At 41.0% G+C, this 72,089-nt stretch overlaps 1 long non-coding RNA gene across 1 annotated transcript; it reads left to right on the top strand.

Annotated features, from left to right (window-relative positions):
- The first annotated feature begins 20,548 nt into the window (after positions 1–20,548).
- LOC131828003 (uncharacterized) lies at positions 20,549–49,724 on the top strand. The gene is made up of 3 exons (XR_009352176.1): positions 20,549–20,678; positions 49,078–49,269; positions 49,592–49,724. It is a non-coding gene; the product is annotated as an uncharacterized LOC131828003 (long non-coding RNA).
- The last annotated feature ends 22,365 nt before the right edge of the window (positions 49,725–72,089 follow it).

Below are 72,089 nucleotides of genomic sequence, written 5' to 3'. Positions count from 1 at the left end.
ATCTAGCTCAAAAAGTAGTATAAGGAAGAAAACCAACCAGCTATTTAAAGTTATTATAATGACTTGCATTGTAGTAGAGGTTCTACAGATGTCAACTCATATTTTACAAAAACTCTTAATACCCCACCAGCCCACTCAAGCCTAGGATAAATTTTCCACCATGACCCTACCTTTCTCTCAAAAAGTTTATATATGTGGTCAGTCTCACACAGACTAGCCTGATCATTAGAATCACCCAAAGTGCTGGGTAAATGTGCAGAGTCCCAGTGTCTTCATAGACCAGCAATCTGAACTGCACAGGAAAAATTAAGGACATTTTCAAAAATACACTTGTCAGGCCCTACCTAGGACCCACTCCAGAGCATCTAAACATCCAGGCTGGTGAGCTGTAGCAGGGTTTTAGCAAACATCCTCATCAGGCAGGGGTACCAAAGGCAAGTCCTCATAAACCAGGACCATTAGCCCGTAGAAAGTGGAACTCTTTTTGTATAATTTACACAGATCAATAATTCATAGTATACTACAGGAGAGGGCACTGGCTTTGGCAACACTATAAGTGCTGGAAGAATTCGATAGAAGGGGAAAAAGAAGGCACATATGTTACAGGGGAAAGAGAGAAACTCTTGGGCTCTAGATAGACTTGAGCTCAAATCAGTGACTCTAATGAAGTTACTCTAGGGTGCCTGGTTGGCTCAGTCAGTGAAGCGTCTGCCTTCAGCCCAGGTCATGATCCCAGGCTCCTGGGATCCAGTCCTGCATCAGGCTCCCTGCCTAGTGGGGGGTCTTCTTCTGCATCTCCCTCTCTCTCTGCCCCTCCCTCTGCTCATGCTCTCTCTCTCTCATGCTTTCTCTCAAATAAATAAATAAAATCCTTTTAAAAAAGTAACTAAGATAGTTACTCTATTATGTGGTATGTTAACTATTTGTTAAGGTCGTTGTGAGAATTATCTATGGTATTAATGGCTGGCTTCTAGTAAACATTCAGTCAATGGTAGCTATCATCTCTGTGGGTTAACATCTTCAGAAATAGCTTTCTGGAGACCATTCAGAAGACTTAAGTCAAGCTGTAGAGAAAGAGAAGTTTTTATATTATAAAATATATATTTATAAGAGACCAATATTCTCTTATTTGCAAACCCAAATTTTCCTAACTAATACATATGGCTATTGCTTTCTTTTCCTTCTCTAAAAAAATGTGGCCTTCTTCATCCTCCTCATTTAATTATACTCACGGATCTCAGAGAAGAAAGACCCAGAAGAAGCCCTTTGTTTGTTATAGAGATGGGTAAGACAAGAAGACCTTGGTCCACCAGCGCGTTTCTTCCAGGAAATATTTCTCAAAGGTTCCTATTAATAACATGCACTTCTTCTGAAGCTTTTAGGAAATGTCACCTAGAGTCCAGCCAAGTGGAAATGACAATTACCTGGTTGAGACTAATGATTCATCCAATTTCTGGAAACTGCACCAATGCCCCCCAGAAGAGAGCCAGTCTATTGTTTCAGTACAATGTGAAGTTTTTCCAACAGTTTGTTCAGTGTCTCCAACCAGACTGTAATAGTCAAATTCCTGAAACCCAAATAAGCTTGGGCATTCTGAGGGGATTGGGGGTTAAGGATTGGGGCAGAAGATTCCTTTGCCACTTTAGATACGTGGGGATTGCTGCACATGGCTATTAGTGAAAATCTTACTTTTATCAAGTTTCAGGGACTATAAGGGTATGAATCATACCGAAATTTTATAGTCTCTTGAAACCACTGTGTGTGGTGTAATGCACTTCCCATTGTTGCTACTCTAATATCAGAGGGTATTTTCTTGGATCCAGGGTCAGCAAGAACAACGCATTCTAATAGATGGAAGATGTGGGTATCCACCCAGCATGGTCTACAGGGCCCATAAAAATTGCTGTCCTAGAAGTTTTCTCCCATCCTGATGTTGCAGTACTAGAAATTTCTGCATTTCGTGGCTTTTCATTCTCTCTTAAAAACTTATGTTGCTAAGAGAGGATGACACATGACAGCTTAATAAGTAAGGTATAGGTCAAATTAATGTGACCTCTCCCAACTAGAGGACGCAGACAAACAAGGCAGGAAGTTCTAGCCATGTTGTTTCTTTACTTGTTTCATACACTTGCTCTGTATTTTTTTGCCCCTACCCCCTTGATCACATGTTCTGGATCTGCCTATATGATATTGACCATCAGTATTTAGCTCAAGAGGTGGCGCAAAAGTCCTTTCCTCCGGGAAGCTTCCAGCTTACTTGCTTAGAATAATGCTTCTCTTGCCACCTTCGTGCTCTGTGACTCATGCAGTGCTCCCTTTGCTCCTACCTCATTCTTTTTTCACCATCCCTGCCCTTGTGGAGTTTAGAAAGGGAAATAGAGGTTAATCCATGTATCACACTATTCAATATAAAATTACCACTCTGTAAAGCATTATAATGAAGAGGTGCTTGGCTACAAGAGAATATTCTAAGGGAATTTGCTGGTCAGGTCAATGAGGGCTTCCCTGTAGAAGGAAGGAAGAAGGAATCAATCCCTTCTGATTGAGCTGTGATCAGAAGGGAGAAAAGGGCTGATCTAGGCATCTGCATTTGACTCTGGGCACTCATGGGATTGTAGATTGTTAGAAGGATTACATGAGGCAATGAATGTCCTACGGGGGTTTCGAGCACTTGGTACGTGCTCAGTGAATGGTGCCCATTATGATTACTGGTACTGTGGATTTATTATTATGACTGTAAAGTGCTATCATATTCTCTAGTATGGCCTTTTAGCCTTTGGCAAAGTAGGTTAAAGTCACCTAGATATAAGGTCTGTCTGTGACCTAATTATTTTGGGGGATCAGTTTTTATGCCGTGGTATGTAGGATGGAAAAACAAAAACAAAAAACAACTGTACTGATAAACTGCATGCCTGATGTTGGTATCATTTCTTTACCCTCCCTCCTAAGTCATGAATTTTTGGTTTCTGGTCACTATTATAAGTTGAAAAGTAGAAATCTCATTACAATGTTTATCAAAATTTTAAATGTGCATTATCATTTAACCCTGCAGTTTTCCTTCTAGAATCCAGTCTATGGAAATACATGTGTGCCTCAAAATATAAGTCCAAGATAGTTCATTGCAGAATTATTTATGACAAAAAATACTAGAAATAATGTAAATGTACAACAGTTAGAAAGTGGTTCTATACATCCATGTGCTATCAATGAAAGATAGTGTTTTAAAAAATTAGGCATATCTTTATGGACTGACATATCAAGAAGTCCAAGGCATAGCTGGAAGTGAAAATGAAATAAATCACATCTGGTGTGATTTCTTTCGTGAAAAACAAAGGTAAAAGCAAAAACGGTTTGTGATTCACAGAGATAATGAATACTATGATGGTCAAGAGTGCCTGTCCTGAAGTCAGAAGACATGGGTTGAAATCCCACTGCTACTGCTTTCTAACTGGGTGAGTTTGGGTGAGTTATTTAACCACCTTTGCATCAGCTTTTCCATTTGTAAAGTGGGCGTAAAGATAGTATATATCTTACAAATGGCTAACAGATGCATGAAAAAATATTCATCATCATTAACCATCAGGGAGATTCAAATCAAAACCACACTGAGATACAACTTACACCACTTAAAATGGCCAAAATTAACAAGACAAGAAACAAAAAGTGTTGGAGAGGATGTGGAGAAAGGGGAACTCTCTTACACTGTTGGTGGGAATGCAAGTTGGTGCAAACCAGTGTGGAGATTCCTCAAGAAATTAAAAACAGAGCTTCCTTCTGACCCTGCAATTGCACTACTGGGTATTTACCACAACGATACAGATGTAGTGAAAAGAAGGGCCATCTGTACCCTAATGTTCATAGGAGCAATGGCGACAGTTGCCAAACTGTGGAAAGAACCAAGATGCTCTTCAACAGATGAATGGTTAAAGAAGATATGGTCCATATATATTATTTCTCCATCAGAAAGCATGAATACCCAACTTTTGTATTAATAGGGATGGTACTGGAAGAGATTATGCTAAGTGAAATAAGTCAAGCAGAGAGAGTCAATTATCATATGGTTTCACTTACTTGTGGAGCATAAGAAAAAACACAGAGGACTTGGGTGAAGGAAAGGAGAAGGTAGTTGGGGGAAGTCGGAGGGGGAGATGAACCATGAGAGACTGTGGACTCTGAGAAACAAACTGAGGGCTTTGGAGGGGAGAGGGGTGGGGGGTTGGGTGAGCCTGGTGGTAGGTATTAAGGAGGGCGTGTATTGCATGGGGCACTGGGTGTCGTGCATAAACAATGAATCTTGGAACACTGAAAAGAAATAAAAAAAACTAGTTTATACCTTAGAGGAATATTTTGAGGAGTAAATAATTTAATATATACAAAGTGCTTAGAATATTGAATACTCCAAGGGCTTATATGTGATTACTATTACTATTATTAAACCTATATGTAAACACACAGAAGAAGGACCATAGAGAAATTGCAGATCTTTCAATAGTAAAAACAGGTAACACTATACATTTATCCTAAGTTCCTGCTTCATTTAACCAAGGATATGCAATGTAAGGGAGGCAAGCATGACCCCATGGAGCTCACGTTGTCATGACTTTCATGTCACTCTGGAGCCTTGGATCCTCATTGGATCCAAAGCCGAAGGTCACACATTTCTTCCAGGCAGGACTCCACTGTGTTGAGAAAGCAGTGTAGAGAATGCTCACTGTTGGTGAAGGACATACCTTACCAACCTGGGCATTTTGATGTAAGGAAGAGTTTGCAAACCTCAGGCTGTCCTGGATGACATGACCTGAACTCAGTTTTAGGGATGCCACGTGTTCCTACTGGGGAGAAAGCACAATGAGCACCTGGGTGTCTTTCCAAAAATAATGTACCTGCACCTCCATTTCCAAAATTCATGTACCTGCGCCTCCATTCTAACGAATCAGAAAGCATTTCCTCTTGTTCTGCACCTGTCCTCTCCCCTGTCCATGGCTGTACTTTTGTCATTTTTGTCCTAGATGATTTTGCCATTGAGTTTGCCCCAAGAACACAAGTCCATTTTCCTACTTACTTCCACTAAACTGCTGATGATGGGGCGATGACAGGGAGAAGGCAATCCACAGAGAGGGGCTTTCACTTGTTCGTCCTTATATTTCTTGACGGTCGGATGTTTTTGCAATGAGAAAATATCATGTATGAGTTACCTCTGTGTGCTTTTTACATAAAAGAAAGAAGTTCTTGCCTTCTTCCTCATAGCATTTATCTATGTGGTTGATAGTTGGGGGGGGGGAGTCAAACAGTATAACCAGAGGTCAATTTCCATAGCTCTTTTTCTAATTCTAAGGGAATAACTTTATTTAGTTTTTTTTAAATTTTAGTATTCAAATGTTTACATACAGAAAAGTAAAGATTTCATTATAATGGATGATTATACCTTGATTTAACACTTCCTGATATTTTGCTGCATTTAGTTTATCCCTTTTTTCTTAACATTTGCTTAGTGTTTTAAAGAAGTTTATATTTTAAAACAAATTACAGACATCATGGCATTTTATTTCCAAATATTTCAGAATGCAACTGCAAAAAAAGAAATTAGGCTATCATCTTACATAATAAGAATACAATTATTATCATACACCTAAAATTAACAGTAATTTCCTAGTGGCATATAATGCCCAGCCCAAATTCTAAATATCTTCAATTATCTTTCATAGCTGATTTGTTCAGACCACACACTGCATTAGTACACTGGGGACTCTTTTGTGGCTTTCTGAAAGGCATCTGAAGGACATCAGAATTAGGAGGAAACATGGCAAGGGGCTTTGCTTTCCTTGGGTGATGAATTTGCCTGGCAGAGGCCAAGGCACGCAGCATTCTTGCTTAATGACCAAGAACCAGAACAGGAACAGGCCTGTGATTGCCTATCGATGTGAGTTTGGAATTGAGTGACCAGTATGGAAATCGCATGCAAATCTAAGCAAACCATACAGACTTCCCACAAAGGGGTTCGTGAGAATTACTACACTCATGAGGGAAGAGAATATGTTCTAAACTTTGTTGACTTGAGGCTTTGCTGGTTTATAGCAGTTTTAATTCCATTTTCCCTCTCCAGAGAAGGGTAAGTTCCCTGAGTTGTCACCTATCCACAGCATTCTGCATAAACACTGAGACTTGAATGATTTGTGTTGTGTTATTGGCACTAGGTATACTGCCTTTGATTGCTCCAGGGGTTCCAAGGATGTTCAAGTCCTAATTCTGCCAATAATCCCAAGTGACCTTTACTTCAGCTTTAAAAATCACTCATGTTTGCTGGGAAATGGGGGGGAGGGGCTTGACTAATGCTCTTGAAGTCGATTTCCAGTTCCAGGTAACCCTAAATTCTTCCTTTTTGACCCCAAATTTCTCTCTCAGTCATACATATTCCTTTCCTGTGTATTGCTAGGAAAAAGAAAATCTTGTTAATTGTATTAGCTGCCCTCTTATAATTTGATTGTGCATTTCATTTTTTGTGAGTTTATTTGTAAGGGAGAATATCAAGGGGCCATTTGGATGTCTTCTTCAAAATTGGAGATTGCTTTCTCTGCAGGATCTTAAACAGATGAATATTTTAAAAAACACAGTCTTAGGAGGGCTCTGTAACAGAGCATCAGAAAACCAAAGACCCTCCAAGAGAGAGGATGTACAAGGGAACCCGGCTGCTAGGGATCACGTCTGAATTCCCTGCACAGCTTCCAGGTTCCAACAGTGCGAAGGGAAGGGAACAGTGAGAAGGGAATCGAGAAAACATTTCTCGAACACCTACCACGTCTCAGGCACCACACATGCACATCTTACCCAAACAGTTCACCACGGGATCCGAAGTATGTATCAACCTTATTTCCTATAAGTAAGGACATTTTCCACTTTCCAGATGAGAAAATGGAAGTTTAGAATGTTCTTTCAAATCATCTTCTCAAGGTGGAGCAGGAAGAAGTCAGGAGCTCCATGGCCAGACTCCATGCCAAAGCCCTCAGTCTTTCTCCTTCTCCTTGCCAGTTCACCTTTCCTTCCTTTTTCATCTCTTAAGATGCCTAGCTGTAGACGTTGGCCAAGACTGAGCACTGGGAATGCCTATATGGCAGAGTAGTGCTCAAGAGACTGATTTGCAAGAGTATCTGTGGGTTTACTTGTTTGTTCTGAGCTGCAATCTTCCTTGGGAATCAAGCCCTGTGTCATCTACTCTTAAAGTAGCCAGTCTCTGAATTCAGTCCAGGTCATCTGCCCTATTTTTGCCCCGCTGGATGATTTTTCCCTCTTTTACCTGGGTTCCCCTCCCTTCCTTTTCCTCATCCTTATCATCTCCTGAGAGATCCGTCTCTGACTCTTCAGCCTAGGTTAAATCTCCCGGGAACACTCCCCGAGTTCTCTGGCCATTTGCTTTTTCAGCATGTATTTATATATATTTAGTTGCTATTTGTGGTGAAGCAGATTAACACAGAGCTTAAGTAAATGGGCTTTAGAACTGACCTGTCTGGGTCTATAACCTAGGATCGCCTATTTACTAGCTGTATATATGTTGGCCAGGCTGCCTAACCACAGTGTGCCTCGGTGTCCTCATCTATAGAATGGGCTAAGAATAGCACCCAGTATTCACTGCATAGCAGCGCCGGTTAAATCAGTTGCTCTATTTGAAGTTCTCAGAACAGTGCCTTGCACAGAGCAAGCACTCAGTCATTATGAGCTATATCCTTTTCTGTCTTACTTCCTCAATGGACAGTGGTTCTGTTGGGGGCAGATCCTATATCTGTCTCATTTGCTGTTGTATTCAGTATCTCCCCACATTGTGGATACTCATGAAATATTCATTGCCCGCTCCAGTTACTACCTTTCCTCATCACACACCTCGGCATCCTACGGAATGCTTGCCGTGGACTGGAAACTTCCCCGTAGATAATCTCTCATGCTTCTCGTCCATTAGTTACTATTGGCATAACAGTTCTACTGACAAGGAAAGTAAGGTTCAGGGAGTAAACTGCTCTGCCTTGGGAAACACAGCTATTGAATAATTGAGGTAGTATTGAAACACAGCTGTGGGGAGCCTCGGCCCTGTGCTCTTGCTCTTTTTTTGTCTCCGGGCTGCCTCTTTTTGCCATGGAGTGAACAATGAACCTTATGTAAACGCTATGTAAATAGGAGGTCTCGTTTCATGTAACCAAAGCCAAAGCCAAGTAAGCAGAAGTTGACCAAAGTGTCACAGTCACCTGATATTTTAATAATAACAATAAAAAGATATCTCCTTTTTTTCTTAGATACCAAAATGAATGTTGATTCCCAAGTAGAGATGGAAAATCATTTAAGACCTCTCCCACAGAGGTCATAGCTTTCTGTAGAAAGAACTAAAGATCCACTTGCTAATGCTGATTTATAAGTAACCATGATGGTCATCTTGGGCCACTCTGAACTATAATAACTCCCAGTGTGGGATGGCTCAGCTAGAGGACCGGTGAACTGTGATGTTTGTCCTGAATTAAGGGCAATTTATGTGCTTCTCAAACTTTAACCTGGGGGCCTTATCACAAGGCTAGATTCTAATTGAGTGGGTCTGAGGAGGGACCTGAGATTCTGCATTTGTAACAGGTTTCTAGCTGATGTCGATGTTGCTGGATCACAGATGATCCTTTGGAAAGTAGTGGTTTATGGGATTTCCCTGAGCTGCATTCTAGCCAAACACAGTGTTTCCAGTAAAGAATGGTCTTTGCAGAGGGGCATCTGGATGGCCCAGTCGATTAAGCATCTGCCTTTGGCTCAGGTCATGATTTCAGTGAAGGTCCTAGAATCTAGCTCCATGTAGGGCTTTCCTGCTCAGCAGGAAGTCTGCTTCTCCTTCTCCCTCTGCCCCTCCTCCCTGCTCATGTGCTCTCTCTCAAACAAATAAATAAAACCTTTAAAAAATAATTTTTGCAGGAACAGAAAGAGCAGGAGCCTTCTGGGGGAGCTAAGTGCATTCAAGTCCAGTTCTGCCACTTAATGGGAATGGGGTCATGGGCCAGATTCTTCTCTTGAGATGTGGGTGTCCTCGTGCATAAGTGAGTGTGGTGCATATTGGGAAGAAGCAGCGGTTCGATGTAAATTACCTGTAAGGTTCTGGCAGTTATAAGACTGCATGACTACCTGACTCCTTCTCATGCCTAAACTGAGGTTGAATTATTTTTTTTTAAGAAGGGAGTTGCAGGGGGTACCTGGGTAGCTCAGTTAGGTCCAGCGTCCAACTCTTGATTTTTGGCTCAGGTCATGATCTCAGGGTGGTGAGATCAAGTCTGGTGTTGGGCTCGGCTCTCAGTGTGGAGTCAGCTTGTTTCTTTCCCTCTCGTTCTCCCCCGGCTCCCTTTCTCTCTCTCTCCTTCTCTCCCAAATAGATAAATGCAGTAAATAAAAGAAGGTGGTGGGGAAGGGCTCAGAATCTGGTGAGAGAGATCAGCAGTAGCCATGGGAGCTAGTAAGTATCCCCAGAGCCTGCTGTTCATGATACAACTCCATAGCCCTTTTCTGCTTCTCTGTGCTCTGCGTCCATCCCACCAGATGGCCAAGGACATTTTGTCACCATAATACACAGGCTTTGGTCCTAAAATTCCCTGGTCATGAAGACATCCTTCATGACCCTGACTTTTAGCTAGAGCAAAATAGACATGGAATTTTATAGCAGGAGTGAAGCCTGGATGCCACAGAGCCAAAAGACCTTATTTCAGAGAGGGGAAGAGACTTCTCTAAGAACACCCAGTCGATTGGAAAGTAGTTTGAGCTCAGAGCTCCTGTGGGCTCACTGCCAGCCCCATATTTTCTCTGCAGTATAAATGAATGCAGTGTGCAGGTTTTAGTAATATGCCTGGATGTCCTTAGGCAGCTGTCATAAAATAGCATTCCCATATGAGGTACACCACCTGTGTTTCCAAGTTGTTCCTGACATTCTTATTTTAATTTACTTAGCCCATCCTGTTTAAAAATAAGATTCCTAATACCTTTCTCTGGTATTCAGCAGTAGGTATTGTTGGCAGTAATTGAAAACACTGCACTGGAAAGTGGTCTTTCTCCTCCAATCATACATGGTGAGAATTATGCCTATTTCCTGGGGCCTGATGCTACCATTTTGCCCCAAGTACGCTGCACACTGATAAGTGCTTTCTGTTTGAGGGCCAGGAGAGATCAAGTAAAGTCAGAAAAGAAGACAAGAAACACAGGGGAGAAGACTGTGAAGTTGTTCTTGGAAAACTGAAATATGCCCTCACCACCTTCCATGTTTCCTGTCTCCCACGCCTTCTGTGGAATATGCCTTCTCTACTGTGTTCAGGGCTTTTAAAATGTGGCTCTCAACAGAAATGAAGGAAGGGATAAAGGAAGGAAGAAAAGCTTATCATCTCTCTGTTGGTTAATGTAAAACTTTGAGAACGCTCTGTATCATAGAGTATGATTGGTGTTCATTTCCTCCCAGGAAGTGATGTATTAAGAATACTATGAAGAGAGATGTACTTTCACAGGTAGACTCCACATCTCACATGTGGAATCATCACACTGACCACTGTCATTGTCTTCAGGCACATGATTCATCAACATATATTCAGAGATGATTTGGTATCAGGCACCATGGGGGTCTACGTATGAGCTACAGATACACATCATACATGGAACCATGGTTCCCATCATGGTGAATTGTCAGGTCCCTTCCTATGAGAAAGCTGCCAGAACTATAAAATGGCAGGTGTATCCTTGCCCTTGTCTTAAAATAGCCAACCATTTCTGCCTCCCATCCCTCCCACTGTTCTCAGTGCCAAGTCTTGAACATTATACTCCTTGTTCCCTGCATCCTGTCCCACACTGCTGTTCATCTTCCTACCTCCTTACTTTATAATTTTTTCTTCTGTTGGTTTCATCCTGTCATTCTGTCTTAGTCCTCAGGACCACTGTTCCAGCTCTGCTCATTTTCCTCTTCCTGGACTCACCAGGTCATATTCCCTCTCTGGCTATACTATTCCAGGTCATCTGGATAGGCTCTATAGTGAACATTGTCCCAAGAGCTCCAACATTATATAACTTCAAGGGTCTGTGCATTAGTTTACCTGTTTCTTCTGGGACAAATTACCACAGTCAGTAGCTTAAAACACAAGTCAAGTATCTTATAGTTTACAGATCAGAAGTCCAGACAAGATCAGGCATGTTTAGGATGGTATGGCCATAGAGAGGAGATAAGAAGTCCAAAATGGACCTTACTGAGTTAAAATCCTGCTATCAACAGGACTATATTCCTTTTGTAGGCTTTAGGGGAGATCCTGTTTTTGTATTTTCTAGATTCTAGAGGCTGCCTAGAATCCTGGGCTCATGGCTCCTTCCTCCACCTTTTAAGCTGAACATGTCCAGTGGGTCTTTTTGATGCTATCCTACTGGTTCTGATCCTTCTTCCTTTTCTCCATTTAAGGACCTTACGATTACATAGGGCCACCCAGATATTACAGCATATTGTCCTAGTCATAAAATCAGCTGGTTTTAGCAAACTTTATTTCATCTGCAAAATTAATTTCCCCTTGCCAAATAATATTCCATATTCATGGGATTCAATTCATTCCCTGGACCTGGGAGAAGACTTTACTGAGGGATGGGCAAGAAATAGCTTGGGGTGGCTTTGGTCAGAGAAGATAAAAGAGGCCTTAGAAATATTCTCGCCACTGTCCCTTCATGCCTTGCTGTCACTTACTTCACAATTTTTCCAAGACTCACCCTATCTTGCTAAAAAACACATTAATCACTCAAGACTACAACACAAATCCAATATGTAGTTATTGCCGTCAAAAAAATAAAGCAAACATGCATTAAATATTTAAATTACAACCTAAGGAACATCTATTATTCAATGCAAGTTATCAATGCAATAAATAATACTCATAAATAGTTTTAGATGTTTTAAAGACAACACTGTCAAGCAATGAACTGAGTACTTTCAATGCAGACTATCTTTTAATTTCTAAAATAGCTTGGGTATTATTGATACATTTTTCAGTAAGTCAATAGAGACTCAAAGAGGGTTGGTATATTGCAAAATGTCACATAGCTAGTATATGGAGAGGTGGGATTTGAAGCTGGGTTGGATTCCATGGCCCAGATAGGACCACTAGGCAACACTGCCACCTTAGGAGTTCAGAGGACAGACCCATCAGGGGAGGAGTGTAGTAGCTAAGAAATGCTTCTTGAAGGTGGTGATATGTGAACACACATTTAAAAGGTTGCTCAATGAGAATCCCCTTAAAATTCCTTTAAGACTATAGGGGAAATCAGAACTTATTTACACTCCAATTACCAAAACAGGTTCACCCCCAGGGCTTGCCTGTGCTATTAAGACAGTGTGCATTCACGACCCATGCTCCGTTTACTTCAACTTCCAATTCCCATCTTGGGGAGACAATTAAAAAAGTAATACTTGTTTTCTTTAGGCCTTAGATTAGCTCTTCCCTGTAGCCCCAGAGGGGACATTTCTCAGCACAGCCAGATGAGGGAGCTTGGGTGTGGCGAAAGGATGATTGGGAAACTGAGTGTGGGGGTGCTCCCAATGTGCTCTAGGGGCCATTTTAGGGAGCACAAGCCAACAGATGGAAATTACTCGTATCCCTTTAGAGACTGCAGACCGCACAAGTCATTCATTCATGAATGCATGCATCATCAAGCAAGTCATGACTCCTAAAAATCTAAGAATCCATAGGAGACAATACATAAAAACAATTTATCAACAATTATCCTCTATCAACAATACAGACTCAGACATAGCAAATAAGTATTAAGTATACAAAGTGTCAAGAGTCTGTCATCTATACATAACACAAGCATGTATGTGCCGTACTATATTCTAATGTGTTTGTGTACATTTTCTAACTTCTACGAGGGCGAGATCTCTTCAGATACAAGACTGTTAGAGCCACTTTTGCTTCTTCAGAGAGCAGCACATGCATTTCTACCCATAGGAAAGCCTAATGATGATAGTGTTGAGGCAGATGTAATGAATTATAATTTACCAAGGAAACTCTGAGGAGTTGGCCAAGCATAGTTGTTTTGTTTTGCACCAAGTCACTAATTCTGAGTCAGGAAAAGACATGTTTTTGCTCCTTAGATTGTTTTTTGGAAAGAACCTAGAACTCAGGGGTAGATTGGTTTTCAGACATCACAACTGTGCATGTGAAGCATGTGAACAACCTAAAACTTAAGACCCTCAGAGGCAGAGAGATCTAGTTCAGAAATTTGCTTCTGCCCCTTGTCCTTTCTGGGATATCATGGTTCATATGCTCAAATATATCCATGATGATGATAATTAAGTTCATGTTCGTTGAATCTATAGAATGGCCAGACACTAGTTTAAGAGGATACATGTAGGAGATCATTTCCTTCTCACACCAACTCTCCAAGGTAGGAAATGATATTATTCTCATTTGTTAAGTGGACAACATGAGGCACAGAGAGGTTAAGTAATTTTCTCAGAGTAACCTAGCTAGGTATTGACAGATTAGGACTCAATCAGATACACTAGCTACAGAGCCCATGCTTTATTATTATTAAAATTCCTGTGATATTTGTGACTTCTCCAGGGGGAAGTTACATGAGGAATTATGGTTTCAATAGAACTTGGTTTCTCAAACCTGAGTTTGGAACCAAAGGTGGCTCTCTCCCACTCTCTAAAATTATGAGCATTATTAAAGTAGAATACACATCATCTGCTTTAGAAGATTTTTTATTTTTTGTTTTTTAAAACCCATTGAGCAAGTGACTGGTATTCCTGGGGACTGGACTCCCTGACTATACCTCTCTAAGCTTCTGTAAGTGGAGAAGTCTCCCTCTGCATGGTGTGAGATTGTTTGTGCTACAGTGGTTGGGACCAAGAGGAACAGTTGTTTGTTCAAAGGAGAACGAAAAGGTTTAGGCAATGGTTATACCCAGGTGGTTAGTCTACAGAAGATAAGACTCAGGGCCCATGGAGGTGGTCCTGAACCATGTGACAGATGGCGGTTTCAGCGAAGAACATCAAGCATCATGGTCAAGACCGTGAGGCATAATGTGCTATGGAGGTAGGGTGACCTGTGTCTCACACCTGACTTCATACTTCTGAACTACCTGTATCAGAGAAAATACTTGCAAAGCTTCACTTTCTTTGTTTGCACAATGAAAACAGTAATACAAATCCAAAATGCCTCATTTGTGTTTCTGAAATGCAAAAATATCTGAAAACAGGAAATATTTTCATAAGCCCATGGCAACTCACTTGACAGCTAAACTTGACCTGAACTGGCAGGAGCTTCTTATGGCTGTCTTTCTAATGTGTTTGACTAAAGCACAATATCCTGGGCCCTGCTGATGGTCAGATTAAATACAGCATATATACTCTATTACCATTCTAAAAATAATTAAGAGAGCGATGAATATAAAAATGCATCTTGCCCAAAAGTTGTGGATAGAGGGTAGTGTAGGCGTACCAGCCACCTCATCAGGTTTCCATGTGGATTAAGAGGAAAAGGTTTATCAGTTACTAACATACCCCAAACCACCAAATAGTCTATTTCCTAAATAGTCATTGCATTCTATGTATTAGGTACTTCAGTGAAGCAATTCTGTTGTTCTGTGCCATCAGTTTTAATCTCCTTATAAGAACGTCATAATGTAGTGTTTAACGTGCTTCAGTATTTTAGGGCACCTGGGTGGCTCAGTTGGTTAAGCATCCAAGTCTTGGTTTTGGCTCAGGTCATGATGTCAGGGTCCTGGGATGGAGCCTCATGTCAGCCTCCCTGCTGCAGAGCCTGCCTGTCCCTCTCCCTCTGTCCCTCCCCCAACTCCTGAGCAAGGGCTTTCTCTCTCTCAAATAAATAAATAAATAAAATCCTTAAAGTGCTTCTGTATCGCCTCCAGGATTTTTTTCAGGATGCCTTCCAAATGTTTTTGTTTTTTGTTTTCCTTGCTTTTGTGATTTTCAGGAGGTTTCAACTGCTAGGTTCCTTACTCCAAAGACCCCTGAATGGTTTGCTGACTGAAGGACGAGCCCAACTCCAAGGTGTACAAAGCAACAAGGAATCATGTCACTACCTGCCAAGCCCTGTCCTGAACCGCCTTCAGCTGCTAAGGGGAACTCCAGGTTCAGAGATAAAATGCAAAAAATAGGCATCTTGGACTTTAAGAGGTGCAACGTTGCCTTACAAAGAGTGGAATTGATTCATTTTTTTAATTAATTATTTTTTTATTGTGTTATGTTAGTCACCATAAAATACATCATTAGTTTCTGATGCAGTGTTCCAAGATTCATTGTTTATTTCAACACCCAGTGCTCCATGCAATCCGTGCCCTCCTTAATACCCCTACTAGGCTCACTCATTCCCCCACTCCCTTCGCCTCTAAAACCCTCAGACTGTGTCGTGGAGTCCACAGTCTGTCATGGTGGAATTAGATGGAGTTCAGGAAGGCCACTTTCAGAATGCCGTGAGAAAAACAACCAAACTTCCTTACAGATGGATTCCCTGAAAGACGGAACGGGCTACCTATGGTTTTATGAACCTCCGGCTCTCTGGCAGTGGGAAGGCGAGCCTGGACACACAGTTGTCAGGAGTACTGGGGCAGGGTTTCACATTCCTCAAAGTGGTTTGCATGCCGTGACCTCTGAGAATCCCCTGAGATTCTGTGAGCCTCAAGGAAGACAGAGAAAGCAGCAATGCAAGGCTCGGTGGAGAAGCCCAGGAGCTCCCCAGACCTCCTGGTTCTGCTTGGCTCCTGCATTGTTGTCCTGAGTGGCCAGATTGGAAGGCTGAGCTAAGTGCTCAGCAGTGATACATTTGGCTCTGCTTCTGTCCAAAGAGCAAAGTGGAGAAAAAAAAGAGTATGGAGTTCTGGAACCTCTTTCAAGTGTGATGAAGAAAATCATTTACATTTCACATGAAATTGTGGACCCACTTGACATTTGCAGAAACCATGAGGAAGCTTCTCTGTCTTTAAATTATCCACTGCTAATGCACAGTGACATTCTTTGGGGGAGGGGCTAAGCACAGCATGGCCCCTTTCCCTGTCCAAGCTGTGAATTAATAAGAGACACAAGGGAGTTGATGGACAGAGAACAGAATGCCAGTTTTCTTACTGACAAAGATGATGATAGAGATTCAGGCAATATTGGGCTTTCTAAAGTTGTTTCCTAGAATTAGGCTGGCTTTCCCACCGGCCACTGATGTGCTAGAAAAGTTGAGTTCTCTTTGGTATAGGAGAACATGGTTATTCTTCATGGTAGAGCGCACAACTTCCCTCAGCCAGCAGTTATGGAATGTCAAAGGGGAGAGAAAGATGAGCTCTGGACACCCCATGTTTTGTCCAGGACTTTCCAATTCAGTTGTTAGGGGGTCGCCATGGAGAGTAATAGGCAGGGGGGCAATTTTTTTTTCAGGGAGACCTGTGGAATGGGGAACGCGTATTCCCCATCTAATGAGCCTTTCCTTGTTTGAAGCCTTTTTTGAGAGAAAAGAATGTATATCCTTTACAGTTTTGGCAGCATTCCACACTCCTGCCTGGAATTTCATAGTTGCAAGTGTTCACATTAAAAAAAAAAAAAAAATGTAGCTAACCCTGACCTGATGTTTGGGAAAAAAGAAGTGAAGTATTCTCTCAAAAGGAGAGCTCCATATAGTCCAATGCTGATGGGACGAGAAGCATCCCTCCAACCGTTTTCTTTAGATGCCTCTGTGCAGAGCGAACCAGCTGCGTGAACTTGGCCAAGTCATGTCACCTCTGTGGGTCTCTTTTCCCTCAGGGGTTAACCCGGTGGAGGGTTGCATGGCTGCCTTAATCCTTTCCATCCCTCTCGCTCTCTCAGGCTCTGGTCTCCTATTTCCAAGAACAATAATTACCGCAGAAAATATCATCTTGCCTTAGATTGTGATCTTCATGACTTCATCTGTGTGAGCAAACATCAAGAAACAGCTGAAGCATAACACAGGATCTACGGCGATGTCAAGGGCCCTTCCTGAAAACTTCCAGTGGAGATAAACTTTCAAACAAGCAGCATTTGTGCGTCAGGAGGGAGGCGGGAGAAGGTGGCAGAGTATGAAGCAGGGTCTTTATTCAGGGTGTAAGCTCCCATTTCCTGGGACAGTGAGAACTTTGTCTTTTGGGAAAGGCTGTATGAAGTGTTTGCCTGTGTTGTCACTTGAGGACAGAGAAGAAGAATGACATGTGTGTGAGCTGCTTCCTTCCTAAATCCTTCAATCCATCTCTTCAACCCAAGCTGGCAGGCTCTGTGGCTTCTCGCTGGGCTGCTGTGCTGGGCCAGGCCGGTGTGCAGGCATGTGCACACACGCACCCTAGTGTGTCTACACACAAGGATAGTCACGCAGTTTCCTACCACTGAGCTGAGCAAGGATGGGGTCCCCTGAAGGAAGGGTCAGTGTGTGACTTAACCCTCATAATGTACACTTCTCCTGAGTCACATTCTTGAGTCACCTGGGGGGACTGAATTGCTCCTGCCTTAAAGCTACCTGGACACTGCACACCTGTCTCCATTAGACTATTTTTCCTAGTGGGGCACTTATTTTGTCTCCTGTTGGCCCATCCCCACTAGACCGTGAGTTCTTTGAATGCAAGGACTGTAACAAAATCAGAGTTTGTTCCCTAGTTGCAAGCCTTACCATATAAGCAGCAGTCAGTGAATGCTTTTTTAAATGAACTTAGGGTGAAGGAACATAGGAAGCACCATTGGGGCTTTTGCTTCTCTTACAGCCACCCCCCTTTTACTAAGAACAACCACTGCTCACTAGTCGGGGTGGGCCCCCGGCAGCATGTTTCTACTACCTGGGACTCCTTGCCAGGGCAACAGTAGAAGAGACCTTGGCCAGTCAGATTCCCTCCGGCAGGCTGAGAGGTAGGAGCGGCAGTTCTCAGGGTAGGAACCAAGCTGTAAGGCAGCTTGCTTCTGCCAGGTATCTAAAGACACAATGTAAGCTCTGCAAAAGATACAGAAATGAAGCCTGTTTTCATGAACAAAAGTAATGCTTGTTTACTGTACAAATTCAAGCAACGTATATGATTAGGATGTAGAAGTTCATCTTTAAGAATGGCTAAGAATTGGGGCTCCTGGGTGGCTCAGTCTTTTAAGCATCTGCCTCTTGATCTCAGTTTAGGTCATGATCTCAGGGTCGTGGGATTGAGTCCTATGTCTGGCACCGTGCTCAGCATGGAGTCTGCTTGAGATTCTCTCTCTCCCTCTGCCCCTCCCCCATGCAAGTGCTCTCTCTCAGAAAAAAAAAAAAAAAGGCTAAGAATATTTTGCCAAAGAAAAATAGTAAGGGGTGGTTGGTGCTACCAGATAAAAACAGTATTATTGGTAAACCAGTAGGAACTATCTATCTAGAGGCACTTATTCTAGGATTAAATGTACCATTTCAGCTCCATGCAGAAAAAAATACATATATTTATTTAACGGTGCAGGGACAGTTGATTTTGCATTTGGACGACAATGAAGTTAGCCTATCTTCAAAGGAGCATAAAAATAAATTCACATAATTATAAACATAAAAATAAAATAACAAAATCATTGTTAGAAACTAATATTGAAGACTATCTTCATTCTTTGAGGTGGAAGAGGCCAAGGAAACCCAGAGAGAGTTTATAAAGAAACAAAACAAAACAAAACAAAACTAGAGCTTTGGTTATGTTTTAAACTAATATTACTAATTTCAAAAAAAAAAAAAAAAACTGTTAAGAGACTCCGTAAAGAAAGAAGGTAAATAACTGACTATAAGAAAGTATTTGCAACTCATATAAAACACAAAAGAATATCTCCAGGATACAAAGACCTTTTACAAACTAAGAATTAGAACACAAACGATCTAACAGAACAATAGATAAGAACACATTTTAAGACCTTTTATGGAGGTAAAATAGTTTTTGTTGTTGTTGTTGTGCAAAGCAATAACTAAACAAAAGCGTAACTTTTTCTGTGCCCCCAGATTACAGTTTACGATGATCTGTTCTGCGGGGGATCAGCTCTTCTTAAATATAAGTGGTGTGATTTTTAATACTGATTCACCTAACTCATTTTACGAGAAGGTGCGGAACGACCGCTTACATTCATTTTTTTTTTTTTAAGATTTTTATTTATTTATTTGAGAGAGAGAGAGAGTGAGAGAGAGAGCATGAGAGGGGAGAAGGTCAGAGGGAGAAGCGGACTCCCCATGGAGCTGGGAGCCTGATGCAGTCCTTGATCCTGGGACTCCAGAATCAAAATCAGATTGATTGACTCAATACAGTCAGGGAGGACATTCCTCAGGAGTCACAGAATGCTGGTTGCCATGACTCTCTGTCGATAACACGGCTACTACACCTGGCACTTGTGTTAATACACGGGAAGTCCCAGGAGCCCAGGAAAGGGCGCAGTTAAGCAGAACTTAAGTCAAAATTTCCCTTTGCCTTTTCCTCTTCTCTTTTACTCGGCTGCTTGAAAGCAGGAGCTGCGTCAGATGCATTTTTGTATCCCAGTATTTGTCACAGTGTAAGAAAGAAGGAAGGAAAGAAGGAAGAGACAGGAGGAAGAATGGAGGAAAGGAAAGTGGGGGAGGGAGGAAGGAAAGAAAGGCAGGAAAGGAACACAAATCATATCAAATTTGGCAGATTCCATCCCCGGTGCAGTTCCTCCTCCAGCCACATGATGGCGGCATGAGCCTTGCGACGCTCCGGGCGCTCCAGAGTCTGGCACATTAATTCCCCATATGTTAAAGCCCGGGGCGCCTGGGTGTGTTTGTGTTTGTGCCTTCCGAGTCAAAGCTACACCCAGCATCAGCACTCTCAGCTGAGCTGTAGTGAAGGTCGACAGGAAAATCATCAAGGATTTCACGGGTTTTCTTTCGAGAAAAATCCCAGAAGGAGTTTGAGAGGCAAAAGGACTTTGTAGTCGTTTTCAAATGGGGAGAATCTCCTTAAACACACAGCATCTGCTCAACTGGGTTTGCAATCTGTGTGCAGGCACTGCAGTTAATGAGCCACCGGCTTGCTGCTCCCAGGGCCAGGCTGGAGCCGTCAGCGGGTGGAATGATGGGAACTGCAATCGCCAGTTCTGCACCAACATGCCCCAGGATGGAAAGTGTGATTTGTGACACAGCATCTAGGGAATAATAATAAAAACGTAATTGCTCCGGGCGGTTTGCTCTTTCAGTTGCAAAGATGCTTCGCATCCTATGAGAAGAATTGGGGTTCTTAGCTTCTGTTTCCCTGGGACAACCAGAGGCACACCCAGCAACTGTCCTTCTGCCCCCAGTTACTGAGCTGTTTCTTTGAACCCTGGAGAAAGGTTGTCCCCAAACCAGGAAGAACCTGCTTCAGCTCCCATTTGAGGCAGCCTCCTGCCTGTTCAAGCAGGGCCACCCGTCCTGGATGTGGCTTTGAAACCTGTTCGCCCCAGCCTCTGCTACTGGGACTGTGCTATGATGTTTGTTTGTCTGTTTCTTGCCTTTTGAATAAAAATAAATAAAAAAAGTCCTCATATGTGTCTTTGTAGTTTACACACATTTGTCATTTTGTCTGCATTACAGCCCAGAAACGAGGCAGAGGTCACTGACATGATCTTACAGTAAAGGACCCCAAGAATCTGGAAGATGACAATGACGTGTGTCCAGAATCCCCATCTCCCCAGCTCAATGATGACGAGCAAGGACTCTGAGGTGGGTAGCCCAGGTCTGAGAGCCTGTTTGGCTCCTTTAGGTCACCTGATGTCTCTGAGGTCCGGCTTTCTCCACTGTAAGTTGAATAGAAATATGCCAGCCTCCTGGGGCTTGGCGAGACCTGAATGAGGTCACGCATATCCACGTGCATACAGTACTGACTCCTACAGTACCTAGCTGAGGCTTGCATCATCTGTGGATGGCACTAAGCGGGCAAGCTGTATATCAGGCCCCTTTTTATACCGCTTCCCCTCCTTCCAGCCCCATATTCTGTGCACACAGTTCCATGCAGTTTCTATGGCTTTTATGGGGGGGGGGGGTAGTCCTTTGGCTTGGAGTTTCTCTGACTCACTGTAGATCTTGCTCAGCTTTAAAGGGCTATAGGAGAGGTTCACACTTGAGGGAGCACTCCTGACCAAAGGGAGGATGGAACCGTTGGAGAAATCATCCATTTTTCATCCCTTCTGGCCAAGTCGATGGCTCAGAGATGTAGTTCAAGTGGGGGAGAGACTAAGCCACAATCACTTCCAGTGCTGACCAAACTGATAGCGTATTTTTGCATTCATGTTCTGGTTTCACTCACTGGTGCTTCCCTCATGTTCCCTGGGGTCCCCTCCCAGATAAACTACCTCACTGCAAACTCTGACTCAGGCTCTTCATTTGGGAACCCAAGCTAGGACGAGATGGGATAGAAGCCAGACCTCTGATCTCTCACTCCAACATCAGGATGCCTTCGATTAACACACGCATGCACACAGACACAGGTGCACACACATGTACACACGGACACTTGCTCCATTTCCATAGCAAGCAGGGGGAGCAAGGGGTACATTTGATGAGCTCTGGAGTGTTATCAGAGCATCTCATAGGTTATCAGGCCCCCCCCCCAAAGGGCAGAAAGTGTTCCTGTGTGTTAATGAGCAGTAGTGTCCAACCCCAGATAGACTGACGATAGCAATCACCTTCCACCCGAGGCTGGCATCAGGTGGAGTCAGAAACTGTCTCCAAGCTGTGATTTAAAGGCACCATTAGGCTCTGCGATGCAAATATATTAGGTGGGTGGGGTGACATGTTCACCTCTGGCTCTCTGCCACACCAGGGTAAGCTGCAGCTTGCAGGAGAATGCGGTTTTAGGTGAGGGCTACTGGCCCGCAACCACCTAAACTACCACTTATGGGTGGCCAGTTCTGAGTCAGCACCGTGCTAACATTTCCATGCACATCAGTGTTTTCTTAAATTCACCTGGAGTGACTTAAAGGGCCAGTGGGAGCCTATACTCTCCCTTCCGTCTTCCTTGGTCTGAAGGTGGGGCTCGGGCATCCAGAAATTTCAGCCCCCGAGGCAGCGGGGGAAGCAGTGAGTGTCGCAGAGCAGGTGGGACATATGGCCGGTTAGAAGCGGAAGGACCAGGCACACACAAGCCTACCTGGCTCTGAAATGTACTTGCCAAATGTCTCTTCTACAAATCTTGACAGGAGGCTATGCCTGTTCCTCCAGGGGAGAATACCAGGGGGCCGAGAGCAGAACTAGAAAATCTGGTGCCGTTCATGCTGCCTCTTTAAAAACTCCTGATTTTTTTTTTTTTAATAAAAAGATAAGATTTTGCATAATTTTCTATAAATTGATGCTCCAAGGAGACAGGCTGTTGTACCCTGCCCAGGTCATTCGCACTGTAACCATTGCAGGGAGATCGGATACTCTGGTTTGAACAACTCAGTCCGGATCTGTTTACCAGCCCCCTACATGGAAAAGAGAAAACTGTCCGATAAGGGGATGGACACAGATGGGGAGAAGGAAGAATGGGGAGGAAGAGGGAGTAAAGCCTGAGACTCCTTCAAGGTCACCTCTGTTACTATTTCCCGTCATAGTGGGAAAGAAGAGTTCTTAGTTTTGAGGATGGAGTCATTAAAGAGCTCACAGAATGTCCCTTACCTTCCGTTTCCGAGGCCAACAAACATTTTCTGGAAAGGGTCTGACAGTAAATATTTTAGGCTTGTGGCCCATCTGGTCTCTGTCACAACTACTCAGCTCTGTGGTTGTAACATAAAAGCAGCCTTAGACACTGACAGAAGTGAATGGGCGTGGCTGACATCCAATAAAACATCATTTACAAAAACAGGCGGGTGGACGGATTTAGCCTGTAGGCAGTAGCCGACCTCTGCTCTATTTGCTTACTTACAAACACGAGGGAGACAATTAGCTTAACCCCTCCTATCCTCACTGAACTTATCTGTGAAATCTCAAAGTAAGGGCTGGGCTGGATGCTTCGAACAGCCACCTGCGCCTGCCCACACATGTGCGCATGCGCGCACCATGCCAGCCTTCGAAACCTGGATTGGCTTCCTGGGTGAAACCAGGAGGCTTAGGGCAGTTGGGTCTAATGCTGCCCATGTAATCAGTGTAAGGCCACAATTTGCTCCCAGGCCTTCTGGTAACTGAAACTGATGCTCTTCCAGGCTATGGCAATATTTCTAAGCAATTCTTTGCAAATACTGCTAGCCCAGAGATCTATGAAACTATGATTTCATTTACTTTCTCTAGGTGGCTCTTTGCCCAACATGCCTACAGTCCAGGAACGTACCAAACACGCCATTTTTTTTTTTAAACAATGTACCTAAGGTTGAAATCTATTCAACTGAGCAAGTTGACTTGGCATCCTGTAAGCAAATGTCAGGAGACCCATTTCTAGGAGACTAGCCTCCCACCTCAAGAATATATTTGGAAATGCATCTGAAGAACCTCCTTATTCTGATCATGCAGCTGTCTCTATTCTCACAGGGTCACATAAGCTCTCAGAGAGTCCAATCCCAATGACACCAGCATGCTGAAGTCAGTAAATGCACTCTCTGTGTGTCATTGCTCTAAATGGCCTCTCTGGAAATATCCAAGAAGCCAGAAATCACTGTGGTCCAGATGCCTGCTCATGCCGTCACTCATTTTCCCCTCTATTTAAAATGTCACCCTAGCACATTTTTATGTGTCCAATGATCCTAGGTGCCCAAATGAAGAATAAAAAGAGCGGTCTTTGCATTTGCCCTCTAGGAGCTATGGTGCCAGGACTTATGTTAGATACTTAACTCTGTTACATATATGATGCCACTAAATTCTTCCAGCAGCCTTGTGATGTAGACATAATTGTCTTCATTGTGGACAAGACGTGTGCCGGAGCGGCCCCTCTTCCCCTTGGAAAACTGCGGGAGTTGGCTCAAATCTTCCCCCTTGCAGATGAGGAGAACGTTCAGCCCCCTCAAGATCACTGTGAAGTTATCAATGAGTGCAGCTTTCATGCTTACTCTATGATGACTGAAAAATATTTGCAAGTGAATGAAAAGAAAAGGGACAAGCCTCAGGTCATCTCCATGATGACCATAAACCAGTAGTCCTTAACTCTCTGGGATCATAGATTTGTTTTTAAATAGAGGGTTAAAATTTAGCATCTTTTTCCTTTAATAATGTGCAATTATCCATAGTTTGCACATTTCAGCGGCTCCATGAACAAAAACAAGTATCTGCTAAATGTAGGTTACTACGGTCGATGCTGGGCCATTGCTGGTGAACCGTGGTCACTGGGAGCAGATGCTCTTAGAAACGTCTCTCTGCACCTCTCTGTGTCCCATCACCCTATGATTGCAGTGACACTGGACCCACTTCCCGCTGCAGCTCCCGTATTTCTCTGCCTGAGAGCTTTCTTTTACAGATAAATTTGCCATTCTCGTGGCACCTGGAGCATTAGGAGATGAATGTTCTGGAAGAACAGCTCTCTAACAAAGATTGACAGGTGTATAAGTATCCCAGCTCCCCTCCCCTTCAGTGGGATCAACCCGAGGCACATGCTCTGCATTGTATCCTGGTTTGCTCGGTGGGACTAAGCTCGGTTGCCCACACTGATGGGTGTGTTCTCTTTCCCTGTGCTTCCACCAGTGCCTCCTTCCTTGTCAAATAAATCAGCTGCACTGGTATCCTTGTTTCAGGGGCTGTTTCTGGGAACTCTAACGAAGGCAGCCCATAACAGTTTTAAGTAAAATGATTTATCCCTTATGCTATATAAGGTGGGTTTTAATGGGTATTTGTTTTACAGATGGGGAAATCTGACACAAGAACAGGCTTAATAACGAGCTCAAAGGTCTACAAAAGATTGATCTAAGCTCATCCTGGACCCAGGTCTCTTTATGCAGAGATTTGCCCTCTTTTTTTATGTATTTAGACAATAAAACTGCTGTATGCTAGGCATTAAGTAAGACATTGGGGATACAGAGGATCGTCAGATAAGGTCTCTTATGTGGAGTTCACATTTTAAGAAGTGGAGAGAGACGGGAAGCCCACATAATAATGAAATAATTATAAAGGTTTGGTGAGGAATATCAAGGAAATACATAGCATGGCATAATATTAAAAAAAGAGGTAGAAATTGGAGGAAAGGCCAACTTTCGAAAGAACTCAAGAGAAATCCTCACACTCCTAGGTTCTCCCTTAGTTCATTGTACTTCTGCTCTTACCTCCAGCAAATGCCAAATGCATGTAGGTATCAGCAAGGAAAAAGACATAGTCTTTACTCTAAGGGGTTTACAGTCAGGTAGAAAAGACAGGGAATAAACAAGAAGCAAATGAGGAAAGATACCACTTAGTGATCACCACTTGTTGAAGACACAAGTGATAAGGGGGCACGCGTTGGCTTTTTTCAATAGGGATTCCCTTAAAGAATTAAGTCCAACTGCCCTAAGGCGTACTTTGGATGGAAGTAACTCACTTCTCTTCTAGGACTCAAGAATGGTACTGGTAATATGCAGTTCTTGAGAAAGTCTGGGGGACAAAGTGAAAATCAGTTGCTGGATTCTATGGTTCTGATGAGGAACCCCAGTTGAGAAAGTTATCATTTAAGCAGAGCTCTGGATATCAAGGAGAAGCAAGCTATTGAGGATCAGAGCTTGCAGGGTGTAGAAGGGCGACTGCCAAGCCTGAGAAGGCTGGAGAGACTAGAGCAGGTTGGATGAGATGGGAGGGTGAGGGAAGTGGGATTAGTGAGGTGGGAAAGGACCATAATGTGGGCAGTCTTGTGCATCAAAGAGCATATACTGTATTCAAAGGATGGGGAATAATTCATAGAAAGACAACAATCAAAGAAGGGAAACCAGATAAGATGTTATTGCAGTATCTGGCCAAGAGGGGGTAATGGCTTTAACCAAGATGGTGGTGGAGTCAACAGGACTTGCTAATGAATTAGATATTGGGAAAGGGATGAAAAATCATAGGGAATGTCTGGCTTTACGAATGGTTGATGAAAGATGGGCCATTTACTAGGATGGTGAAGATTAAGAAGGAACAGGTATCCAGGAATAAATTCAAGAATTCTATTTTGCCTATGTTACAATTGAGGTGCTTATTTAAATCCAAGTAGAAGTGTTAAGTTGATTACTGAGTATGTGCATCCTGAGTGTATAGAGAAAGATTTCAGAATCTTTGCCAGGTAGGACGTGGTCACCTAGAAATACACCTGTGGTCCTGTAGTACTTATTGCCTGGGTTGGAATTTTAGCTCTCTCAAGGTGATCCTGTGCTGGATGGTAAATCTGATCGGTGCCCGCTGTGGGGAGAGGATAGATGGAGAAGTTAAGGAAATTTAGGCAAGTTCCGGGATACTTCAATATTTGTAGGTTGAAGAAAGAGAAAGAGTCAACACAAGTGAGCACGAGAGAGTAATCACTGGAGTAGGAGGACCACCAGGAAATTGTGGTATCAGAAAGACAAAGGAAAATGCGTTTTATAGGAAGTAAGATGGTCAGCCATGTTAAATGTTGCTAGAAGGTAAAGCAAGCTATGGCCATCCAGAAGACTTCCTTGCTGGAAGTCATGATTCTAACAGATGAGATAGCCTCTCTCTAGGACACAAAACCACCTGCTCCTGGAGAGATCTAGTCTTTGGCATCACAAATGATTTAAGGACAATTGGCAGTGTGCTTGGAAAGACCACAGGATATTTTATCTAGCATGCTCAGAACAACTGAGACAAATTGAAATTTCTTGGGATGAAAGAACAATGTCTTGCCTATGACATTGTCTGTTATGAAGTTCAGCAAACATGGGAATTCATTTCAGAAAATTGGGATCCTCCAAGGGCTCTGGCTTACTTGTGACTGTTCTACTACTATTATTATTAATGTCTACTACCTACTGTTTGTATCACCTCATCTCTTCCAACTCCAAGCCAGTGCTATTTTCTAGCAGATCGTGCTGTTTCAGCAAAGCTCCCTGGCTGGTTACATAAAAAGCAATGTGGGAAAGAGTTAATTGGCAAACAGAGTGACTACATTTGCAACCCAAGAAGGCCTGCTGTGACTTGTTATCTGCTGAGCTAAGCAGCTCGCTGTACAAGTGATATTTGAGGCTCATTGCTGTTAATGCCAATGGGGGCACTTAACACCTCTCTGGAAATGATCTCAAGATTAATATCTTGCCATTTATTTCTTGTTATTTTTTCCCTCCTTGGAATGGAAGCCTTTTTCATCCTTTGCCTTCAGGAGCCAGAGCTGAGAGAAGGTCAGATGTGGCATGAACCTGGGGGTGGGGGGGAGGGGATGACAACTTGACGGCTCCTTCCAGACTTCTCCTTGTGCAGCGTTGAGTCACGGAGTTGTAGCATTACTCAGCAAAATGGAGAGAGCATGGGTTTAAGAGAGCACCTGTTTTAAAATATTTAATAACTTAAAGATCTACTTACCTCAGTATTATTTTTTTCATATATTAAAGTAAAAGAAAAAAAAACATAATGAAATGTGTATTACAGGTTTATTATGACCAATCTTCTCAAATCTGGCTTCTGACTTCTCCACTTACTGAACTGGTGTCGCGCTGCTACCGTTTCAGTCATATATTCATTACAAGTGACCCACCTCCTTCCCTGAAACACACTCTTCTTTTCCGGTCTGTGATCTCACACATTCCTGTTTTTGTTCTTGCTTTCATACTACCCCTCCGGCTGCACTTGCTCAGTCTTCTGTGCTGGTTTCTCCTCCTCACTCTGATGTCAGAACTTGAAGATAGGTTTTCTTCTCTCTTCCCTTTATAATCTCTCTCTGGATAATAGCCATTATCATCTCATTAAACACCACGTATATGTTGACGACTCTGATCTCTCTAGATTAGGCACATCTTGTGAGATATAGTCTCGTTCGTCCACCTGCCTATGTGACAGCTCCGCTGAGATGCCTCCGGAACACCTTACACTCAACATGCCTGTGAATCTTGAGCTCCTTGAGAATCCATTGTATCCCCAACCTACCCCATCTCAGTAACTAGCACTATAACAACCCTGCGACTCCAGATAGAAGCCCAAGGAACAAAGTTAACGCCTCGCCCCTACTTTCCTTATAAAATACATATGCATCTCGTGGGAATTCTATATCCAACTATATTTTGAATTCTTCCACTCACCTTTATCTCCACTATTACCTGGGGGACGTATTTGCCATTTTTCCTTCCAGATCCATTCTCCATCCTTCTTTATTCCTCAACAGCCTGGTCTGCATAAGCTACGTCAGTAAGATCCCTTGCTCTTGGGCTTCTGGCTGGATCCAGTTCATGGGCAGTAATAGCAGAAAATTGGAGGAAAAGAGTGAGTGAAGTTGGGGTATGTGTTCCATGGACTCCCTCCTTTCAGGATGGCCACAGGCTTGCAGGGATCTTTAGCACAAAGTCTCATTTCCAGTCAGGAGGCAACCCTCTGTCTCCATGAACTGGTTACCCTTCTCTCCATTCATGCCTTTGTGCCTTCTGGTATAGTAGTGGCACTCCTCTGTTCCTTGTCCCTGGGGAACTACAATGCCCACTACTGGCTTCCCTATACCTTATTTCCACCTTTATCCTGTATCGAGCTCCCAAACAATCCTTGTCTGAAAGAGCTTTCTGTTTCCTGGTGAAGCCTGAATGATAAGTCATTAAAGAACATAAAAGAAAACAAAAAACATACTCCTCATTGGTCTCCTACACTCATTGAAACCAGATCCATATAGTGTCTCTGCAACAGTATTGAGCATTTGTTTTAAAACCTATCATTTCACTCCTCTGCTGAAAAGCATTCACGAGCTTCCTATTGTGTTTGCAATAAGCTCCTTATTACGGGATTAAACCCTTTTGTGAAACGGCCTCTGCCTACTTTTCCAAGCATGTCTTGCACTTTTCTATGACTTCTTTTCTCCTTTCAGGACGTGCAGATATATATTTTTTAAGTTATTTATTTAAGAGAGAGAGAGAGGATGAGCAGGAGGGAGAGGAAAAGAGAATCTGAGAATCTGAAGCAGATTCCACAATGAGCACAGAGCCTGATCCAGGGCTCAATCCCATAATCCTGAGATCATGACCTGATCTCAAACTAAGAGTCAGATGCTTAACTGACTGAGCCACCCAGGCACCCCATCCCTGCAGATATTATTAAGTCTCTAAAACACGAGAAGCTCTTCTCTGCCTCATGGATCTTACATGTGTGTTTGTTTCTGCCTGAAATGTTCTCTTCATGGAGAACACGAGTATTTGCCTCCTCGTTGTTGAGTTCTAGCTTGGATGTTAGATCCTCAGAAATAGTCTTCCTGTCACTCACTGTAAGTGGTCCCTTCCTCATTAATCTCTGCTGTAGCTTTCTGTAGCTTTTCTTTCATGGCACTGAATTCACTCATAATTATTTATTATTTACATATTTAATGAATGAATCCCTGCTGGAGACATGAATTCGATGCCATGGCTGTTATTTTTTATCCCATTATGCACGTTGCTTGATATATACTAGGAATTCAACAAATACTGATTGAATTAAGGAATTAAGCAGCCAGAAGTACCTGACTCATAGCATGTGCTGCAATTATTGGGAAATACCGTTTACCAAGGATTTTCTGATACTTGATATTAGTTAATAATATTAGTAACATCGTCAAGTTTACACTTTCTTCATATGTCTGGTTATCATGGGTTGACCTCAACACATAATCCTTGGGATATGTAAGGTGACTGAACCAATTGATGTATATCATTAGGGATGTATATCAAAGGGGTGATAACTGTTCTAAACTCTAAAGGAACTATTTTCTAGACAGAATAAAGAGAATGAAGCAGGTTTACTCTTCTGGAAGTTTGGAAAATGGAAATTTATTGAGACTGGGATCAACTTGTCCTAATAAGTACTTTTTCTTTTCTTTTTCCTTTTTTCTTTTTCTTTTCTTTTCTTTTTTTTTTTTTTTTTTTTTTTTTTTTTAATGATTTGTTATTCGTGAAGTAAATTCCAAACAAAATGAACTAGAGACACACTTGGGTGAATTTACCATGATCTGAGCCTTCTCCACCTAGTGGTGTTTATCTGAATTACAGGCACAGTGGGGGGAAGAAATCAACCAGCCCGCAGGACCCCACTATTTCAACAAAGACAAATGATACACATAAATAAATCGAAATAGAGAAAATGGCTAATAGCATCACAAACAATTTTGACCCCTTTGGATGTTGAGAAAATGGCAAATGCCTGCTATAGGCCTTAGATTAAAATAAGCACTTTCCCTCACAGAGGCATACGTTTTCAATGCAGAAGGAAATCTCCGGTGGTGGTTGTCTACTGTGGATCCCTGGCTCATGGGGGCACTGATGAAGTCTCAGTCCCACCATTTATAAATGAAGTAGCTTGAGGACTGTGGAAATTATGCCTTACCCACCAGAACATCCGTTTTGCACCCTGTGCTGCAGGTTTAACAAGAGGAACAGGTCCGAGCAGGAGTCCTTTAAATTCCTGTTCTTAGTTTGGCTTCATAACCACTTTGTGAATTTGGTATTTTGATTAAAGTTAGACTCAGAGAGAGGAAGACATCAGCTTTCCTGGGGAAATAGGGCCTTTCCTTTATTTATGTGTGAGATAACAACAAAATAAGGGTTCAGATTTAGGGTATATTGACTCTAGGTCTTATCCCCTTTTCTGCTTTGCAATGCAAAACCAGTGGAAATGGCACAGGGTCTCTTTCCTTTCTGTTTTTGTTTTTATGCACCAATTTTCTTTTAACACCTGTCACCAAAGTGTGACACGTTTTGTTTTGTTTTGATTACTTCTTTTTAAAACATTTTTATTTGTAACTGAGGCATAGTCAACATACAATATTGTGTTAGTTTCAGGCACACAGCGTAGTGATTTGGCAGTTCTGTACATTACAAAATGCTCGTTTCCTCCCAGAGGCCAAAGGGTGGCGCCTTCCTCTGATGGTTGTCAGGGGCGGTCATGTGTTAGCACCTGCTTCAGTGTGGATCCACCTACAGGATCATGAAAGAGAATTTAGCCCAAAGGGCCTCACTCCATAAAGGCACCGAGAAAAGGGACGCAGAGTGGAATGGGGCTTTCCCCACTGTCTTTAGAATTACGTTTTATAGGCGATGTGATAGCAATGTATAATTACCGACAAATAATCATAGCTCTTGTTCCCAGAAAGCTGGCTACGAGGTTTGCATAAATAGGACCTATCTTTCAGTGCTGTGTGGTATGGAGGAGGGAGGGCATGTCAGGGAGGACATGGACTTGAGTTTAAAACACAGCTTCATCACCTGCTAGCTTCACATCTTTGATCGTTACTTCTTCATCTCTCAAAGAAGGATAATAACATTGACCTCAATGTGCTTTGGAAGTTTAATTGATAGACCTGTACAGACAGTGCATAGCATAGTCCTTGAAATCAAATAGACACTTCAGAAACACTGGTTTCCTTGCCCTTCATCTGATCGTGAGTAGACCAGACCTCTCCGGAACACCTGCCGGTGGCGATGCAAATTAATCCCATTTTCACCTGAGTGCAGGTGTGCCTGTAGGAAATTGCTAAATGCTGTGATGCTGTCAGCTTGTCCAGGGAACCGCTGGTCAAGGAAGTGACATTTCAGCGGCGGTTTAAAGGAGGAGCTAGAAAGAACTAGGAGAAAAGAAAAGTGAAAAGTAATTTGGAGCAAATGTCTTGATACAGCTGTGGGACAGAACGGAGATCAGGTGTGAGGAGCCTAGAACCAGAGGGAGCCTGGGGCAGCAGAAGCCAAAAAGGCCAACAGAGACCAAGAACAGTCAGCAACTTGGAGGCCAGGCCTCCAAGGGGTTGTGGATTTTATTTCAAGAAGGAATAGAGGTCATTGCAGGTTTTAAACAGGAGAATGGCATGGTTTTCTGAGAGCTTGCTAGGTGCTGGGTATTATAATCCTCACTATTTTATGCACCGAGTACAATGGGGTAGAGTGAGGGCTAGGGAGATGAACTCATTCGCTTAAGAAAGCACATGGCCAGAGCCTGATTTACCTGAGGCTAACCTGCTCCTGAGCTTTCACCTTCATGGAGGTCCTGTAGTTCAGGTTACACAGCACACCCCATGTGGTAAATCTCTCTCATCTTCCCTCTGGCATGGTTCCATCCAGCCGGATTGCCTGTAATGCCATCCACAGCCCAGTGACTTCCCCACTGATGAATCCAGGGCACTCCACTTTGCTGGCAATGACCAGCCACTGGTCCACTTGGCATCTCCACCTGCACTTGTGAGAAAACGTGTACTCCCGACTCCCCTGCAAAGTTCCTCATCCTACAGTCCTTCAGGATCCAGTAACCGGAAGTTCCTTCTGCCCCCTGTCCAGGTTACAGAGCCGACTGTCACCTCCCGCTCCTGTCTCTCATATCCCTAATCCAATCTGTCGGCAACTTGCTCCTGCTCTACTGTCAGAACACATTCTCCTTCCTGATTTGAATACAGACCACCCCCATGTCCCACCTCACTATTATAAAAGTCTCCTCAGGATTCACCTGGTTTCCAGAGTGATCATCGTGAGTCACGAAGTCACAATTTGTTACTCATTTATTTAGAAACCCCCGGTGATTTTCTCTCTTACTGAGGGAAGGCCAAAGACCTCACCAGGACCCTCAAGACTACCTGTTTTGTTTTCTTGTTATTGCTCCTTTGTTTACCCTTTGTCTGTGGCTGCTGTCACGCCGCAAAAGCAGAACTGAATGCCTGCGACAGAGCCCTACGGCCCCCAGATCTAAAATATTTGCTGTTAGCCTTTTGCAGAAAGGGTTTCCTAGCCACACTCTGCGTAATTGGCACACTGTCCTCCAGATGTGCACACACACGTGAGCACATGCACAAGTCCACACACTTTTCTCACCTCATGTTCCAATACTTCCACGCCCTTCCTACTCTCTTCTAGCTACTCTGGCTTTTGTGCAATTTCAGGAAATTTCTAAGCATTTCCCCCACCGCAAGGAGTTCTGCTTGCTGCTTGCCTTCCCCAGACCACCCTTCACTCATCTCAAATGCAAAACTCCCCACCTGCCCTGCAGGTCTCTGATTACAAATGTCTACCCAGGTCTTCTCAGATAAAAGAGCACTGTCCCCTCCCCCCCCTTTCTTCTTCCCTTGCTTCCTCATCTTTCCTCGTCTCCATTACCTCCACTGGCAGTGTGTTTTTCTTTCTGTATTCTCTATCCCTCTACTAAAATATCAGCACTCTGAAAGGGGACACTTGAACTTCTTCACTGTTTTTATCATCTGTGACCTGAAAGGAGCCAGGCACATAACTGATGCTCAGTTATCACTTTTGAATGGATCTGACAGTAGGTGGAGTAGAGTAGTAATCATAGCCTACGTTCTAGAATGTTCCTTGCATATCCACTGTGGGCTGGGCTGTTGCTGAGCACTTTCACATACATTGATTTCATGTTTACCCTCTCTACAATCTTGGTGAGAAGGGGCCCTTGTTTCTCTCTTGTGCTTTCCATAAAAAGATAAGGATATCCCTGAAACAATGTGCTATGGGAACTGTTGTGCACACTGGCAGGAAGGGGCTGTGTCTCCGGTGTGCTCACAAGTGACCATTCCTGAGGTCTGAGCCACTTTTTCCTCCAGGTGGCAGCTAGGAAAAGCGGTGTCTCTTTAAAATAACTCCCATCATTGAGATACTAACAATAAATCAGAGTTAGATGATTTTTCCTAAAAGGATTAAATCCAGGATCCTTCCCCAGAAATTTAGTTCCCGCCACAATGGGCATCCTGTTTACTGTGTTCTCGATAAGAGAGTCCTTACTGGACAATGTCAGAGTGGAGTTAAAGGCCAAAGAACATGTGGGTGTCGTGCTCGGAATGTTCCTGTGTGTTGAATACCATGTACGTGTGTACATCTCAGCGTGCTGCCTGGCACTGATCTTGTTTTGTTTATTGTGCTGTAAAAATATGCATACCACCACATTTACCATTCTGACCACTTGGGAGTATACACTTTAGCGGCATTAGTTCTTTCATAATCACCATTGTCCGTTTCTGGAACTTGTCCATCTTCCCAAGCTGAAACTCTGCCCCCAGTAAACCCTTGCTCCCCACTCCCCACTGCCCCCAGTCCCTGCAACCACTCTTCCACTTTCTGCCTCCAAATTTGACTCCTGGAGGAGCCTAATGTAAGTGGAATCATACAGTATATGTCCTTCGGTGGCTGGCTTATTTTCACTGTGTGTGACGCCTTCGAAGTTCATTCATGCTGTAACACATGACATTTCCTTCCTTTTCAAAAACGGAAAAATATTCTATTGTACATACGTAGCACCTCGTTTATCTGTTCCTACATTGACGGATGCTGGGTTGCTCCACGTTTCGGCTACTGTGAGTAAGGCTGCTTTGAAAATGGGTGTGCAAATATCTGTTTGGTCCCTGCTTTCAGATCTTTGGGGTAAATGTCCAGAAGTGGAATCCCAGAATTATATGTTAAGTCTATGTTTATTTATTTATTTTATTATTTTTTTGAGGAACTGCTATGATGCTTTATTAAATTTAAATTTTTCATTTTACTTAAATTTGTTTTATTTAAATGTAAGACTTTAATGACACTGTTAAGGAACTCCTGAATGTCTAGATTAACATTTTAAAATCTGGATCGAAAGACTGGTTTTGAGAAATGTTACGAAATAACAAAAAGGGCTGGTCTTCCAGCTGGGTCTCGTGTCACAACTTAGTCAGAGACACTGCAGACTGCCCTAAAGACCACTTCATAGGAAGGCACAGGTATTCTGTATTTTTTTTCCTGTGTTTTTGTCCTCTGAATGAGTCAGCTGAGGAAGCTGAGAGGCTGAGGGAGAACTGACAAGCTTTCTGTATTTTTTCCTTCCCGGTTCCCCTGACTCCACCGACTCTGTATCATCAGTGCCAAGCCAGTGAGCCAAGCACTCAGGCTCTTTCCTTACAACCCATCTGTGACCTCATGGACCTCCGGATGGGCATTAACTGACCTTGCCAGACCCAACTAGAGAGCTAGAATCATACAATAACGTCCACTCAGCACAGAGATTGACGTTATTAGGCGTAGGAAGAACGCCAGCCCTTTGTGGTCAGAACGTCTCCCTGGAAATAGGAATTAGAGGTGGGGCTGGGTCCTCCTCTATACTCTGTTCCCAACTCAGTTAGCCTCCTCTTGGCCATCCTGATACCCTCACTCTTGGAGAGAATGAGTCCTCCTCTCACTTCTTTTTTTTTTTAATTGATAGGTCTCCCAAAGCAAATAACATATTACACAGAATGTAAAGAAATAGCACAAATGAGAATAAAGGTGCTCAAAGAAAACCGTTTTTCTACTCACAGTGCTTCAGACTCCAAAGGTGTGGGATCTTTCCTCATACCAACAACCAGTTCTCCACCAGTGCACACCAGTTGGGCCCCGTACCATTTAGTGCAGTCTGAAGCCATCCCCCTGGGGTTGACACTGACCCTGCTGTCAAGGTCATGGGCTCAATCCCACAGGGCTGCCCCCACTTCAGATGCCAGGCACAGTCTAGATTGTCATCTGTATGCTTGACCACCTGGGTATAACCGGGGGTTCCCACAGCCCCTTCCTCTGGTTGGTTACTTTGCTAAAATAGCCCGAAGGACTCAGAGAGGGTCCTTCACTTTCACTTGCGTGGACTGCTTTATTACAAGGGTCTGAAGGAACAGCCAGCTGAAGAGGTTCATGGGGCAAGGTCTGGAAGGGTCCTGAGAGCAAGGTTTCTGTCCCAGTGGTGTGTGGGTATGTCTCCCTCCTGGCACCCAGATACATTCATCAACCCTGCAGCTCTCTGTGGCTCAGGGTTTTTATGGAGGCTTCCCCACTTGACATGATCCATCCTTAACTCGTTCTCTAACTCCCTCCCCTCCTCAGAGGTTGGAACCAAAGTGGCACTGAAAGTTCCAAACTTCTTTTCAAGGCTTGGTCTTTCTTGTGACAAGCCCCTATCCTATAACCATGCAGAAGCTCACCAAGAGTCATCTCATTAGAACAAAAAAGGCTTTTGTAGCCCAGGAACCTCCAAGGGATATAGGACCTCTTGTCTAAGACTCTCCCATCACCTGCATCACTCAGGATATTACACAGGTTATAGGATGTCTATGTTAGGAATGAGTGCAGAGACCAAATATATATATATATATATATATATATATATATATATATATATATATATATTAGGTCACAGGTGCTTTGTCTAAAAAAAGGATAGAGAGGAAGAAACTCATCTACTTAGTGCCACTTATCTATTTCACCTGCCTTCTCTCTCTCTCGAGACTTTTGAAGGTTCATTGTGGCACCCTAGTGCTCAGTGGAACCCACTTTGGAAACCACTGAAGTCAGTGACTCCGTATTGTTAACCAACTGTAATATGCAATGAATGGGGCTCTCCCATATGGCGGCTCCTGTACCTGTGAACAGGATTTCTAAATGCATTTCACAAAAATACAGCTGTTCATCAGAAATCTAGAGGTAGATAATATATCAACAATGATTCCTGCCATCTGTTGGTGGTGAGCAATATGGATGAAATTTTATTCTGACTTACTGCTGTGTGTGACTGCCACAATACCATGTGGTTGGTAAGCACAGGAGCCACAGTTCAAACCTAGGAAATGTGGCTCCCCTACTTTTCAAAAGTTGCACATTACAGCCTTTTTTAAAAAAAAGTCAGAATAAGTAAGTGGAGAAGCTTCTGTGTACAGCAAACATTGAGAGCCAAGAGCTGTATCTGTTGTGCTGCCCACCTCCATTGTTCCAATACCACTGTGAGAGGAGTCTGTCCCTGGCTGAAGTCACCAACCCACTTCTTTGCAGGACCCAAGGCCCCTGGACGTAGTCCTGGGCCCTCAAAGACATCAGCAGAGCTCTTTAGCAAGTTCTAGCAATTAAAGTGATTCAGTTAAATGTTCAGAGCTACAAAACAATTCGTTTGGTCCAAGATTGGGTCTTTGGGATTGAATTTTCAATCAATTTCCACATCTCTTTTGCTCCTTCTTTTTGCCTTGTAAGGGGGGACTGTTCTTTTTAATTATGCAGATGCTTCCTCTTAGGTCTTATTTTCTTCCTCAGGGCTCCCTGCAGAGAATTTGCTACAGCTGATTGATAAGAAGATATTGATTCCAAGGGCAGAGTTCAGGAATATTCTTATAAATGGATCATGTTGTTAATAAAGGGTCACTGCAGAAGGGGCTTTGGGGTGCGGAAGTTGCTGAAATCAGAGCTCTCAGCGATGGTAGCAAGAGAGAGAAAATGGCCCCATGACCCATGCTGAAGAAGGGAAATTAAGAGAAGGAAAGCATGGGATCAAAATGACCATTTGTCAAATACCTCTGGCCTCTGAGCTCTGCTAATACTAACCTCGTGACCTTGGACAGGCTTTTCAACATCTCACACCCAAGCTTCTTCAGCTGTAAAGTGGTATCAGGTATAAGATATAAGGTATAAGGTATAACATCTTCACAGGATGTTGTCAGGATGAAACAAAACAATATATGTCAAGTGCTTGCCTGCCACAACATAGACACTAGGAATGTCTGTTGTTATAGCCATTATCCTGTTATTATCTGTGCTTTTCCTAACTTTCCCCAGTGATAGGTTATCAGCTGGAATTTTGGGCTTCAAAATCATAAAACAAAATTGACATAATTCTCACTTGTCAGGTGAGGAGATTTTGGCTTCTGTTTATGATTTTTATATGAAAATCAGACAAAAATAATGACTGTTGGGCAATAGAATGTGTAGAAAGGAAGGAAGGAAGGAAGAAAAAAAGGAAGGAAGGAAGGAAAGAAAGAAGCAAGTTGAGGGGCGGGACATGTAAATTTTGCAACTGTCCTCAGTTTAATGTTTGGCATTCTGTCCTCATCACTGACTGGGTAGGGCTTCACAGCCAACTGGCAATTTGCTGTATGAGAAAATGAAGATTTATAAAAAGCCAAATTGGACAAATGGTGAATAATTGATTTAGCTGACCTGACAATTCCCACTTGTACGTAACACAGAATGTTTTATTCTGGTTGTAATTTAGTTTTCTGGGCACCCTCCCTCCTTTGAGCAGTTCACAATAGAGGCCTAGCTGCCTTCTGACTCTGCCATACAGCAAAAAAATTTTAGATGATGATCTCTGTCCTCATGGCATCCTAGCATAATCTATAATAAGTATGGTTCATAATAGATACTCTTTGAAGAACGTGAGGATCTTTTATTTAGTTCTCTGATGTAGAATACAGTTTGGTTCCTACTTAATAAAACTTGAATATATTTGGCTGGATAAAAGAATTACTATGTTTACCCATCTTAAAATACAGTCTTTGGGAATAAAGTAAACCAAAATAGATAAAAGAAACATAAAACCAACAATATTGTATCATTGTCTAAAATCGCCTTGCTCGCATCTGGGTACAGTACATGCCATCTTAGAACACATTAACAAAGGGAGTGTTTATTTCCAATCTTGGCCTCCCAAGGGGATGCATATTCCTTGGGCATTCCCACATCAATGATTATGTGAGTTACAGATAGCTTAATGAACAAAATACAGAAGCATATGAGGATATTTAGAAGATCTCTCATAGCCCATGCTAAAATCATGCATCACTAGGATTGAAAGTGTATCTGAGAGATCATTTTGGTTAACCTCTTCATTATAGATTCTGTTTCATTCAATAAACATATAGTGAGCTCCTAGAAGGTGACATGAATTAGGCTCAGGTTATTAATAGGGGAATATGTTTTAGGGGGGAAACTAAAGAAATAAAAAAAGGGGGGTGCCATCAAGGCGTTTATATGCTAGTGGAAAGGCTGTCTGGCTGTGTAGAAGGGCTGAGGCCAACACCGTGAGGTCAGTGTGAATAAGGTACTCTAGGAGCAGTTTGGGAGGAGAAAGCTACTTTGTGTTATCAGCCTGGCCAGCAGAAAACCATCCTTAAATATAAGCTCATTTTCATTTTACTCATTCATCAAAAATCTGTTGACCATCTTCTCTCCACCAAAATCCTGTGCTGAGCATTTGGAGATGCTGAATACAATAAACATGATGCCTTCATGGACCCAAAGTCAAACAAAGATGGTTAGAAATTGAACAGGAAATCGCAGTGTCATGAGTTTTCTCCAATGTTGGCATGTTCCCCTGATTCTGATAAACCTGTGTTTCTTGGAATGCCTGTGGGAAGTGATAACCTGGCATGGTGACAGATTGCCCTGTTTTTAACCCCTCATTCTCACGTTGGAGAGGTGAGGTACGTGAATGAGATAGTGGTTAGCTTATCTTTATTAAAAAAAAAATAGATCTCCAATAAACATGAGTTGTCCTATTTTTTCTAGCCAAAACACTAATGAACTGAAAAACTCATCATGCGTTCTTGCTCATTTCTGAACTGTGAGTCAGGAATTTTCAGTGGGAGTGTTAGTTCTGCCAGGGATCAGATGTGCTTCTGTATCTGCAAGATCTGATTCCGTTATATTGAGCCTCATTTTCTTTTGACGGGACATGAGGAAGTCATGCTCGCTACACACCAGATCTGTGTGTTCTGACGGTTAGTGTAGAATGCTGTTTACTGACCACAGGAAGTCACTCACGACACTAGAAGGGTCTTTGGATATATGGTACAGTTAAGCTGAAATACTTTGCGAAGATAATGGATGCTTCGGACACAGGCTTAGTGGTATTTTCTGTAAGTGCCACATGACTGCTCTTCTTTTCAAATTTATGATACAGCAGCTCCCCCAGATTGGGAACATAGAATTCATATTATAAATATGAACCACCAACAATTAAAAAGTGCATGTTTTCAATGCATTATATCCTGGAGTTTTTGTTTTTGTCTTTTTTTTTTTTTAGATTATTTATTTGTTTATTTGACAGAGATAACAATCAGGCAGAGAGGCAGGCAGAGAGAGAGCCCGCTGAGCAGAGAGCCCAATGTGGGACTCGTTCCCAGGACCCTGAGATCATGACCTGAGCTGAAGGCAGAGGCTTTAACCCACTGAGCCACCCAGGCACCCCTCCTGAAGTTATTTTTAAAAAACAATGAGAAACTGATTATGGCAATGTGCAGAGGCTCTGTGCATGAGTTTGCCATCTGTGGCTGTGACACTGGGGGATTTATTTGGCCTCTCTGCATTTCTGATTTTTTCTCCTAAAAATAGGGCTCCCATTGAGCTACTTAACATAGAAAAGGTATGTGGATTACACATATGAGTGTCTGCCACATGGTAAGTTCTCAGTGACTGTTAGTGTGGATTCCCCAGCTAAGAGTGGTGTCTCTGCTCTCGAGTGCCTTCACTACTGGACAGATTTCCACTCACGTGGGTGGAAAGTGGCGAAGCTGATATTTGAATTCTGTTAGGCATCAGAGACTGTGCTCAAATTACTCTACTGTCTCACTGATCAGAATCAATGACTTTTATATATTAGGACTCTGATAATATAAACCTATTGGGGGGGGGTGCCTGGGTGGCTCAGTGGGTTAAAGCCTCTGCCTTTGGCTCAGGTCATGATCCCAGGGTCCTGTATTAGAGCCCCGCATCAGGCTCTCTGCTCAGCAGGGAGCCTGCTTCGCTCTCTCTCTCTGCGCCTATTTCTCTGCCTGCTTCTGATCTCTGTCAAATAAATAAATAAAATCTTCAATATATATAGATATAGATGTAGATATAGCCCTATGGGATTCTCCTTCCTGCCAAACTTTTCACACCTATCTGTTGACTGTTCTGTTTACCCCATGAAAACTGGTATTTGTTGTTAATACAATTCTTCCCTCTTTGTCCTAGGACCAGAACTGTAATCCAATTAAGTTTTAGTTCTGATGAAACATTAGCACTCGGAGTTTGAGATATATTATTAGAGAGGATTATTTTTTGAATTTTTATCTTTTACATATTCAGTAGTATATGTGTGGCAGAGGTTTCTGATTTCTTTTTTTCTTTTTTCTTTTTTCTTTTTATTTTTACTTTATTTTTAATTAAATTAATTTATTTATTTTCAGAAAAACAGTATTCATTATTTTTTCACCACACCCAGTGCTCCATGCAATCCGTGCCCTCTATAATACCCACCACCTGGTACCCCAACCTCCCACCCCCCGCCACTTCAAACCCCTCAGATTGTTTTTCAGAGTCCATAGTCTCTCATGATTCACCTCCCCTTCCAATTTACCCCAACCCCCTTCTCCTCTCTAACACTCCTTGTCTTCCATGATATTTGTTATGCTCCACTTGAGGTTTCTGATTTCTTGCTTGTGTCATGGCTAGCCAGCTTTTTGATCTAGGGGAGCAAGATATTTGAAGCACATGATGGTGAAACATACTAATGATAGCAGCTGTTATTTTTAGCACACACTATGTGCCATGTACATTATATACTTTATTTCTAGTTTCATAATAATCTTGAAAGCTAGATATCATTTGATTGATTTAGAAATGGAGGCTCAGAGGACTTATATAACCTGCCCATCATAAAAAGCTTTAGAACCCAGATTGCAACCAAAATTAGCCCATCACCAAGCTCAGCAAATCACACTTCTACTTTGCCTCCCCAGAGGGGAAGGAAATGATGTTTACAGGAGGAATAGGAAGAGAAAGCCTGTTCTAACTGACCAAAAATGTGTGTATATGTGTGTGTGTGTACATGTGTAAAGTGATATTTTTTGTGTGTGAATCAAGATCTTGCACATACAAACAGGACAGAGGATCACAGGGGAAGCGAGGGAAAATTGAATGGGAAGTCATCAAAGAGGGAGACAAAGTGTGAGAGACTCTTAACTCTAGGAAATAAGCTGAGGGTTGCTGGAGAGGAGATGGATGGAGGGAGTAGGGTAATTAGATGATGGGCATTAAGGAGGGCACATGAGGTGATGAGTACTAGGTGTTACATGCAACTGATAGATTATTGAACTCTGCATCTGAAACTAATGATGTACTATACATTGGCTAATTGAATTTAAATAAAAAAAGAAAAAAGATAATGCACACATTCTGAAGACCTTGCTACTTAAATGAACCTAGTAATTATACTTTTTGTAAAATAAAAAAAAAAATCTTTGCATGGGAAATAACCATTTCATAACAATTGGTATGGGAAATCTTCATTTTGCTCTAACAGATTTGCTTAAATGAGCTAGGTATCCATGTTGTGCTTTTTCTCCTGACAACCATGACTGATTCTGATTTCACCCCCCATCAGGGGCAAATAAATACTGTTGCAGTATTTATTAATTTATTAATATTTATTATTAATTCATTATTATTAATTTTAATGCAACAGGTATAGCTGTTACACAAAGTAATGATAGCTTAGGTTCATGTAGAAGTTCAACATTCTTACCGGATCAACTTCACTATTACCCAGAGAAATAATCAACTTCCCATTGTCCTCATTGAATGACAGTGGTCATAGTTGAGAAAAGTAGGGTACAGAGTAGTTAAGAGCTTGCCAGATATAAAACGGTCAGGAAAAGCAGAAATTGGGACTTACACCTGATCTGTGGGTGCCCCAAATAATGTTCTTTCTTTTTTTTTTAATATTTTTTAAAAATTTATTTGAGAGAGAGAGAGAGAGAGAGAGAGAACATGAACATGGGGTAGGAGCAGAGGGAGAGGGAGAAGCAGACCCCTCACTGAGCTGGAAGCCTGATGCGGGGCTCCATCCCAGGAGTCTGAGATCATGACCTAAGTCGAGGGAAGATACTTAACTGACTGAGCCATCCAGGTGCCCCAGAAGAATGTTATTTCATCAGTCTCACACTGTTATGCTAGAGTAGCCAGAAGAGAGGCATCCAGGAGTTTGGGGCAGCAATGACCAACAGAAGCAATCATTTAAATGGCAGTAATTACCACAGGTTGGTGTTTCATTGATGTTATTAATTTTTAACTGAGTACTCACTTTGGTTACTTAAACACAAAATTTAAATTGCCAGTCATATCCCTAATTATCTATAATCAGATTTTTGCTGCGAACCTATTTATTTTACAAATAGTTTTGTTAAAAAATACTCCAGAAAGTGGGACACCTGGGTGGCTCAGTCATTAAACATCTGCCTTTGGCTCAGGTCATGATCCCAGGGTCCATATTGGGATCGAGCCCCATATTGGGCTCCCTGCTCAGCAGGGACCCTGCTTCTCCTTCTCCAGCTTCCCCATGCTTGTGTTCCCTCTCTCACTATATCTCTCTGTCATAAATAAATAAATAAAATCTTTTAAAAAAATTCCAGAAAGTTTAGAAGTAAATATAACTTATGTAGAATTAATTGAGCATATAGTACATGCAATGCAGTTTCCATTCTAGAAGGATAAAGGTAAGGCTATGAAGTATTACACTAGAATAGTGGATGTTGTATAGTGGATGTTGTATGAGTATAGATGACTTACTCTAGAGGGTGGTGATAAATATAGCTTTGATATATGTGTCACATGAGAAAACTAAAACAATTCAGAAACAATTTCCTTTATTCAAAGGAAAACTATCCATGGATTGGGGAAGTACAGTGCCTTGCAAACAGTAGAGCACTATTCCCAAGGCATTTCAGGTAAGAATGAGTTTTATAATGTTAGGAGGGGCAACATGGACATGGGACATGGTTGGCTAAGGTATGAGGAATTTTGTTATAAATCTAGTAGCTCCTGTTTTCCAGGGTAAAGTAAGGAGCTAAAGCTGAGTTGGAGGGTTGTGATTGGTATCCATTTTCCTTGACAGGTGTTTCCCTTAAGTACAGACTAACTTATGTTTAAATTTGCAGCATGGGCAGCTTCTATTTTGTGGGTCTCGATATAAGAATTAACATTATCACAGGTGAGGATATTTAAGTTGGGTCTTGAAGGATTTTAAAAGTTCACCATAGGGGCACCTGGGTAGCTCAGGCCTCTGCCTTTGGCTCAGGTCATGATCCCAGGGTCCAGGGATCGAGCCCCACATCGGGCTCTTTGCTCAGCAGGGAGCCTGCTTCCTCCTCTCTCTCTGCCTGCCTCTCTGCCTACATGTGATCTCTGTCTGTCAAATAAATAAATAAATAAGAATTACTTATAAAGAAGTTCACCAGAAATATGCAGGGAGAATAGAATAGAATCCAGACTGAGGTAAGTATCATATGAACTATTAGTAAGCCATGAAAAGGCAGTTTTAAAAACAGCAAATGGAGAACAATTTAATGTGTCTGAAGATAGAATAGGAAATGTCTGTAGATAAAATTGAACAAAAAATGTGCGACTTGTGATGAGTCTAGTTTACCCTGGTGAAGAGTGTAGACTGTATCCTGTAAGCTGGGGGAAGTCATTGACTGTTTTCGAGAAGGGGAGTGACACGAGCAGATGTATGAGAACTATTTCATGGGCAGGGACGTGGGGAATACACACGTGGCACGGGAAGAGAGGAGACAGGCTCAGAGGCTGATGCCACAGGACTGGCAGGAGGTGGCAGTCCCATAGGGCAGTGTCAATGGGGAGGGTGATGATGCCCCAAAAGGAGGAGGAACCAAAGTCTGTGGGAATGTTTCCCAGTAGCTTGTGAGGACCAGATCTTGAACTTCTACCCTACACTCTTCGTGCCTTCCTCAGAGGAAGAGCTGTGATAAGAATGTTTAGGCTTTCTTATTTGATTTAATTTATCTTCAAAATTTTTCAAAAGAAACTTGTCTTTGCTACAACAAATTAAGCAGTTTAAAACAGCTCATAATATTTCTTTAGCCCATTCCTTGTCCTTATAGGAAACCATTTTTTAAAAAGGATTTTATGTATTTGAGAGGAAGACAGAGAGAGCACAGGTAGGGGCGAGGGGCAGAGGGAGAGGGAGAAACAGCTCCCCGCTGAGCAGGGAGCCCCATAGGGCTCAATCCCAGGACTCTGGGATCATGAATGGATCTGAAGGCAGATGCTTAACCTACCCAACCACCCAGGTAACCGTCTAGGAAAGTAGTTTTAACGGCATGATGGGTATCTTTGCTTTCATTTTCTTTCTTTCTTTCTTTCAAGATTTTATTTATTTGAGAGAGAATGAGAAAGCAAAAGCAGTGGGGAGGGACAAAGTGAAAGCGAGAGATAGGCTCCCCACTGAGCAGGGAGCCAGAGGCTGGACTCAATCCCAGGACCCTGGGCTTATGACCTGAGCTGAAGGCAGATGCTTAAGGACTGAGAGACCCAGGTGCCCATCTTCGCCTTCATTTCAATATTAATGTAAAACATATAGACCTATGCTTTTTGTCCTTTTTATTGAAAGCATCAGATTCATTCATACATATTTCTTCGACTTGCTTAAACTCTCTACAAATGTCTCACTTTTACAATTCATCATGGACATCCCTTGAGGGTAATAGATCGCAATTTAACTCATTTTTTTTTTTTAAGTTTCCTTATTTAGACACATGCAGCTTGTGTCTTTTTTTGTCACTAGAAACTATTAAACAATTCTATTTGCACATCTTTTTGTTAATGTGTAAACAATAGCTGCAGAAATTAAAAAAATATCATTCTGTACCTGTTCACAACTAGAAAAGGACCTTACAAGTATCAACCAACAGGTGATTTACAAATGAGACATCGGAGGCACTGAAAAGTGCGGGAAAGAGCTCAGAGTCATATAAGCAGTTTGGCGGTGTCTCTGAAGCCAGAATCCAGTCCCCTGGCAGCAGCCTAGCCCCCTTTCCATAGGGCAGGTGCTTGTAGAGAATGAAGAAGTCGGCCCCCAAATGGTGGGGGACTTGTCATCGGAACATGGAATCCACATGGAGAAGGGATTTTCCTGGCCTAATTTTAATCATAGGACAGCCCTTCTTCTAACCAAAGCCTCCTGTGCCACAGGCCAAGGGCAGGGGTGAGAGAGAGCTCTGAACTCACCTCAGCCTGTCCCCGGAGGCAACCAAAGAATTCACCCTTCCTTCTGCTCTAAGGAAGTGCCCTTCCAGCAAAAGTGTGTGATTTCCTGGTTGGTGGACAGAGGGCAGCTGCTCTTGCCTTCCTGGAGCAGACCCCTTTGACCTCTGAAATGTCCTTGGAGGCCCTGTCTCACTTACCCCTTATGGGCACAGCCTCTTGGCTCCTGGCTCCTGGGAATAGGCAGGAGAGAAAAACGCTTTGGTGTTCCTACCATGAAATGCTAACCAGAAGACAATCAGTGACCTCTTTCTCTAATGCTTTTCAGGCCTGTCCAATCTTCAGAATCACCCAGAGCTGATAATAGTGTATAGGTTACTGATCCCAAACACACAAATATACATGTACGTATATTTTTCCTTTGGAATTGCTGTGTGTATATATACACACACCCCTATGTAGATAGATAGATAGATAGAAATATAGATAAAGATATGTATCTATATATATGACAATTCCAGAGAAGAAAATATTTATTATGCATTATTTAAAGTCCATTATTTACATATCATATATGTATTCTATAGTAGTTTTTCTTCGGAGTCCCCAGGTATTGCGACGATTAGCACACTTTTGACCTGTGGCCCATGTCCAACATTGTTATTTTCTCAGTGAGAAAGTTGCGGTCTAGAAATGTTCTACAACTTGCCAGAAACCATTCAGCATGTCTGTGGCGGAGCCGGGACCACTCCCTGTCTCCTAGGTCAAAATTCTTTCACCAGATTTATAAATACAGATTCCTTTTAAAACCAAGAGAGATTTATCTTTGTCAACGTGCCACTGTGAGAGGATGTGGGGAGGGGGGAACAGACACCAGACAAGTATTCAGGTTTTCATGGTGTTGAACAGAAGCAGCGTTTCTGAATTGAGTGACGGGGGTGCAGGAAGGTGGGCGCCCAGAGTCCCGGTGATACGTGGGGGCCGCAGGTCTTGGCCAGCTTGTCCTATTACAAAGACTGGCGAATGGACAAAGCCGGTCTAATTCATCTCCCAAGCATGTGAAAGACATTTAGAGACTGAATGATTTTCAGTCCCCCTAGGTTTGGGAATTAAAGGTAAATACGGTACGGAAAATGCTCAGGCCTGGCTTTAAAGACTTGTGTGAAATGCTTCCCAAGGGGGGAAATGCAGGTCACTAAAAGGTTGCTTCTCACTAATGCCCTTGATTGGCTGTTGGTGCGCAACTCCCTCTGAAGTGACAATCAGTCCAAGTGACCACTGCCCTCTTGCTGCAATTATCAATGGTCCGGCAATTTCCCTCAATTTTAATCAATTTGGTTTGTGAATAGCCCTTTTCTTTGTTTGAGACAAAAGAGGCAAGTGTTCAGTCAGGATGCCTGGCTTCTCCCGGGCAGCTCCTGTTTTCTTTAGGAAGCTTGTGGAGACCCCGTCCACTTTTAGGCGCGGCAGAAGACTGGCATCTCCTTTCAGTAGAGCAAGAGCCATTCCAGCACAGCTCAGTGTGACATGGTCTTGAGAGCCCTGGGTGCAGTAGAATGGGGGTGGGAGGAGATGGGCTGGGGGTGGGGAGAAGGGTAGCATGAACGTAGACTTACCGGTTGGGTCTGTTGGCATGCCGGTTAAAATGCAGGGCTTAGTTAAATTCGGATTGCAGATAAATGACAGATTCCGGTGGAGCATATTTGCACTGAGTGATTGTATGAAGTCCTCTCTTAACTGGGTGTCCTCTGTTGTCTGTCTACATCTGACAATGCTAGCAGGGAGAGAGAAAGAGAGGAAGGGAATGAGATGCGAGTCCATGAAGTCAAGAGTGTGAAGGGCAAGACGAGCGACAATGACCATCTGTCAAAGCACTTTCACTCATTCATGTATTTGTGTATTCAAAGATTCATTGATTGAGAAAAGATGTACTGAGTCTGCTATGCAGCCAGCGTTGTGATGGGGATATTAAGATAAATGAAGCAGATTAGTGTGACTGAAGATGTACAAATCCAGGTCATGGTATACTATGATAAATACCACAAAACTTGGTACCACTGTGGTATCTGGTGTTTTTCCGTCCATCACATTGGAGAGGTCTGGCCAACAATGGCTGAGTTCCCAGCCCAATAAAGCTTGGGGATATACCAATCTTCCCCGATCAGGAATCTTTCCCTTTTCATTTTCTTCTCACCACATTCAAGTTGTTGCTCCAGGGAGTAGCCGCGTGGGTGAAGCATGAATAGCAAACACCTATATGTTTTATTTCTGAGACAAATGGGTTTATCTGGAGAAGCTTAAACCGGGTATCTAAGTATAGAAATTGGGCCACAGCCATTAATATAGTTCACAGCTGTGTAAGAAAAAAAATTATATAAAGGAGGATGTGATATGTCTACTTCAAGTTCTTTCTAGATGAGAGGCCCTAAGGCATCTTATTAAAATTTATTTTTAAACTTGGTCCAGACTGTTTGCCTGCTATTCTATTTTCTGTGAAGGGTTGTAATGCCTTTTGTATGTGTTCCCTGCTGTCTGTGGTATACACACACACACACACACACACACACACACACACACACCCTACATCATATGCACAAATACACTCTTTTAAAATCAGAGTTGGAATTATCAAAAAGTTAAAACCAATCTAATGAAGAATCAGTAAAAATTGGGGTTTAAAAGCATTTGCGCAGCACCTAGTAGCTGCTGATGGGAATGCGGAGATACACAAGAGACAGTTTACTGACCTTGTAAAGGGAATTCATAGAATGTTAATAGAAATGAGTTGTTCACCAAGGAGTCCTTGCTTCAAACGCTGGCCACGCCACAGCATCCTTTGTTGGAGTCTCCCCCGCACCCACAAATTGCAATCCATTCATGTCGGAAGTTTCACTAGTGCAGGGTATGAACCCAGCACCCTGGACAAGGTTGATTTGCTTGGAGTGGACACCCGACTCAAGGACTGTCAGTTGCCAGCATACTGTGGGTGGCATGGAAAGGCTGGACGATGATGGGCTTAATAGTGACCGCCTTCACAGTCAGATTTTCTCTCTCAGAGATGAGCAGACAGCAGAGGAGGAAAAAAGGGGTGTGTGGTAACATCCAGGTGAGGGGAATCCGGGCTCAGAGGCTCCACAAGCAGCCCCATTCCAAGGGAGGCACAAGTGACCGCTGGCCGGTGTGCAGGTGCCCACGTGTGCACATTGTGCGTGTGAGAAGGATGCTTGTTGGGACCTAGCGGACCTTCCTGTTCTTGGAGGTGTTTCCATCTCTCTGACGCCAAGATGTCTGACTATCGCTGTTCTTTCCAGAAGCAAGATTGTGGAATGCTCCTGTTCCCAGGAGACCTGGAGGAGCATCTCTGTATTTGTATGGCCATGAGTTTTATTACAGTACCCTGTTACCTGAAGTAATCCAAAGGAGGCATGTGCTCTTTCTAAGCAAAGGATTAACTCACAAACCCAGACTCAGCAACGGAACTATATGACAAGGCGGCATGGAAGGTGTGCTTAACATAGAGGGAAAAGAAGCTGCAAACAGTGAAGAGGAGCTGGTTTCTGCTTGGGGAATTAGACACAGCATCTGAAATTGGCTCTAAAGGAGGGGTCAAGAGTTTTCTAACCTAGCCTGGGTACCTTCTAAGGAATTAAATAGAACCATGTGGTTGTATTAAAGCATTCCTCTGCCTACTGAGTTGAAATCAGTTGTCCATATGGCAACCCATCAACACACACACACACACACACACACACATTTGACATTTACTGGTCTCACTATCTACATGATGAAGCACTTTCATGTCTTTCCATTCATTCCTTCTTACAGAGAAAAATTATGAAGGAAAGAAAAACCTAAGAAAACAAGCAACCAGTCATTAAGCTTATACCTTGCCTCCTACCAGATGCCTGTGTTACCTCCCAGGAAACTCACAAGAATTGGCTGATACAGTGCTCCTTTTTTAAAGGTAAGTTAACTGAATCAGAATGGGTAAGTGATTTGCTCTAATATCACGCAAATAGTGAGGATACAGGTTTCTTTCTAATTAAAATAATGTAAAAATAAAAACAAAAGCTTCAGGGTTGTCAGGTGGGACCTGTTCACAAATCTCTCCTTATACCCTGCACCAAAGTCCTCTGGTCACTTCTTCTCTTTATGTGGCTCAGGGTCTACCATGGCCACATTCAACCCAGTGTCAGACTTCTCTCTAGTGACCTAGGGTTTAAGGTATTTTTGACTCCCCTGACCTCATTTTAAAACTTACCTGCCCTTTGCCTCTTTCCTTAAGATTCTTGCTAAAAAATTGGTTGTGAAGTAAGCAAATCAAACACTGAGGTATTAAGGGATGATAATGGTCTAAATACAATTCCCTATTAAGACCGTAATTGCATTTTATCCTGGAGAAAGTCCTTGAGACCTCAGCATATCCTTAAGTGTGGAATCCACTTTATTAGCTCCGAGGATTTTTTTTTTTTTTAATAGGTCAGGCAGACCACTAGTTAAAACCCACAAAATGGTCCTGCTTACGAGTTCAGAAAATGCGAGTCGTCTTCAGCTCTACTTCATAAATCCTGGAACCCCCAAATTTCAGACCCCCAAAGTATAATCAATTGATCAAGTTTTGTAACTCCCATCCCATGTTGAAGCTTCAAGGGCAACACCATTTTAAAAAAGATGGAAATTAATATTTGTGGATTTAAATTGAAGTGAAGCTACACTTGGATCCACCGCCGTCATAGGCTGCCTGACCAGTGTTTATTTTCTGAAGAACTATGGCTTTTTTGCAGCTGTTCCTGAGTGCTGTGTGTGCTGGCCTGGATCAGCTTGCAGGAACCGATTATTGAATTTTCAGAAATTTTGCGAGCTGGTTGATTTCACACTAAAAGCTTGTAATTGGCCATGATGAGAATATATTCACCATGGAAATTGGCGGGCATTATAAATCCAGGGTTGATGGATCGATTCATCTTTATTTATTTATTTATTTATTTATTTACTACGGAACCAGTTTTTAAATTGTTAATCATGTACCGACAGACCACCATCCCTCCTCCTTCCTTCCGTCTCTTCCCATTTTTCCTTCTCTCTTTCCCTACCTTCCGTTATTCCTTCCTCTCTCTCCCTGTCCTTGTTTTTTTTTTTTCTTTTATTTTCTCTGTCTTCTAATATTTCTCATAGTACTAGGTGTTTTGACAGGCCCTTTACAAAAAAAATCTAATTTCATCATCAAAACAATTTTATACTATTTTAACTCAATTAAAAACAATAAACAGAGGCTCAAAGAAATTTTGTAATGCCCAGAGGACACTACCGGTGAATAGAAGTGCAATCAAAACACAAATCTGTCTTATTGGAAAGCTCCTATTCACTCCTGAAACCTACCCTAGCACACACACAGAACAAAAACAAGCAAACAGAAGGCTGGGTCATCAGTTTCTAAACAAGTGCTTTTTTTCCTGATCTTGAAAGATCTGTTACTGGATGACAGACTTGTTCTAATAGCTCCACTGGACTTTTGCCCCTAAAGTAGTGTATCAAATAAAGTTAATTATGAGAACTTGGGGTGGCAACCTGCCCCGAGTGTATCTGAGGGTAAAAGATTCAACTAGAAGGTTTCACCACCCATTGGAGAAGTCAAGATATCTTAGTAGGGCCGTCCACAAGAAAGTTTCCCTGTCCTTGTAGAGAAAACGAAGGATAGAGGTTACTAGATACTACCCCCATTTCCCTACGAACTCCTGTACAATTTTGAACTGGAGATACAATTTAGAAATGTCCAAGCTCTTCCCCACCCCTTTAATCCTGTATCTCTAGGGGTTACTTATTTCCCTCTCTGGGCATGGGTTTTACTAAAGGAAAAGCTCCATAACTCAGGTCTTGCAACATCAAATTCTGGTGAGTCCAGGATGGATGATTCAGAAACATCTGGATTTAATTTCCTTGTTAACAGACATGGGATTAGAAATTAAGGGAAAAGTTTTTGGCAAATGGCATTTGGGGGAGATTGTCAAGACCCAAACTAAACGCAAAGCGTTAAATAGAAACCGATGAATTCATTTGCTCATTCATTCAATACACATTTATTCAGCAGGCGCCTCTTGTGTGGCTGGCAATGTTTGATGCACTGGAAAACAGTAGTGAGCTGGGCAGGGCAAGACAGAAAATTGATTTGTAAATCTGGAAACAAACAGGATGCTTTCAGATGGACTTAAATGATGTGAAGAAAATAAAAAGGTCTTTAATAGTGTCCCTTCCCAAGTACGTTATGAATAGTTCCTTAATTTCTCCAGCAATGTTTTCTAGTTTTCAGTATTTCTGTCTTGTACATTTTTGTCAGATATATACCTAAATATTTCCTATTTTTGATAGTATTTTCTTTTTTAAAAAATTAATTTTATTTTTTTCAGTGTTCTAAGGTTCATTGTTTATGCACCACACCCAGGGCTCCTTGTAATACGTGCCCTTCATAATACCCACCACCAGGGTCTCCCTACCCCCACCCCCCTCTGCTCCAAAACCCTCAGTTTGTTTCTTCGAGTCCATAGTCTCTCCTGGTTTGTCTCCCCCTCCAATTTCCCTCAGTTCATTTTTCCTCTCCTTCACCTAATGTCCTCCATGATAGTATTTTCAATGGCATTTCTTTGTAATTTCAATTTTAGATTGTTGTGGCATATAGAAATAAGATTTTTCATGTTGATCTTGAATCCTGGAACTTTGCTAATTAACTTATTAGTTATACTAGCATTTTGGCAGAGGGAATAGATTCTATAGAATTTTTGATGTGCATAATCATGTCTTCTATGAGTAAAAACAGACTCATTTTTTTCCCTTTCCAATATGGATGTTTATTCCTTTTTGTGCCCAGTGTTGAATAGGAAAAGTGGAAGCAGATCTCACTGCCTTGGTCATGATTTTAGGGGGAAAGCATTCTGTTTTTCCTCATTAAGTATGATATTAACTCTAAGTTTTTTGGTGTATGTTCTTTATCAAATTGATAAACTTCCTTTCTCTTTCTAGCTTTAGGAAGTTTTTATTGGGAATAGATATTACATTTTGTCAAGTGTATTTTTCCGTATATATTTTGATGATCATATGGTTTTTCTTTTGCAGTTAGTTAACATCATCAGTTATGTTGATTAATTTTTATACACTAACTTTGAACTTTTAGGATGAACTCTGTCTGATCTTTATGTATGGCTGGACTGAACTTGATCTAATCTTATTGAGACTTTTTGCTTTTACCCTCTTGAGCAGTATTGGCCCTCAGTTTTCTATTATTATAATATTTTGGGGTCTGGTTTGGGAATCAAAGTGATGCTGGTCTTGTACAATAAGTTGGGAAGTGTAACTTCCTCTTCAATTGTCTTTGAAAGTTTGTGTGGTTGTTGTTTGCTTGTTGGTTTGTTTGTAGAATTCTCTAGTGAAGCTGACTGTGACTAGAGTTTTCTTTGTGGGAAATTTTTTAAACACAAGTTAAGTTCCTTTAATAGATATAGGGCTATCTAGGCTAACTATTTCTTCTTTTATTTAATTATTTTTATTAACATGTAATGTATTCTCCCTGATGGCTAATGATGATGAGTATTTTATCATGTGTCTCTTAGCCATTTGTATGTCTTCTCTGGAGAAATGTCTCTTCATGTCTTCTGCCCATTTTTGATGTGATTATCTGTTTTGTGTGTGTTGAGTTTAATTCCTTCAAAACTTTTTCTTGTGGTTGAGTTTCCATTTCAAAGCATTGTGATGTGAGAATATGCAGGGAATAATCTCAATCTTTTGGTATCAGTTGAGCCCTGATTTGTCACCAAATATGTGAGCTATTCTGGAGAAAGTTCCATGTGTGCTTGAGAAGAATGAGTATTCTGTTGTTTTAGGGTGAAATGTTCTGTATATATCTATGAGGTTCATCTTGTCTAACGTGTCATTCAAAGCTGTTGTTTATTGATTTTCTGTTTGGATGATATGTCTATTATTGAGTGGCATATTAAGATCCCCTACTATTAATGTTTTCATATCAATATGACTCTTTATTTTGATTAACAGGTGGTTTAGGTAGTTGGCTGGTCCCATATTGGAGGAATAAATAATTACAATTGTTAGATCTTCTTGATGGATAGACCCTTTAAGAATTATGTAGTGTCCTTCTTTATCTCTGACTATAGTCTTTAGTTTAAAATCTGATTTATCAGGGTGCCTGGGTGGCTCAGTGGGTTAAGCCTCTGTCTTCAGCTCAGGTCATGATCTCAGGATCTTGGGATTGAGCCCTGCATTGGGCTTGCTGCTCAGCAGGGATCCTTCTTCCTCCTCCCCCTTTGTCTGCCTCTCTACCTCTGTCTGTCTCTCTACCTTACTTGTGACATTTCTCTCTGTCAAATAAATAAATAAAATCTTGAAAAAAATCTAATTTATCTGATATGAGAATGACTACCCCCCCCCTTTTTGAGGCCTGTTGGCATGAAAAATACTTTTCCATCTCTTGACTTTCATTCTGGATGTATCCTTAGGTTCCAAATGTGTCTCTTGTAGACAGCATAGGGATGGGTCCTGTCATTTTATCCAATATGCAACCCTGTGCTGTTTTACGGGAGCACTTAGGCTGTTCATGTTGAGAGTGATAATTGAAAAATATGTTTTTATTGATATCATATTACCTGTGAAGTCCTTGTTTCTATAGATTGTCTCTGTAAATTTTGGTTCTATGTCACTCTTAGGTTCTTTCTTCTTTTATAGAACCCACCTTAATATTTCTTGTAGTGCCAGCTTGGAGGTCACATACTCTTTTAAACCTTGCTAGTCTTGGAAGCTCTTTATCTCTCCATCCATTTTGAATGTCAACCTTACTTGATAAAGTATTCTTGGCTGCATGTTCTTCTCATTTACTGCCCTGAATATGTTTTGCCAGCCCTTTCTGGCTTGCCAGGTTTCTGTGGACAGGTCTGAACCTTATTCTGATGGACATTCCTCTGACATAAGGGATCTCTTCCCCCTATCTGCCCCCAGAAGCTCTTGTCTAAAATTATGATTCATGAGTTTCACAATCAAGTGTCTTGAGGTCTTTCTAGATTCGTTGATCTTGGTGGGTATTCTTTCTGCCTCTAAGACATGAACGCTTGTTCCATTCCTCAGATTGGGAAAATTTTCATCCAGAATTTGTTCAACTATATCTTCTAGTCTTCTCTCTTTCTCCACCCCCTCAGGGATCCCAATAATTCTGACGTTGGAATGTTTCATGGTATCATTTATTTCCCTAATTCTGTTTTCATGGTTTCTAAGCTGTTTGTCCCATGCCTCCTCCTGATACTTTTTCTTTATCAGTTTGTCCTCTAGATCACTAATTCTATCTTCTGTTGTAGTTACCCTAGGTGTTATCATATTTAGATTAGATTGGATCTCATTGATAGCATTTTTAACTTCTGCCAGGTTGGCTCTCACTTCTGCCCTTAGAGATTTTTATGTTGTCACTAATGGTTTCCTCCAACCTAGCCATTGCCTAGGGTTCAATTTCTTATAAATACAAGGGATATTTAAACTCTAAGGATGTTTCCAAGATCTCACTTGAGATAACTGGTGTTATGGAACAAAATCCTACATTATAAATGTGTATAAATGTACAGTTGTACTCATGGCTTCTGGCTGTGTAGAATAGTTACTAGGCTTTTCAAGCTTGAAATCTATATAGTAGAATAAACACCATAGATAATTTTTCTAGGAAGCATAGAACATAAAAGGAAATCCATTTTTATTTGTCAGGTTTCATGTAAAGCACTTTTCAGGTGTTATGTCTTTAATCCTCACTGTAATAATTTTGTGAAGTAAATATTTTTTTCCCTCATTTTCAGGTGTGACAACTGAAGCACAAAATGTGTAAGTAGCTTGCCTAATTCCACACAGCTAGAAAATGGCACATCTAGAAAAGCTAGTTAAGAGTTACTGTATGTATCAGTCACTGTGTTCAAATATTAAAATATATTATTGTTTCCTCCTCACATCAACCCTTTGAGGTTGATTACAGCATTTTACAGATGAGGTTAATGAAAGTATACAGAGCTCAGGCATATTACCCAACTTCACACAACTAGCAATGAGCAGTATTAGGATTCAAATCCAGGTTCATTTGGGTCTAAAGTTATTCTGACCTTCAGGATAATTAATTGTGCCAAGGAAGGGAAAGAGTCTCCCAGAGAAGTCTCATGAGAGAGCTCATATGAGGCTTAATCATGAGAGAAGCATAGGCATTATTCCCAGATTTGAAGACAGCTATTTGCAGGGGGAGAGAGTAAAGGCTGAGAAGGCTTACTGGAAAGTGGAATAAGAATGTTGGTTGCCAAGCTGGGCAGTTAGGTTTGAAGTTTCAATTCTCAGAAAAACTGGAGAGGCAACTAGTCCCTGGGGATTCAAACAAGAAGGTTAAGTTATTGGATGGACATTTTGATCCAAGGAAACATTGAAGAAGCTGCCACACAGTGTCCTCCCAGATGGCCAAACAATTTCTCCAATGTGCCATCAGGTGAAGACATAGCTAAGTGTTTTCAGACCCTTTCTGTCAGAGTAAAGGGAGGTCCTACTGTTGGTTGGTCTGCATGACAGTTATGTTTCCAAACTGTGGCCTCAAATTGATGTGGCTTCTAAGCCTACATTAACCACTTGATGGCTAGATTGCCTTGGACAAATTCTTAAGCTCCCTGAGTCTAGTTTTCTTATCTGGACAATGAAAATAAATGAACACTTATTCCAGATTAGCCATAGGAGTTGGGGGCAAATAGGAAGTGGGGCAAGATATAACCTTGAGAGTAGATGCTATTTTGTGACCTGTCCAATTCTAGATATTTCTTTTATTTATTTATTTATTTTTCAGTGTCCCAAGATTCATTGTTTATGCACCACACCCAATGCTCCATGCAATATGTTTCTTCCTTAATACCCACCGCTAGGCTTATCAAACCCCCACACTCCTCCCCTCCAAAACTCTCAGTTTGTTTCTCAGAGTCCACGGTCTCTCATGGTTTATTCCCCCTCTGATTTCCCCCAACTCACTTCTCTTCTGCAGCTCCCAGTGTCCTCCATGTTATTCCTTATGCTCCACAAGTAAGTGAAACCATGTGATAATTGACTGTCTCTGCTTGACTTATTTCACTCAGGATAATCTCCTCCAGTTTCTGATACTAAATCTGAAAAGCTAGAGTCAAAGATATTGTTATCAGAATATTGTCTAGCACCTCTCAAAAAAACTTACTATCCCAGCAGCTGTGTCTAAGATAGATGCTTTGTTTGCTCTCAGAAAGGAAAAAAGAAAAAAAAAAAAAAAGAAAAGAAAAGAAATCTAAACTTACTGAATACTTACTATCAGGATCAGGATATATGCTTTTACCTTAATATTAATTATAATTTTTAATCTTGCAAAACCACATTTTGCAAATATTTTGCATATCCTCTTGCATATGAGGGAAATAATACATAACATCTAAAAATCAAAAAAAAAATGTAAACCTGACAAATTGAGCATTCAAGAAATGAACCTGGATCTGTCAAACTCTGAAATGTGTCCTCATCACCCTGGGCTGCCTTCTAAGCACAAAGATTTGTTCTGAAAATAGACTGACTTCCTGCCATTGCGCCTGCTCAAACAGACCCTTTCTCTTAACTTGGAAAGGTCCAAAGAGGACTGGTCTTCCAGGGAAGCTGGGCATTGTTCCTTAGCAATCTGTCCACTATTTTCTAACCTGCTATGTCCTGTCACTCCAACTTCCTTCCTCTTGATGATAACTGGGCAGAGTGAGCTGAAGACCTAACGTACACATCACTTGCCTTTTTGTCCCATTGATACAATGATCTTTGATAAAGGAGATTTATGGCATTCCTATACTTCCGAGGAAGCACACTCCAGATGTAGAGTGAGGTTTAGTGACTCCCTTTTAAAAAACAAAGCAAAACAAAACAAAAATAAATAAAACAAGGGCAGCAGAAGAGCTTCATCCACACCCTCTAGGGCAGACACTTAATGTCCTTCACGCTCCAGTGTAAGTGACTTCCCTTTTCCTTCCTTCTTATCGCTTTCCTTTAAAGTGTGCCTGGAAACATTGCAAAGGGGAAAGTATAAACAATGTCGGGGGTGGTGTTATATTTAAAGGAAATTTAGGCTTTGCATCCTGTCCTCCTCCTAAAATAAATAAATAAATAAACTTGAAAGAAAGTCCTGTACATTTTATAGACTTGCCTGGTTGTGCTGGCTTATTTAAATTAGATAATCAGCATACCCTTCAAATAATCTTGGAATGGGCTTTCTGATTTTCATGTTTGAAATGGAAGACACCAAATTCCAGCTTTCTGGACATATCCCTTGAACAACTTTTTTTTTTTTTTAATTTCAGTAATTTTCTCTGTAACTCTCCCCCAAAATGTAACATGCTAGGGTTGAGTTAGAATGACGTTCAGAGATGGAAGAAAAAGTAGTAGAAATAAAGTGGAAACCTATGAGTCAAATCTTCTTATACATGTTTTGTTTGACTTTAACAATATTTTATTATATTTTTTATTATGTTATGTTAGTCATCATACAGTACACCATTAGTTTTTTGGGGGGGTATTTTTAATTATTTTTTGTATTATAAAATAATTTTTTATTATTTTTTGTATTTTTTTAAATTATTAACATTTTATGTATTATTTGCCCCAGGGGTACAGGCCTGTGAATCATCAGGCTTACACATTTCACAACACTCACCATAGCACATACCCTCCCCAATGTCCATAACCCAACCACCCTACCCCTACCCTCCAACCCCCAACAACCCTCAGTTTTTTTAATGAGATTAAGAGTCTCTTATGGTTTTTCTCCCTCCTAATCCCACCTTGTTTCATTTTTTTCTTCCCTATCCACCATGACCCCCGCCCTGCCTCTCAAATGCTTCAAATCAAAGAGATCATATGATAATTGTCTTTCTCTGGTTTACTTATTTCGCTTAATATTAGAGGCAGCAGCAGGCTTCCTGCAGAGCAGGGAGACTGATGTGGGACTCGATCCAGGGTTCTGGGATCATGACCTAAGCTGAAGGCAGACACTTAATGACGGAGCCACCCAGGTGCCTCTTCTTATTGTTTTATTTATTGTTACTATTATTATTTTTTGGATCTTAATGTATGATGGTCTTTATTTACAAGTTTATTGACAAAAAAGAAGAGGGAAACATTTAAAACAGTTTAACACAGGGCATTACAGCTGATTCTGTCAGGTTAAATAATATTGCTTAGCATTAGTTCGATCCACATCATTACAAATGGCAAGATTTCATTTTTTGATGGCTGCATAGTATTCCATTGTGTGTGTGTGTGTGTGTGTGTGTGTGTGTGTGTGTGTGTGTGTGAGATCTTTATCCATTCATTTATTGATGGACATCTGGGTTCCTTCCATAGTTTGGCTATTGTGGACATAAACATTTGGGTGTACATGCCCCTTCAAGAGATCACTACATTTGTATCTTTGGGGTAACTACCCAGTAGTGCAATTGGTGGGTCATAGGGTAGCTCTATTTTCAACTTTTTGAGGAACCTTCATACCATTTTCTAGAGTGACTGCACCAGCTTACATTCCCATTGACAGTGTAGGTCCCCTTTCTCTGCATCCTTGCCAACATCTGTTGTTTCCTGACTTTTTAATTTTAGCCATTCTGACTGGTGTGAGGTGGTATCTCAATGTGGCTTTGATTTGTATTTCCCTGATGCTGAGTGATGTTGAGCACTTTTTCATGTGTCTGTTGGCCATCTGGATGTCTTCTTTATTGAAATGTCTATTCATGTCTTCTTCCCATTTCTTGATTGGATTATTTGTTCTTTGGGTGTTGAGTTTGATAAATTCTTATAGATTTTGGATACTAGCCCTTTTGTCATTTGCAAATATCTTCTTCCATTCTCTCAGTTGTCTTTGGTTTTGTTAACTGTTTCCTTTGCTGTGGAAAAGATTTTGATCTTGATGAAGTCCCAATAGTTCACTTTTGCCCCTGCGTCCCTTGCCTTTGGCAATATTTCTAGAAAGATGTTGCTGCGGCTGAGGTTAAAATGGTTGCTGCCTATGTTCCCCTCAAGGGTTTTGATGGATTCCTGTCTCACATTGAGGTCTTTCATCCATTTTGAGTCTATTTTTATGTGTGGTGTAAAGAAGTGGTCCAGTTTCATTCTTCTGAATGTGGCTGTCCAATTTTCCCAACACCATTTGTGGAAGAGATTGTGTTTATCCCATTGGACATTCTTTCCTATTTTGACAACAGAGTTGAGGGTCCATTTCTGGGCTCTCTATCCTGTTCCATTGATCTATGTGTCTGTTTTTGTGCCAGTATCATACTGTCCTGATGCTGACAGCTTTGTAATAGAGCTTGAAGTATGCAATTGTGATGCTACCAACTTTGGTTTTCTTTTTCAACATTGCTCTGGGCCTTTTCTCATTCCATATAAATTTTAGGATTTTTTGTTCCATTTATTTGGGAAAAAAAGGATGGTCTTTTGATATGAATTGCATTAAATGTGTAGATTGCTTTAGGTAGTATAGACATCTTCACAATATTTGTTCTTCTGATCAATGAGCATGGAACATTTTTCCATTTCTTTGTGTCTTCCTCAATTTCTTTCCTGAGCACTTTACAGTTTTCTGAGTACAGATTCTTTGCCTCTTTGGTTAGGTTTATTCCTAGGTATCTTATGGTTTTGGGTTCAATTGTAAATGGGATTGACTCCTTAGTTTCTCTTTCTTCTGTCTTACTGTTGTTGTATAGAAATGCAACTGATTTATGCGCATTGATTTTTATATCCTGACACTTTAATGAATTCCTGTATGAGTTCTAGCAGTTTTGGAGTGGAGTCTTTTGGGTTTTCCATATAAAGTAACATATCATCCACAAAGAGTGAGAGTATGACTTCTTCTGTGCTAATTCCGATGCCTTTTATTTCTTTTTGTTGTCTGATTGCTGCTAGGAATTCTAGCAATATGTTGACTAGCAGTGGTGATAGTGGACATCCCTGCCATGTTCCTGACCTTAGGGGAAAACTCTAAGTTTTCCCCATTGAGAATGATATTCACTGTGGGTTTTTCATAGGTAGCTTTGATGATATTGAGGTATGTATCCTCTATTCCCACACTGTGAAGAGTTTTGATCAAGGGAGAATGCTGTACTTTCTCAAATGCTTTTTCAGCATCTATTGAGAGTATCATATGGTGATACAAGAGTTCTTTCTTTTATTAATGTATTGTATCACATTGATTGATTTTGCGGATGTTGAACCAACCTTGCAGCCCAGGAATAAATCCCACTTGGTCGTGGTGAATAATCCTTTTAATGCATTGTTAGATCCTATTGGCTAACATTTGGATGAGAATTTTCACATCTGTGTTCATCAAGGATATTGGTCTATAATTCTTTTTGATGGGGTCTTTGTCTGGCATGGGGATCAAGGTATGCTGGCCTCATAAAATGAATTTGGAAGTTTTCCTTCCATTTCTATTTTTTTGGAGCAGTTTCAGGAAAAAGGGTATTAATTCTTCTTTAAATGTTTGGTAGAATTCCCCTGGGAAGCCATCCAGCCCTGGGCTCTTATTTTTGGGGGAGATTTTTGAATACTGCTTCAGTGTCCTTACTGATTATGGGTCTGTTCAGGTTTTCTATTTCTTTTTGGTTCAATTTTGTTAGAGACATTTTATATGTCTCTAGGAATGCATCCATTTCCCCCAGAATGTCAAATTTGCTGGTGTATAGTTGCTCATAATATGTTCTTATAATTCTTTGTATTTTTTTGGTGCTGGTTGTGATCTCTTCTCTTTCATTCATGATTTTATTAATTTGGGTCCTTTCTCTTTTCTTTTTGAACTATCCACTTCTATGAATATCTTATTGATCCAAGTTTTTCCATCGGTTCTATTGTGTTTTCAGTTATAATCAAATCTAACTCCTGTCTAACTTCCATCTTCTTGCATTGGCTATATCACAAAACACACAATGCTAAACTAAAGTAATGATAGCTTTCCTGTGTCACTGTATGTGCTCTTGATAAATTTATTATGTCAAGTCTGGCCAGGCATTTATCAATCTTATTAATTTTTTGAACAAACCAGCTCCTAGTTTCATTGATTTGTTCTACTGTTCTTTGGTTTCTATTTCATTGATTTCTGGTCTGATCTTTATTATTTCTCCTCTCCTGCTGGATTTAGGCTTTCTTTGCTGTTCTTTCTCCAGCTACTTAGGTGTAAGGTTGGGTTGTGTACTCGAGACCTTTCTTGTTTCTTGAAAGAGGCTTTTATTGCTATATTCTTTCCTTTCAAGACTGCCTTTGCTGTGTCCCAAATATTTTAAACAGTTGTGCTTTCATTTTCATGATTTGTTTCATTTGTTTTCATGATTTCTTTTTAATTCTTCTTTAATTTCCTGACTGACCTATTCATTCTTTAGTAAGATGCTCTTTAGGCTCTATGTATTTGAGCTCTTTCCAACTTTCCTCTTGTGGTTGAGTTCTAGTTTCAAATGATTCTAGTTTCAAAGCACTGTGGCCTGAAAATATTCAGGGAATGATCACAGTCTTTTGGTACTGGTTGAGAAATCAATTTGTGACCCAGGATGTGATCTATTCTGGAGAATTTTCCACGTATACTAGAGAAGAATTCTGTTGTTTTGGGATGGAATGTTCTAAATATATCTATGATGTCTGTCTGGTCCAGTGTGTTATTTAAAGTCTTTATTCCTTGTTGATCTTTTGCTTAGATGGGATCCATTTCAGTGAGGGTTGTTAAAGTCTCCTACTATTATTCTATTATTGTTGATGTGTTTCTTTGAGTTTGTTATTAATGGTTATGTAATTGGCTGCTCCCATGATAGGGGCATAGATATTAAAAATTGTTAGATCTTCTTGTTGGACAGACCTTTTAAGTATGATATAGTGTCCTTCCTCATCTCTTAATATAGTCTTTGGCTTAAAATCTAATTTAGCTGATGTAAGGATTGCCACCCCAGCTTTTCCATTACCATGGAAATTTTTTTCTACCCCCTCTTTAAATTTGGAGGTGTCTTTGGGTCTAAAATGAGTTTCTTGCAGACAGCATATCGATGGGTCTCTTTTGATTGTTGTTTGTTTTCTTTTTTTTTATCCATTCTGATACCCTGTGTCTTTTGATTAGAGCATTTAGCCCATTTACATTCAGGATAACTATTGAAAGACGTGAATTTAGTGTCATTGTATTGCCTGTAAGGTGAAAATTACTGTATATTGTCTGTTCCTTTCTGGTCTGTTACTTTTAGGCTCTCTCTTTGCTTAGAGGACCCCTTTCAGTGTTTCCTATAGGGCTGGTTTGGTGTTTGCAGATTCTTTTAGTTTTTTGTTTGTCCTAGAAGCTTTTGACCTCTCCTATTTTCAGTGACAGGCTAGCTGGCTATAGTATTCTTGGCTGCATAATTTTTTCATTTAGTTCTCTGAATATATCATGCCAGTCCTTTTTGGCCTGCCTGGTCTCTGTGGATAGGTCTGCTGCCAATCTAAGATTTCTACCATTGTATGTTACAGACCTCTTACTCCAATCTATTTTCAAGATTTTCTCTTTGTCATTGAGACTTGTAAGTTTTACTATTAGATGATGAGGGGTGAACCTATTTTTATTGATTTTAAGTGGGTCCTCTGTGCCTTGTGGATCTTGATGCTTGTTCCTTTTGCCAAATTAGGGAAATTCTCTGCAATAATTTGTTCCAATATGCTTTCTGGCTCTCTCTTTCTTCATCTTCTGGGATCCCAATTATTCTAACATTGCTTTGTTTTATGATATCACTTATCTCTTGAATTCTCCCCTCATGGTCCAGTAGTTGTTTGTCTCTCTTTTGCTCAGCTTCTTTATTCTCCATCATTTGGTTCTTCTATATCACTAATTCTCTCTTCTGCCTCATGTATCCAAGCAGTAAGAACCTCTGTTTTTTATTGTGCCTCATTAATACCATTTTTTTATTTCAACTTGGTTAGATTTTAGTTATTTTATTTCTCCAGAAAGGGATTTTAGTTCTCAAGAAGGGGATTGGCTAGTATTTTCCATGTTTCTGGGGGCTCAGCTAGCACTTTGATAATCATCATTCTGAACTCTAGACCTGACATCTTACTAATGTCTGTATTGATTAGATCCCTAGCTATCAGTACTGCCTCTTTTTATTTATTTATTTATTTATTTTGGTGAGTTTTTTTGCCTTGTCATTTTATCCAGAGAGGAATAGATGAATGAGGGAACAAAATACTAAAAGGGTAGCAATAACCCCAGAAAAATATACACTAACAAAATCAGAAGAGACCTGAAACTGTGGGGAGAAGAAAGTAGGAAAAAAAAAAAAAGAAAAAAAAATATATATAATCAGACTGGTGAATAGAACAGAGCCACACTATTGATTTTGGATGTATTCTGGTCTCTTAGAAGAAACTACCTCCCAAAATTTTAAAGAAAGAAAGAAAAAAAATATATATATATACACACACAAAAAAATAAGGATAAACTTGATGAAGCGATGGGGTATGACTGTAAAGATGAAAATTTAAAAATATTCTAAAAAAGGAATTGATAAGATAAGAAGTTGGTTGAAAAAAAAATAAGATTAAAGGATGTGATCAGGCTGGAGTTTAGAACAAAGCCATGAGCTAGGTTTAGGGTACATTTTGATCTATTAGAAGAAATTATATCCCAAAATTTATAGAAAAAATAACCCTGTATGTATACAAAAAATAAGATTAAATACAATGAAGGGATACAATATAACTATAACAATGAAAATATAAAAAGATTCTTAAAAAGGTATTGACAACATAAAGTAGCTCAAAAATGTTAAATTAGGAAAGAGGAACAATAAAAAAAATAGAATGAGAAAAAAATAAAATAAAAAAAATTAACTTTGAAAAGATTAAAGGACCATGGGAGAAAAGCTGTAAATTCTGTGTTGCTTTCCACTAGCTCTGGAGTACCACAGTTCTCACTGATGGTGAACTTGGTCTTGTCTGGATGTTCTTTCCATTCTTCTGGTGGAGGGGCCTGTTGCAGTTATTCTCAAATGTCTATGTTTGAGGCAGAATTGTACCACCCTTGCCAGGGGACAGGCTAATTAATCTGTGCAGTTTTCATCCTGGGAGCTTTTGTTCCCTGAACACTTTCCTGTACAGCTTTGGGGGACAGGAATGAAGATGGCAGCCTCCCAATCTCCAGCTCTAGGAGCTGAGAGCTCAGGCCCTACTCCTCAATGAGCCTTCAGAAAAAATCATCAATCCCTCTCATCTCCCTGGTCTTCGGCTGCACTCTGAGCTCTCCAGGGCTGTGACTAAGCATTTCTATCTCTGGAGAATGTACCCATTTGGAGTCTTCAAACTCAGCAGATTCCTGCTGCACACTCCCATGCCAGTCATGCCAGAGGAGGAAGGAGGGTTCTCCCCAGATCTGCTGCTTGTTGGGTCCTGCCTGAAGAATAGTGGCCTGTTGGTGCCTGAGATCGTGGTTTAAGGTACCCCGAGCTGAGAGTGCACTCCTCGGCTCCATCTCTGTAGCTGGCTTCCTCACTCTGATACCTGGGAACTCTGCCACCCTTAGACACCCCTGGTCTTTTTGTGACCCTGAGGATCCTGAGACCACACTGTCCCTGCAAGGGCTTCACCACTTAGCCTCTGGAGTGATGTCTTCCAGTAAGGTAGACTTCTAAAAGTTCCAATTTTGTGCTCCACTGTGTTATTGCTTGCTAGGAGCCAGCCCCTCCCACAGTGGTCTGTCTTCTCATTGTTTCATATTCACTTCTCTGCACATCCTACCTTCCAGAAAGTGGTCGATTTTCTGTACCTAGAATTGCTGCTCTTCTTATTTTCTATCTCTTTTTGAGTTTGGTGGTGTGCTGTACTCCTGGGGCATGATGATATTTCAGTCTCCTACTCCTCTGCCATCTTACTTCTTCCCATCATTAGTTTTTGATGTACTGATCCATGATCATTCATTGTCTGTGTATAACACCTAGTGCTCCATGCAGTACATGCCCTCCTTAATACCCATCACCAGGCTAACACATCCCCTCATCTCCCTCCCCTTTAACACCCTCAGTTTGTTTCCCAGAGCCCATAGTACACATGATTCAGCTTCTGCTCTGCTTTCCCTATCCCCTTCATTTTTCCCTTCCTTCTCCTAATGTCTTCCATGTTATTCTTTATGTTCCACAAATAAGTGAAACCATATGATAATTGTCTTTCTCTGCTTCACTTATTTCACTTAGTATAATCTCCTCCAGTTACATCCATGTTGATGCAAAAGTTGGATATTCATCCTTTCTGATGGCTGAGTAATATTCCATTGTATATATGGACCACATCTTCTTTATGCATTTGTCTGTTGAAAGACATCTTGGCTCCTTCCACAGTTTGGCTATTGTGGACATTGCTGATATGAACATTGGGGTGCATGTGGCCCTTCTTTTCACTACATTTGTATCTTTGGGGTAAATACCCAATAATGCAATGCTGGGTCATAGGGTATCTCTATTTTTAAATTTAATGATATTTTAAAATATGTGAACTAAAATTTCATTAGTTACAAGTTTTATGTTTAAAACATCTAACTTTTGGGTTATTTGGAATAATGAGAAGTAGAGCAACACAGAACTGGCAATCCCACCAGTAACAATTAGTTGAAATTTGGTAGCCACTTGCCCCTGGAGGACAGGTGTGTCTCTCTTGTTATCTGGTCTCATTCTTCCCTCTGTGTCCCCAGAATTGAGGCTAAGGGTCAGTTGTCCTTTATGCCATTATATTGCCTTTGAATTGCTGCTGGTATTCTTGAGAAAATAATTATTTTTTTCTACCTATGTATGTATCAAAAGTGGAATCAAAGAGTTGAACCAAGCTATTTGATAATTCCTTTATACCATTAGTTTATGTTACTTGCCTTGACCATTGGCATTTAACTTGGTTACCCTTGGTCTAGGCCAGTGCTTTAACTAGGAGACCAGGAAAGGAGACCAGGAGGCTGGGAGATATATGGGGACTTTACCAAGGTGAGGCACTGAATTAAGTAATACAAGGGGAACAGTTCACATCTTTGGCTTTAATCTTATGTGGTGATACTTGGAAGAGATGTTTTGGAGTCTTTGGTGACTTTTCTGAATCAACTGGCATTTCATGAATGGGGACCAGAAATGGTAGGGATACTGTGATATACAGTTATAGTCAAGAAGTGTCCTGAGTCCCATTTGAGTTTTGAATCTCTTGCCAGCCATCTATTAGTTGAAAACCCCATTTAATCTCTTCCAGTCCCGTCCATGTTGCTACAAAAGTTGGGTATTCATCTTTTCTGATGGAGGCATAATACCCCATAGTGTATATGGACCACATCTTCCCTATCCATTCGCCCATTGAAGGGGATCTTGGTTCTTTCCACAGTTTTGCAACCATGGTCATTCTTGCTATAAACATTGGGGTACAGATGGCCCTTCTTTTCACTACATCTGTATCTTTGGGGTAAATGTCCAGTAGTGCAATTGCAGGGTCATAGGGAAGCTCTATTTTTAATTTCTTGAGGAATCTCCACACTGTTTTCCAAAGTGGCTGCACCAACTTGCATTCCCACCAACAATGTAAGAGGATTCCCCTTTCTCTACATCCCCTCCAACACATGTTGTTTCCTGTCTTGCTAATTTTGGCCAGTCTAACTGGTATAAGGTGGTATCTCAATGTGGTTTTAATTTGAATCTCCTTGATGGCTAGTGATGATGAACATTTTTTCAAGCGTCTGATAGCCATTTTTATGTCTTCATTAGAGAAGTGTCTGTTCATATCTTCTGCCCATTTTTAAAAATATGATTGTCTGTTTTGTGTGTGTTGAGTTTGAGGAGTTCTTTGTAGATCCTGGATATCAACCTTTTGTCTGTACTGTCATTTGCAAATATCTTCTCCCATTCCGTGTGTTGCCTCTTTGTTTTGTTGACTGTTTCCTTTGCTGTGCAGAAGCTTTTGATCTTGATGAAGTCTCAAAAGTTCATTTTCTCTTTTGTTTCCTTTGCCTTTGGAGACATATCTCGAAAGAAGTTGCTGTGGCTGATACCGAAGAGGTTACTGCCTATGTTCTCCTCTAGGATTCTGATGCATTCCTGTCTCACGTAGAGGTCTTTTATCCATTTTGAGTTTCTCTTTGTGTATGGTGTAAGAGAATGGTCGAGTTTCATTCTTCTACATATAGCTGTCTAGATTTCCAAGCACCATTTATTGAAGAGACTGTCTTTTTCACTGTATTTTTTTTCCTGTTTTGTCAAAGATTATTTGCCCATAGGGTTGAGGGTCCATATCTGGGCTCCCTGCTCTGTCCCACTGGTCTATGTGTCTGTTTTTATGCCAGTACCATGCTGTCTTGGTGATCACAGCTTTGTAGTAAAGCTTGAAATCAGGTAACGTGATGCCCCCAGTTTTATTTTTGTTTTTCAACATTTCGTTAGCAATTCGGGGTCTCTTCTGATCCCATACAAATTTTAGGATTATTTGCTCCAGCTCTTTGAAAAATACTGTTGGAATTTTGATTGGAATGGCATTAAAGTATAGATTGCTCTAGGCAGTATAGACATTTTAACAATGTTTATTCTTCCAATCCAAGAGCATGGAATGGTCTTCCATCTTTTTGTGTCTTCTTCAATTTCTTTCATGAGTATTCTGTAGTTCCTCAAATACAGATCCTTTATCTCTTTGGTTAGGTTTATTCCCAGGCATCTTATGGTTCTTGGTGCTATAGTAAATGGAATAGAAGAGATTATGCTGAGTGAAATAAGTCAAGCAGAGAGAGTCAATTATCATATGGTTTCACTTATTTGTGGAGCATAACAAATAACATGGAGGACAAGGGGAGATGGAGAGGAGAAGGAAGTTGAGGGAAATTGGAAGGGGAGGTGAAACATGAGAGACTATGGATTCTGAAAAACAATCTGAGGGTTTTGAAGGGGCAGGGGGTGGGAGGTTGGGGGAACCTAGTGGTGGGTATTAGAGAGGGCACAGATTGCATGGAGCACTGGGTGTGGTGCAAAAACAATGAATACTGTTATGCTGAAAAGAAATAAAAAATTAAAAAAATATAATTACTTGACTATACAACCTATTTTCATTTTACATACACACACACATACAAGTTTATTTTTAAATGTAGGATTTTAATATAAGCAGAAGTTTCCAGAATTGCAATTTCAGTGTAAATCAAGAGAGGCTATCTACTGGTTAAGACAACAGACGCTGGAACTAGACCATGAGGGTTTGAACTTCAACTCTACTACTTGTCAGCTGTAGTAACCTCAAGAAATTAAACTAACCTCTCTGGGACTCATTTTTTGTATATACAAACTGGGGATACTAGTAGTTACTATGTTATTTGGATGTCCTAAAGCTAGGTAAACCAATATATATAGAGGATTTGGAACAGTTTTTGGCATGTATTAATTGCTATAGACACATTATTACTGTTATTTTGTTCAGAATTTAGAGTTATTCACTGTTTCAGAAAATAGAGCTTGCCAATAAAACTTTCTCTAGTATACTGCTTGTGTAGGGTTATATTTTTGGTGACTTAACATTTATGAGTGAGTCTCTCATTACTTTGTAATGCCTTCTAAGGTTTTTCTATGGGATGATACATGTTCTTTCATTTTAAAATACTTTCCTGTTTTCCAATTTATAGTAGTTTTATAATATTATGTTGTACTTTAAAAATCATGTGTGAGACTATTATTCTATCTGTGAAATTTATTTCTGATAGCAAAGAAGCATTGCAAAAAACTTGCTCTGGGAAAAAGATATGAGTTTGATTACATTGAATATCATTGGTCAGGTGCTTTCTACTCATGGCCTGATGTCTAGGACTTTAAAGGGACCATTTTGATCAGTTCGCTGCCTGACTTTACAACATTTTGAGAAGACCAGCTTTAAGCACAAACAAAATAGGCATTGTATTATTATCTTTGAGTGACTGAATCACAGCTTTCTGTAAGGGTGTTGCCTATTATTGACCACTTCCAAGAGGGGAAGAAGCATGTCCTGGAGAAAACGAAAACTTAAGAAACATGTTTTAAGTATAGGAAGTAATCAATTTGTTAAATGCAACTGAAAGGTCAAGAAAAAAAGATAATTGTGATTTGACCATTGGATTTGGCAAAAGAGCATGTCAGCTCTTTCTTCCAGGTTTTAAAAACTCATCATTTTCACATGTACTAGAGTGAGACTTTAAACAGTCTATACAGAGCACTCAGGTTTCAATCTGAGAACTTGTGTCCTTCTATTTTGAATTTTTTTCTCTTATTATTTTATTATATTTTTCCTTCTATTTCATTTTCTCAAATCATTCTTTCTGGAATTTTTTCATTTGGATGTTGAGCTTCCTGGATTTCATTTCTTCTCTCTTTGTTTCTTTGTTTCTTTCTTTTAAATTTTGTTTTCTCTTCCATTACCCATCTTGGTGTGTTTGGTTCTACTTCTGGGAGATTGGCTCAACTTAGCTTTTTAAAGAGAAAAAAGGCAAGGTCAGCTAGCCAACATGGAGAAGAATGTAAGGGATCCATTTATATCATATACAAACTTTAAAACAATCTCTTCCAACCTTTATCTCAGATCTGGTGTGTTTTATAAGAGCTTGTGCATATATTTTGGCACTCTCTAGCAGGATTTCAAAAACTTTGAAGGAAGAAAACAATGCCTTGAGGGGAAGGAAAAGTGCCGGAGAGATCTACTTTTCTGTAGCCACAAGTTGAAGAAAACTTCAATCAATACTGTGCTAAATCTCAGAGGTTCCTGTTGCTCTTCCAGGAATTTGGAAGGCTGCAGGGCATGGTTCATTTCCCTGTGGGATACTCTTCTGCTGAAAAGAAACAGCCATGAAATGGTGTATCCTCAAATCATTAAGGCTTAGGAGTTGTCAGTACACCTCTTCCCTGTACATTCAGCTCTTCGACTCATGCTTTGTTTGTTTTTGTTTTTGTTTTTGTTTGGTTTGGTTTGGTTTGGTTTTGCTTTTACCTCATATAAAGACTTGTGATTCTGCAATGTTATTGTCTCTTGAAGTGTTGAAATGTTATGATGTGTGTCCATAATTTCACATAGCATCTTCCACCCTGTCCTAAGTATGCTGAGATATTTAAGAACACAAATCATGATCTCTGTCACTTTTACAAACTAGATAAACAAATGGGCAATGGAAAAAGCAAGACATAACAGACAAAATTGTACTCTAAATATAAGATGGCAACCTTGTTTTTTTGTGTATGCTAATGCAGTGGAATCTTGAGAGGCTACTTTGAGTATCATGAATTTATATTAAATTCATGTTGAATCATGTCTAGGTTTGACATGTTGTGCCACATTTGATTAGAGACATCAGCCTTCACAAAATGGAGGCATAGATTTTTTTTTTTTCCTTCTGAGTTCTATCATTTTCTCAGTGCTTTAAGAATTTATAAAGAGAGACAGAGAAAGAGAAAGAGAGAGAAAGGAAGAAGAAGGGATAGGAGAAGGGAGAGACCAGTGATGAGTAGAAGCTGGATGTGTCAAAGAACATTTCTTAAGCTAGGTGTAAGATTTTGCTGTGAAGAGGTATTCCTGAATGACATCCCAGGGAAGGAGAACAGGAAGAAGGAGCAGATATATAACTGTTTAATGCCAAGATTTCATTAACATAACCATTAGTATCTAGGAATTCTGACCCCTGGCCCTAGCTCCATCAGTCATTAGCTGTGAGTCCTAACAGAAGTCATTCCTTCATTCTCAGTCCTTATTGGGACTTGTGTTCTTACACTTTTTGACCTAGAATTGTCATTCATAAAATGAGGAGAAGGTGACATGATGCAGTGTGTGTTTCCCAAAAAGCATTCCATGAAATTTTATGTTCATGTGATATCAATGGATGTTTTCTGAAAAATGATTCTGTGATCAAGATAACTTAGGAAATACTGGCCAAACAAAACTAAACTGAATAATTTAGGACATTTTAGAGTCTTTAATATGTCAATAGCATAAACTTTATATTATATGCAAAAATATTCAATTTATTTGATCACAGAAACTTTATATAGAAAATCATGAGGAGCAGGTATTGATGAGTTATTGATCTTAATAATAATTTTCCTAACTCCTGGCTGCGGACAAGACACTGTGAAAAGATTCAAAAGGAGTAGGTAATATACAGATGGAGCATGTATGGTCTGTCATGCAAATTGGCTTTGAATCCCACGGCATAATTGTGTGACCTTGGAAAAGCTGACTTTTTAAAGTCTCAGTTTCCACATTATAGAACAGGGGCAGTGACTTCTGCTTTGTGATTATTGTTAGAATATAT

The sequence above is a fragment of the Mustela lutreola genome, chromosome 3 (genome assembly GCF_030435805.1).
Source record: "Mustela lutreola isolate mMusLut2 chromosome 3, mMusLut2.pri, whole genome shotgun sequence".
Lineage (NCBI taxonomy): Eukaryota > Metazoa > Chordata > Mammalia > Carnivora > Mustelidae > Mustela > Mustela lutreola.
This window is presented reverse-complemented; position numbering and strand designations above follow the sequence as displayed.